The following is a 62986-nucleotide window of genomic DNA, read 5'->3' on the forward strand; positions in this document are numbered from 1 at the left end:
TAACGCCTTCAACGCAACGCAGAAACGCCGTTTTTTATATCATTGCATTGATAATATAATTCTGAGCAATTTGATACCTTGATCAACCTTCTACGACCATTAATAACGAAATTAACACCCGTTAAAGTTTGCAGCACGTGTGCGCGAGAGCTCTTACTATAGGCCATATATGGGCAAAAACATGCCTATTAAAAATTCACTGTAGCTCTTTAAATAGTCCATTGACCCCCAATTTTTCCTCACTCTTGGATATAGTCAATATCTCATTTGGAGATTTTGTGATTACATCAAAATTACAATCGAAGTTAAAAAACGTTTTTTCGGCAATTCATCAATGTATTTGTTTATATTTGGCTGTATCTTCGTTATTAGTGGTCGATTTTATCTCAAATTTTGATATGATGTAGTGAAGACAATTCTCTACAAATAACGTGTGACTAATTTTCACTTTCGACCAGAGCATCAGTGTGTTATGACTTGTTTAAGTTTTTGCTATTTTTTTCTCGACCTAATTTTTGAGAATTTTTTAAAGAAAATGCTTCATTAATCAATTGTACGGTCTTCCTGAAAATTTTAAGCCCACCTGCTTTGCGGTTACTTATGTAGGAGATATTTTGTAATTTTGCCGGAACTTTTTAAAGGGCAATTTTAATATTGTAAAACATCATTTATGTATTTTTGTAGTAAACGCAGCAATATTTAAACGTTATTGGGTTGACAAATTTTATTCTGGACATTTTGCGGAAATTCCTGGATTTTTTATCTGTTTGTTCATTTTTACTTAATATAAACATATAACAAATTTTCAGGTACCTTCTGTGAAATGAAAAAATTGTGCAATTGGGTTAATTACACATGTTCCCGAAATTTTGCGGGAAAATCGCCAGTATTTGAATCTTTTACCTGACTTTTTTTAGTAAAAATCATCAAGAAAGAATTTTCAAGTAAATGTCAAAGTCGTACACAATTAATAAATGGATATTGAAAATTTTTGAAGGAAAATATTATTTGAAATGTTTAAAAATTTGCAGAAATTTGGCAAACATTTCCAAAAAAAATCTACTTGGTTCTTTTATCAAATACATCACTGATGAGTTTTGATGTGAATGCTGTGAAATTATAGCATTGTGAAACTTCCCATTAAAATCTATTGAAATGTAGCAGAAAATTTGAACAAAAATATTTAAGATATTTTAGCTTTTAAAAAGTATCAATTATGAATTTTCAAGTATTCTGTGAAATTAATACCTACTGACATTGTGAAATGTCAGTGGGTCAAATCTTTAAAAAAAATGCTCAAAGCTAAAAAAAAAAGGCTCAAAGTACAAAGAATTTTTAACAAGATTTTGCATAAAAAACATCAAACTGTCGATTAAAAATTAGCTGCTGTGAAAATTAAGGCGCCTTTCATTGCGCAATTTTGGAAAGCCAATCTCGGTAAAATCGTCTGAGATTTTTAAGGAGTTTTTAAGGCATTTTACGTGCTCCTAACTTTATTTCGTATTTAACATATTGCATTATCACCACCATCATTATAATCATCACGATTATCATCACTACATTTATAATCACATTTAGCAATGATCAAAATTTATTCCTTTGATGTCTATGATCAAGATTATCAATCATATCTCAATGATTCATTCACGGGATTCATTTTATACAACATTAGCCGACAATGAATGAAAAATCTCGACAGACCACCTAATTCGTCCGCATGACGAATTAAAATCTAGTTTCTTTTTATTGTTATCTCATTTAACTCATGTAAATATGGTATTTATATTGTGGGCAGTTCTTGTATCCAGATATGCACACTATGCATATCTACACTTTTGCATTATAGGACTTTGGGCCCTACATTGCATCCATTGTTGAACTATGTAGGCAGGTAGGATGTGTGTAAATCCATAGGGCGATAGACATATAGGAGTAACATTAAAATTGGTCAATACATAGCACATATGTGTATTTTATGCATTTCTTTGTGATAAAGTGAGTGTACAGAATGTTAAAGAAAAGCCAGGAAGGTGATTTAATAAGAAACCTTCTTGTGCCGTATGATAAAGTTTACACGGGCCTAATTACAACTGGCAGGCAAAAAAATATCCATTCGAGCCAACCCATTCTCAATTTTTTAATTTCATATTGCTGATTGACAAAAATGAATGAACATGACTGACAATCTAACACTGAGACTAGGGAGGGTACCTACTGAACTTCCCTTTCCCACATTGGAAAGATGTATAACTACTATGGAACTATTTTTTTACTGGCGGAAGAATTAGGGCCATTTTACTCTCTGAAGTGACGAATTTGTTTTTGTTGTTGTTATCTTGGGTTTTAAGGACGTTCCACAGTTAAAGTGAAAATCCATGTCATTTTCACCAAACTTTGCACATAGATATTTTAGAACCTTAATATTCGAAATATGCAAAAATTTACATAGATCCATGTGCTTGATTTTTTGTTATAGAGCTTCAAAGTTCACCCAAATTGATGTTTTTAAGAATTGCGCATTCAAAAGAATTTGGCATTTTTAGACCGCCCAAGATTACTACAATGATTTTAAACCTCTATTACTCAGTCAAAATACATGAAAAAGTCATCAAATTTCGCAAGAGAGTTAATAATTGTATCGTTAGAATGGAGAATCTATTTATAGTGCTATTTGTTTGCAATTTTAAGTTTAACAGCACTGTCAGTTCTAAAAAATGGCGTAAAAGATAACAAAATCCCAATCTATAAAATGTAAAATTTAAGTAACAAACTACAAACGTACAATAAATGCTGCACTTTATTCAAAATCCATGTCATTTTCACCAAAATTTGCAGAGTTGTAGAGGAAGGTATACCTAAGAGGTACAAACATTAAAAAATAGGGGTTCATGTGCTTGTTTTTAAACTATCAGCATTTTTATTAGAGCAAATGTATTTTTTAAAACACCAAAAATGCGCCGAATGCTTAGTATCTATGTGAAGAAAAAATCAAAACCACTCTACCATTTATTCAAACTCGGGGTAATATTCGTGATTCTTGGCAGCACTGCAGAGTAAAGTATTTTGAAATTGTAGAGAATATTTTTTTGAATGGTCCATGGAATAATTCCATTTTTTATCTTCATGAAATAACGCATCGGGAGCCCGTTGCATAAAACTTTTTACCTGAGAAAACTCAGGTTGTTTTTACCGGAGTTTTTGCCCTGTGTTAAAGTCAATGGCAGAAATCAGACTAACCTTAGTTTTCAGTTTTTACCAGAGTTTTCTCAGGTTAAAAGTTTTATGCAACGGGCCCCGGATCTGCAGTTAAAGTGCAGAAGATGAGAAAAATCAGCTCATACCCAAAGCTAATTAATCACCTGTTCATCCATTGTGACGTCAGCGCGCAGAGTGTAAACTATGCGCCGATCATAATGCGCACAAACATAACTGTGGAACGTCCTTAAGGCGCGTATCATTCAGATATGAATATTTACGCCAGGTGTATTTGATCCCGTCAGTACTAGGTGTAGTCTTCATAAATGCCGATTCATTTTTAAAATGAGCCGGTCGAGGTACCTTTTTCTGGTCAGATATGGAATGTCAGACATGTATCCTTAATAGGTCTAGTCTGTATATAGAAATATTCCTAGATCTAAATGAATTTAGTTTAGATCTAGTCTAGTCTCTACATCTAGATCTTGATGGACTCTGATCTACACTCACGTTTGAACATCAGGACCAGGGACAAATTAACGTCAGTGCGCAGTACATAATATACTGTACATGAAAACTGTTTATGGGATGTAAACGCGCGGTCTGCATAGCTATTGCAATCGCCGAGTAAACTCTCTTGATCAACATAATGAAATTGATCGATAAGCATTTTCTTTACAAATTATTAAGTTTTTATTTTCCCGTGCTCGAAATCGGCAAATGTGTTACTAGTTCTTTATACCGACTAGACCTATTAATCTAAGGCTCCCAAGCTCATTGGTCTAACGTAAGTAAACGTAAAGTTCGGAATTAACCAGTTCTAAGTTATCAATGGCATTGAGTCGGCTGCAGGCATTAGACATGTTAGACAGGTCCAGATTTGAGATAAAGTTAATGCAACTGACAGAATTGCCTAGCATGTTGTCTTGTCATTGATGGCAATTTGATAAGTGTGTAAGTATTGGATCTATAGGTATAGATCTATATAGGGTACTAGTCCAGGATAGAAGAGGCATAACCTTGTTTTTTCATATATACAATATTTTTTGGTGGTTTCTTGTCAATTCGAGGGTGCTGATTACGAATCTGAATGATGCCACTCGTGCAACCTTGAGCATTTTCCGCAAATTGGCAAAATCCAATTTGGCCGCCAAAATATGCAAATTACCCCTGAAAATCTTAAAATTGCCCGCACATTGGTTATAAAATGCGTGAAATTGTGTGGCAGGAGTGAAATAATCTCTGAAAAAATAAACTTTGAAAAAATATTTATTTTCTGGATATTCAAAATGGCCGCCATAGGCCACTGTATACTCTATTATGTACAATATGAAAAGGGAAAACTAATTTTCACAAAAATGAGCACTAAACTGCAAGAAATCGTGATATAATTATGAAAGAAGTACTGTATGCAAATCACCATTAATAACGAGATATATCATTTGTTATGTCATGTATTGGAAAATTGCTGTATTTTGATATTCAAAATAGCTGCCAAAGACCATAACAGTATTGTGTACAGTGAGAAAGGGGACCAAATAAATCACAAAAGTGAGCACTAAAATGCAAACCCTTCACCCGGGTTATAAGAGTCTGAATGTGCAGCCTACTCATGCATTGTGTAATGTGCTAGTCTTTGCATGGAGACACACTTGCTGATCAAAGTTTCAATCAGGGTCTGTGCCTGCAGACTAACTGTAGGTGCACGAAGAAGCGATGGCCTATGAATATTGAATAGCAATAAAAGCCAATCACAGAAAGGAATTATGGCCACGCCTCTTTTTGATGAAAAATACATGAGACACTAATGAATATTCACTACGTGTACAAAAATGAATGGGGAAAAGGGGTGTCAGAATAGAGGTGTCAGAAATCGGGGTGTCAGTCAATAGAAACACCCGAATAAAATATAAAAATAGCTTCTTGAAAAATGTGGGGTATGAAGTTGTTATTATACGGAAATTGAAAGGTAACAACTTACTTTGATGTTTTTTCTATATGTTGATGTGGTGTTTGACCTGTAGCACCTTCTAGTTGTCCTACCAAAAAAAAGTCAAGAGAGAAGCAGCCAGGAAGTTAATCATTGTTTAAGTGTATTTCACTCATTTGGAGGGAATTATGAGTTTCGTTTCTCCTACGGAATCAATATTGATAGAAAGGTTATTGTATGAAGACGTCAGTGAAGTTCATTTTATACCCAGATCATCCCTCAATTTTTTTGGGTCATAGCATGGGCACAGACGAATAGTGTTACTTTGCCTTTCATTTTAAGAGCTATGCTTCATCATATATATATATATATATACAGTATGTATATATATATAAATATATACATATATTTAAGAGAAACAAGGTTGAGACTTTCATGCTTTAATCCAGCAAAATTTATTGAAGTCCACAAAATTTCGACGAGTACATACCGTCTTTATCAAGTACGTGTACTGTATCAAAGCAATACCTTTGATCAAGCTGAGGCATGGCGGCTTGTCATTGTTCAAAACCCACCTTCACCCGACAAAGGTAATTGTAATTGGTATGGTGTCGAAAATCTGTCTATCTGACGGTCAATCGGATCGGGGTCCGTCTCTGTGGTCTAGTGGTTAAGGCACCGGCGTTCAAAGCTGGGGGCCCGGGTTCGATTCCCGGCAGAGACATTTTTTCGGCTTCACCATGTTTTCCAAAGGGTAGATAGCTCTGGGGAACCTTGATTTAAGCTACGCCTACCATTGTTCTCTTCATCCATTTCTTTCACACTATATTATATATCAATCACAAATAGTTTAGTAAATGCCGTAGAAATAAAAATCGTAGCTTTCAAATGGAGCAGAACTAAAAAAAAAATCAAAGGTATATATAAATATATATATATATATATATATATATATATAATATATATATATATATATATATATATATATATATATATATATATATATATATATATGTAAACAGGCATCCACTCTTTAACATGACTACTGATAATAACATATGTAACAATGACGTCTTACGTATACAATATATGCACATACACATACATACATGCACATACGCATATATATCTATATACATAAATACACACATACATATATATACATACATATGTACATATACACAAACATACACATTATGATGTACAAACATGATAAATATATACAAATAAATATATATGTATCTAATGTGGGGTAATTTTACCTGGGTCTTTGGGGGTCTTTCGGGCTGACTCGGAGGTGTGCAGTGTCGTGTGTTCGGTTTCTGGTGTGATATAGAATTCGCGTGACTTAAGTTCATTCAAGTGAAACGGAAAAGATATATGCTCGAGGTGGAATATAGGTCATTAAACAGCACATTGTTATCACGCCGGTAAATTCGAGAGGTTACATTATAAAAAATAATTATAATGAGTAATCATAACTAATTATAATTATAATTAGACGCAGACGAGCTGCGAAAATTTATGGAGATGCGCCCCTTGCACAAAAAGACCCAAAGTCCCGATCGTCAACCTATCCAATTACACACTATCGGAATCAGAAACAAAATTCTTATCCAAGGGACTCAAATTTTGCCCCACACCCCCTCAGGTAGACACCCTTGACATAAAAAAGGACATGGACGGCCTAAAAAGACGTATGATGCTAAAAGTTCATTATACTGACAAACGAAATGACCAAAATGATCAAAATCATACGCCTAAAACCCCTAGCAAATCAGACGATAATGATATCAAGCAGCCCAAACTTATCAAGCCCCCAAACACCTTGACCCCTTCTGTGCACGAGCCGCATCCCCATATTTTTCTCGACACTGTCTTAAAGGATGTAGAGAAAGAAACCCACAAATACAACACAAGGAGACATTTTGACAACTTGACGAGAGATGATAGGATGGCGCTCCGGAAATTAAGAGCTAACAAAGATATCATCATAAAACCAGCCGATAAGGGCTCATTTGTTGTCATAATGTCTACAAAAGACTATATTGCTGAAGGTCTTAGACAACTTTCAGACCAATCTACCTATGTCCGGCTTGATGAAAACCCCACTCCCCATCACATAGAACAGGTTAAAAGGGCAGTTAAAGACTTGGAAATAGATACCAAAACAAAGAAAGTCCTAGCACCAAAGGATGCTACATGTCCCAACCTATATTTCCTTCCTAAAATTCACAAACCGGGCAATCCCGGGCGCCCTATTGTATCTGGGTGTTCATGCCCCACTGCACAAATATCTAGACTTGTCGATTTTTATCCGAGACCCTTCGTAGAACAACTACCATCACACCTCAAAGACACCACCCACTTCCTCAATCACGTATCTACCATCAACAGAGAATCCCAACTCAGTCTCGGTACGATCCTAGTAACCGCAGACGTAAAATCCCTATATACCAATATTCCACATAAGGAAGGAATACTAGCGTGTAAGGAAGCCCTTGACAAAAGGAAAGAACAACACCCCCCTACAAACCAACTCATTAGACTACTCGAACAAATACTTACCCTTAATAATTTCAGATTCAATGACACACACTACATTCAAATAGAAGGGACAGCAATGGGCACACCTGTTGCCCCTACATACGCCAATATCTTCATGGGCAAACTTGAACAACAAATAATGTCAAATTCCCATAGCACTACACTTAAAACATCCTGGAAACGATACATAGATGATATTTTCTTTCTCTGGTCAGGATCACCAAGAACTCTCAATAAACTACAAACCACAATGAACACTTTCCACCCGACGATCAAATTCACATTTGAATCCTCAAACCACAATGTACACTTCCTGGACGTCTCTTTACAACTCTCTGATGCACAAATACACACCGTACTGTTCACAAAACCCACTGACACCCACACATTTCTGCTCCCATCATCATGCCATCCAAGACACACATTCAAAAGCATCACATACAGCCAGGCGTTACGCGTAAGAAGAATATGCTCGGACAACACAAGGACAGAACACCACATGCAACAACTGGAACATCACTTCATAGATAGGAATTATGATCCCGGGGGGGGGGGGGGGGGCACTCAGTATATAATGCATAGTGGGTATGTGCCGCGAAGGGGACCTCCATTTTTACACTCAAATTTCCATTCCAACATAATGGTTAGTTTCGGTCATATTCGCTCATTTGGTTTACGTAGCAGACGATGCTAGCCTGTTAGTATATAGTATACATACACAGACCCTATTGCAAATCAAAATCAATTCCGGACTCGATATTTGCTTCCTCAAACTGTAGCTGTAATTATAAATATCAGTACCCAAAGCTGTATAGTACAAGAACATTGTTACTTTCAACATTAAATGCGTTAATTAAGTTTGCTTGGACTGTATTAATTGTTTCAAATGAAAAGGGTCTAGGAACGGAAACTATCATACGTTAGTCACGTGACGTTGTACACAGAAATATGTCTGTTTGATCTCAAAGTTTGGGAGAAAAATTAACCATTATACCTGTCATAAAGTATTATACATCAAACTGTAGGTAATCTATTTAGCATTGAGATGACAATCAATCTCGACCTTTTTTACCCTTAGAGATATTCCAATGGGAAAACAAACGTGCCAGCGTCTGGAAAATATGGGTGGTTTACCGTTTGCCATAGCAAGAGTTGTGAACATGGACACTTTCAAATGAACAGCGAGACGTAAATAGTGAATTAATTGTAATAATATTTACATCAAATTGATGGAATAGGATAACATTTTCACACTATTATCAATCTGGTGTGAGATTATTAATAGTTATAGAGATATACCCAGATTTATGCAATATTACGTTCATGATAACCACTGTTCCCTGTGTTGAAGCTGTGTGTGGGGACTTTCGGACACTCAAATGCACGCGACTAACCATTATGGCATAGCATTTTTGTCTTATTGAGAAAAAAAAAAAAAGAAAGCCGCTCCAAAGCATAGCATTTTCTTCTTATCGAAAAAAGAAGAAGAAATAAATCCGCTCCAAAGCTTCGCATATTTTTCGTTCCGGTCGCATTGATCTGCTACAATGAGCTGCACATTTGGTGAAAAGCGGCCGCAGAGCGCTGTCCGACCATCGCCTCTGCCCGAGCGCACCCGGCGGAGGCCTCGCTAGCTGCACCATGCACGCATGCCCGTTCCATAGGGATGCATACGCACTCACACGATCCGTTCCAAGGACCCCCGTTTTCACAAACATTTGTAGTTCCGAAGCCCGTTCCGAGGACCCTCCTTTTTACAATAAGCCCGCTCCAAGGCCCCCGTTTTTTTGTCTCGCCCGCGGCACACCCCTACCACTTTAGGTCGAGTGCCCCCCGGGATTATGATAAACACATGGTAAGGCAACAAATTGAACGGGCCGCTGACAAACCCAGGTCTGATCTACTCCAATACAGACCCCCCAACACTTCCGACCCAACCAAGATCTTCTTCCCAATTACATACTCCCCACCTACTGCCTCCATCCCCAGAAATCTACACAAACACCTTCCCATTCTACACCAGTCAAACAAGATGAAAGGTATATTCCCTCAACCCCCTACAACATTCTTCCGTCGAGGGCGCACTCTTAAAGATTTACTAGTACGGGCACGAGAACCATCCCAGCTCACCCAACAAGCCCATGACACCTCTAATGCCGGGTTTTTCAAATGCCCATCGCCCAGATGTATTCTCCACAAACATATCATAGAGGCAAAACAATTCAGGAGCACAGTCACAGGACAAGAATATACCATAACATCCAACATAAACTGCAAATCCCGCTGGGCAATATACCTCATCACATGTTCACAGTGTGGTAAACAATATGTAGGGAAAACAGAAACAACAATATACACACGCTTCAATAACACTCGATCAGAAATAAGAAACTTCCACACCCCACAACACAAAACATTGCCGTACACAACACACTTCAATCTTGCAAACCACTCAGTAGAAAATGCAATGATAACCGGTATTGAGCTCATCAACAACGAGTCACACAACACTATCCTCCATAGAGAATCATTCTGGATACACACGGTATAAATGTTAAGGAATAGAGAAGCCCTGTCCCAATTTACGACTTATACTCTTTACGATACTAAGTTATACTTTGATTCGCATCAAACCTATTTGGTATACGATAATGACAAGACACTGTTATTATCGATATATTTTTTTGTGAACATATATATATTTTTTGTGAACATATATATTTCAATTAATGTACTGCATTACAATTTATAGGCGTATCTGGTCATTTACTTGTATAAATTATAATTAGTTTTTATAATGTAACCTCTCGAATTTACCGGCGTGATAACAATGTACTGTTTAATGACCTATATCCCACCTCGACCATATATCTTTTCCGTTTCACTTGAATGAACTTAAGTCACGCGAATTGTATATCACACCAGAAACCGAACATACGACACTGCACACCTCCGAGTCAGCCCGAAAGACCCCCAAAGACCCAGGTAAAATTACCCCACATTAGATACAAATATATTTATTTGTATATATTTATCATGTTTGTACATCATTATGTGTATGTTTGTGTATATGTACATATGTATGTGCATATATTGTATACGTACGACGTCATTGTTACATATGTTATTATCAGTTATTGTATATGTACTTTAGGGGCGTCGATCCATTTTTCAGATTGGGGGGGCAAAATCATTAACGTTCCAAAGGCGCTCGATCGTACAAAACACCCACCCACACACACACACACACACACACACACACACACAAATATATATATATATATATATATATATTGTAAAGAAATGGATGAAGAGAACAAAGGTAGGCGTAGCTTAAATCAAGGTTCCCCAGAGCTATCTACTTTGCAAAGTTACTTTGGGCCTGGTTTACTAGTATCTTTATTTTCACCGTGCCTTGCACCAACTTCTGTCTGGTGAGTATAGCTGTGATTCCTTCTGCTAATCCCACTTTCCCACTTTCCCCTCACAGGTTATATATACCAGTATTCTTATAATTTTACCACAGTGTGTATAATTTTACCACAGTGGCGCTTGCGAACCTTACTTTGCGCGAATTGGTATCCCATTGGATTTCAATTCATTTTGATTTATTTTGAGTGTGTTTTGGGAGTGTTCTGCTTCCTTCATAAATTTTTGGAAGGGGGCAGATATTGGATATGAGTGTTTAAAATATATATATATATATATTGTAAAGAAATGGATGAAGAGAACAAAGGTAGGCGTAGCTTAAATCAAGGTTCCCCAGAGCTATCTACTTTGCAAAGTTACTTTGGGCCTGGTTTACTAGTATCTTTATTTTCACCGTGCCTTGCACCAACTTCTGTCTGGTGAGTATAGCTGTGATTCCTTCTGCTAATCCCACTTTCCCACTTTCCCCTCACAGGTTATATATACCAGTATTCTTATAATTTTACCACAGTGTGTATAATTTTACCACAGTGGCGCTTGCGAACCTTACTTTGCGCGAATTGGTATCCCATTGGATTTCAATTCATTTTGATTTATTTTGAGTGTGTTTTGGGAGTGTTCTGCTTCCTTCATAAATTTTTGGAAGGGGGCAGATATTGGATATGAGTGTTTAAAATATCAAAAATACATTGTGCTTTTGATTTTGTATTGCTTGTGATATGATAGTGATATTCTGATATTTCTGAATGCTTGTTGTGTTGCATGGGAGTGAGACTCCACAAATAAATTTGTATTTTTGACATTTTGCAAAGCATTATTTTTACATTGGCTTCGAACGTGGTGTCTTGTGTTGAGTTAGATGGTCAGTCCATCTTCCTTTTACATCATTTGTACAACACGTCCCAAGTCAATCCTTGTCTTTAATACTCAATTTGTTTGGTATTTGGATTCAAAACTTGAATTTATTTTACCGTCCAACTTTAGAGAGATCATTTCTGGATATCAATATTGTAATATTTCCCAAATTGCGCAAAATTGCGATTTTCAGAATAGATTTTCTAGTCTCTTTCCTATGTTTTGTTTGTGTCATTTTTGAGTGACTCTGAGTGCTGAATTTTCATGCTCTTTGCTGTGTTTTGTTTTTGAACTTTTGCCTCGGGCGTGGCTCAGTTAGTGAATGGACCAAGCTGAATTGTGCTTGTTTTCTTTCACTTGTTAATATCTGAGCATTAATTCAATAGTTTGGTGATTTTTATATTTTATGTATAGTCACCACATTTTCCAATTTGAAATAATTATGTTTTCTGGATTAAAATAAAATTGGTGAATACAATATTTTCAACCTTTTTCCAAGGAAGTTCCTTGTTTAAAACAAAGATGTAACTGTTTGGATACTTTGCTTGATTTTAGGAATTGAAACTGGATAGACTATATTTGATTTTCTTGGGTAAATTGTCTTGCTATTGAATCTCAAGGTGGGTTTAGGAATTGAAATTTCCGCTTTGAATTTTATATTATTCCACGTACAATTTCAAATTGTTTTGTGCTGAATGCAATTTCATAATAGGAAGGCATTTTCTACCTAGAATTTTATATTCTGGTATATATTTCTTGCTTTTCACTGTGAGCGGTTTGAGTTTTAGAACCAAGCAATTTTGCAAAGAATTTTCTGTTAGGTCAAATTGGGTTTTATGTTTCTGAATTATGGTTGTTTGAAATCAAATGTTACCTTTTGATCAATCTGTGGAGATACCACATGTACTTTAGAAGTCATTGGCAATCCTCTTCAACTTGGTTTACTGGGAAGAGAAGTTCAAAACCATCAACTTCACTTATTTATGATGGTGTCAATGGGAGCTGGAAAGTTTTCTTTCAACAATTTTCTCGCGATGCAGATAAGGCAGGCTGGACCGCCAAGCAGCGAATTAATAATTTATATTTGTGCTTGAAGGGGCAAGCTGCTGAACTTTGCGCAGCTATATTTGAACGCCACCCCAAGATTGATTACTTTGATTTAGTTTTTGAATTGGGTCAAAGGTTTGGACAAGATGAGTCCCATAATACATATCCTCCGAATGTCCAAACTCACAGAGGGCATCCTACTTTTGTTAGCCAGTTTTCTTCATACTATTTTCCCAACCCCAGAACACAATCTCCAGTTCAGGTTACCCCTAATATTTTGCGGGATTCTACCGCTAAGTCCTGTAGCTATTCAAGGGACTCTGATGGAGTTGGAAAGTCTCAATGGAAGACTGAGATGGCCTCTATTAATAACAAGTTAGACAATCTCATTAGTACCCTTGCTACATTTAAACTTTCAAAATCTAATAACCACCCAAACTGGGAAGGGTTTAAGATAGAGGCCGACCTTCAACCTTAATAACAGAAGGCCAGGGTTCCATATTAAGCAAAAAGAAATTGGATCCACCCAAATCTGGTAGTCAGATCTCTGGCAATTAGGAGGGCTTTGACCCAACAGTTGAAATAAATGTGGCTTTGACCACAGCTCTTGAAACTGAGGGCTCCCAATCCAGTGGGGAGGGTTTTGACCCGAAAGTCGAATCAGATGTGGCTTTGACCACATCTCTTGAAACTAAGGGCTTTGACCCTAAAGTTGAATCAGATGTGGCTTTGACCACGTCTCTTGAAACTGAGGGCTCCCAATCCATACCTGACCAGGGATTAACTTCAACCGTAAGGGTGAAGCTTGATCTGAGCAACAAATTAGATGAAGGTGTTTCCTCATTTTCTAGTGAGGGGCCATGCTTAATTGTTAATGCACCTATTATTTCTGAATCTGCAAAGGAGCAGTGCAAAGATATTATTTCTGATCCTTTATTTCTAAGTCCTAAAGTGGTAGAAAGAGAAGCTACTCCAGCCAAAACAGAATTGCCAGCTGACGTAAATATGACCGTCAATTCTAACATTTCTGATAGTTCAGAAATTGTCTTTCAATCCAATTCTAATTTGTTTGATGTATATACTTGTAAGACTGAGTTGAATCTGTTATCGGGATTGAATCCTAACATGCATAACCGTACAATCCACACCAATGGTGTTGCAGTTACTCAGCGTCCAGGTGTCTGGTGGAATGACCAGCCATTGCATCTTGGTTTTGCGCGAGATCACCGTCGCTTTCCTTTTAGGTTGTACGGTACCACCTTGGTACCACCGTGGAATTGCGTAGATTTATTTTGCCCGCATACATTCAAGAAAATGTATTTTGGTATTGATCATTTCATGTTGCTATAATTTGATAATAATTGATTAGGGATTTGAGTGCTGGAGGAAATTCTAATAACATTCCTTTTGCAGTTATTACTTAGAGACAAATTGTCTGGTATTCATTGATCAATTTTTTACTAAGGAATTTACACCATTGCTTGATATTCATATTTTGTACCAAGATTGATTTAAATTTAAAAGCATGGTGTTCTAAATATTCACACCTGAAGATTGACTTCCAGTTGTGATTAGGAATCAAGAACTGAGAAGCAGAGAAAAGTATTTCTTTTGCTCAATGACTCTAACCCTAATCATGATTTTATTTTAACTTTATAAAAAATATTTCAAGGGGAAAATATCCTGAAGTGTTTTACTTTCATTTTTTTGCATCTAGAATGACCATTCAATCTTTTTATGGTGCACTAAAGCAAGTGAGTGAAAACCATTGTTTGATATTTTATTATTCTCAACATATTTTTCCTGGGGATATTACCCCTGAATCCTCAGAAATAAAAAGGAGGGGGTAGGGGATAATGAAAATTTCATTAAATATTATTCAGTGATTTTATGAATTTAAAGTAATCTGTGTCTGTGAACATTGTTACTTTATCCCTTTAAAGTGTAAATGATTATATTGAGGAATGCTTTTAAAGTTAAGTTTCTTCCATCCAAGCTTAACATGCGCATATACTGTACATACATTACACCCTTTAGGTTTTATCAAAAGGGGCAAAATGCTTTTGAATTCAAAGTGATTCAAAGTTATTTCCATTGATAATGTTTGTAAGCAGATTCCTCAGGTAATTGTGTTCAAAGCTTTCATACAAAACTACTCCCCTTTTAATTAAGCAGATGCTTTAGATAATTTCATTCAGTGTTTTCTATAGAAAGTTATTTCCATTGATCAACAGGTTCTTCAATCAATTGGAAGATCTGCAGAAAGCATCCGAAATTAAGCTATTGATCAATTTCCATCAAATAATACAAACAAATGTATTTCTTTTGTTCAAAGTTTCTTACATGTAAGCAGACCCTCTGAATATTTGAGAACATCAACATTTATTGTCTTCAACCCTGGTATGTATTCCATTTAATTGCAGAACATACATAATAGGTTGGAATTGATATTGTTCATTGAAGGGTAGGGCAATCTAATTGTTTAATTGTGACCCCAACTTTTCAGACTTAAGGTGAAAGCATTGTAAATGGTTTACCTTTAGAGCAATTCCTTTTCCAGGGCAATGAGTTATGTAATTTGCATTCTTTCTCTTTAAGAATCTTCCAGGGCTACAGTAGATACAATAGTTCATAGGAAGCCAAGTCTATCCGAATTAATCTTATTGTTAATCAGGGGTGTTACCAGGGAGTTCCAATTCAGTTGGTTTATTCAGTACATATTTATTTTGAGAGTACTTGTTATTTCCCATGTGCTTGTCCATGGTCAAAATACATGTAGTTACCTGGAATATTTTTAGTGCTGACGAACTAACAATGTCTTTGTTAGAGTAGCTGCAAAATTGACATTCAATTTTCTAAAATCTGACATTTTACTATCACTCAGAATGTCATTGACATCATTGAATACATTCTTCTTTAACATTGACATAAGTCACTTTATGATGGGACACGTTTTTTATCATTATGCTATAAATCATTAACTTGAAAAGCTGACACTGTTTTAACATTTTTTGTAATTGGAGACAGGAATTACATGAATGTAAACACTTGTCAATAATCTCTTTTTGATAGATGGGGGTTTTATTTGTGGTCTTTTATTGAATTAGTTAATAAGTAGAACTTATACCTTGAGCAAATGAGTTTCCAGTGCATTGCTTCCAAAATGTTTGAGTAATTTACAAATATTATGCTACATTTGGGCGCAATATTCCTGAGATTATTTAATGTAGGTTAGTGTGTATAAGGTCTTGAATTTTATGACTTCAGACTTCATCATTTTGCAGGGTTATTCATTTTTAAACTTCACGACCAGAATGTCTTTTCTTTATTCTGGTTATAACCTCCTTGGGAATCTGTGAACTTATGGATTTGTGCAAGGAAGATATAAGAATCGCTAAAACTAAGCAAATTCATAGAGTTCAATGAGGTTCTCTTTTTACTGGATAGATGACAAATATTAACAGATTCTCCTGAATCTGATTGTTCGTCTCTTGGCAATGAGGGCAGAGATCCATCGAAGGACTCCAGACCCAATCCTGGCCGAGGACAAGCAGGACAAGCATCGAAGCAATAGCTTTGATCCAGCTGAGGCATGGCGGCTTGTCATTGTTCAAAACCCACCTTCACCCGACAAAGGAAATTATAATTGGTATGGTGTCGAAAATCTGTCTATCTGACGGTCAATCGGATCGGGGTCGCCCTAGCCACTAACCCGTCTCTGTGGTCTAGTGGTTAAGGCACCGGCGTTCAAAGCTGGGGGCCCGGATTCGATTCCCGGCAGAGACATTTTTCGGCATCACCAATTTTTCCAAAGGGTAGATAGCTCTGGGGAACCTTGATTTAAGCTACGCCTACCTTTGTTCTCTTCATCCATTTCTTTACAATATCTAAATAAAAAAGAGTTGCCAAAAGCTGTTGTACATGTATCACTTTACACATTTGTATGTCTTCTCCCATACGTGTACTGTATCGAAGCAATAGCTTTGATCCAGCTGAGGCATGGCGGCTTGTCATTGTTCAAAACCCACCTTCACCCGACAAAGGAAATTATAATTGGTATGGTGTCGAAAATCTGTCTATCTGACGGTCAATCGGATCGGGGTCGCCCTAGCCACTAACCCGTCTCTGTGGTCTAGTGGTTAAGGCACCGGCGTTCAAAGCTGGGGGCCCGGGTTCGATTCCCGGCAGAGATATTTTTTTCGGCATCACCAATTTTTCCAAAGGGTAGATAGCTCTGGGGAACCTTGATTTAAGCTACGCCTACCTTTGTTCTCTTCATCCATTTCTTTACAATATTTAAAAAAAGGAGTTGCCAAAAGCTGTTGTACATGTATCACTTTACACATTTGTATGTCTTCTCCCATACGTGTACTGTATCGAAGCAATATCTTTGATCCAGCTGAGGCATGGCGGCTTGTCATTGTTCAAAACTCACCTTCACCCGACAAAGGAAATTATAATTGGTATGGTGTCGAAAATCTGTCTATCCGACGGTCAATCGGATCGGGGTCGCCCTAGCCACTAACCCGTCTCTGTGGTCTAGTGGTTAAGGCACCGGCGTTCAAAGCTGGGGGCCCGGGTTCGATTCCCGGCAGAGACATTTTTTCGGCATCACCAATTTTTCCAAAGGGTAGATAGCTCTGGGGAACCTTGATTTAAGCTACGCCTACCTTTGTTCTCTTCATCCATTTCTTTACAATATTTAAATAAAAAAGAGTTGCAAAAAGCTGTTGTACATGTATCACTTTACACATTTGTATGTCTTCTCCCATACGTGTACTGTATCGAAGCAATAGCTTTGATCCAGCTGAGGCATGGCGGCTTGTCATTGTTCAAAACCCACCTTCACCCGACAAAGAAAATTATAATTGGTATGGTGTCGAAAATCTGTCTATCTGACGGTCAATCGGATCGGGGTCGCCCTAGCCACTAACCCGTCTCTGTGGTCTAGTGGTTAAGGCACCGGCGTTCAAAGCTGGGGGCCCGGGTTCGATTCCCGGCAGAGACATTTTTTCGGCATCACCAATTTTTCCAAAGGGTAGATAGCTCTGGGGAACCTTGATTTAAGCTACGCCTACCTTTGTTCTCTTCATCCATTTCTTTACAATATTTAAATAAAAAAGAGTTGCAAAAAGCTGTTGTACATGTATCACTTTACACATTTGTATGTCTTCTCCCATACGTGTACTGTATCGAAGCAATAGCTTTGATCCAGCTGAGGCATGGCGGCTTGTCATTGTTCAAAACCCACCTTCACCCGACAAAGGAAATTATAATTGGTACGGTGTCGAAAATCTGTCTATCTGACGGTCAATCGGATCGGGGTCGCCCTAGCCACTAACCCGTCTCTGTGGTCTAGTGGTTAAGGCACCGGCGTTCAAAGCTGGGGGCCCGGGATCGATTCCCGGCAGAGACATTTTTTCGGCATCACCAATTTTTCCAAAGGGTAGATAGCTCTGGGGAACCTTGATTTAAGCTACGCCTACCTTTGTTCTCTTCATCCATTTCTTTACAATATTTAAATAAAAAAGAGTTGCCAAAAGCTGTTGTACATGTATCACTTTACACATTTATATATATATATATATATATATATATATATATATGACTCATGAGACACAGACACGTATCTCACTACACAGATAGTACGAGTGCCGAAAATGAGCTCAAATTTCTTTATATTCTGAGCTGAAAACTTGATATTCTAAGCATTTTTGGTACCAATGATTAAGATTTGTTTCTAAAAGAAGAATAGATGCGAGCGCAAAGAGCGAGCTGAAAATTTCGGTCTGAAAAAATGACAGTTTACTGGACGTTTTTGATAAAGAACAAGCTATATATCCAAGAAAAGATGATTGCAAATTGAAGCAGTTCTTTTGAGGCTTAGAACTGAAAACGGGACATTTACATTCACCAATTTAATCATGAAAAGTATGGGTTTTTGCTACAGAAATGATGCGAGCGCGAAGCGCGAGCTGAAATTTTTATATTCCAATCTGAAAAGCGGACATTTTGAGCACGATTTTAAATAAAGAACGAGTTGTGTATCTCAATCTCGCTTGCTGAACATTACAATCTTGTTTTTTTTATGCATATCCGGAATTATTGGGGGGGGGGGGCAAAATGATATGTTTGCCCCCCCAATATTTTCATTGGTGGGGCGATCGCACCCCCCCTGCCCCCCCCCCCCCCCCCAGGATCGACGCCTCTGATGTACTTGTATATGCCCATATTTCCACCTATTCCTCCCTCTATACTTTTGATATGTTTCGTTCGTTTTTGTTAAAATAGAACCCATGAAGAAGGCCTAAGGCCGAAAGCTCGGATTAAATTGTGGTCTACAGCAACGTCAAATCGTCTTGTCATTTTTTCGCCTATATACATATATATATATATATATATATATATATATATATATATGTAGGTTACACTTCGTAATTCCGAAGGTTCGTAATTCCGAATCACGCAAATTGCCTATACCTCGATGTTCGTTAATCCGAAAACGTAAAAGGGTTCGTTAATCCGAACATTTGTGGCGTTACTCCGAAGGTTCGTTATTCCGAAGGTTCGATAATCCGAAAACGAAATAAGGTTCGATGTTCCGAAGGTTCGTTAATCCGAAAGCGATATAAGGTTCGTTGTTCCGAAGGTTCGTTAATCCGAAAACGAAATAAGGTTCGTTGTTCCGAAGGTTCGTTAGTCCGAAAACGAAATAAGGTTAGTTAATCATTTAGTTTTCGGACTAACGAACCTTCGGAATTACGAACCTCATTTCGTTTTCGGACTAACGAACCTTCGGAATTACGAACCTTCGGAAATACGAACCTTCGGAATAACGAACCTTCGGAATATCCGAACCTTCGGAATAACGAAGCTTCGGAATTACGAATGTATGCGATATATATATATATGTGTGTGTGTGTGTGTGTACAACATATATAATATAAAGGAAAAGTATTAAGCTTTTAGGTATATGAAAATAAAAACACAAGTGCAAGTAATCTAGTGAAGCGATGGATACCTAGGTTATGGGTTTGCTCGCTAGAGGATCTGCAATGGGATGCAAGCTCTAACGAGCAAAGTAGTTTTTCCAGTGGTTGCCCTTTCTGGCCGACTTGTAGGTTCAGTACCACTGTATCAGGTTGACTGGTCAGGTCCAAAGTGAAGGATCTCATCTTGTCTTTGCCTCTCCATAAAGTATCGTACTTGACAATCTATAAAAGTTACATACAATATTTTAAATCTTTGGTCCGCCGAACATATTAAATGATAGCAAGAGCAACAACGACTACTGCATCTTGTTTTTTTCTTTTGGAGTATGCCGATGATAAAGCCATGACAACAAAAACAGCGAGGAAAATACTTGTAATACGTCCACTTCTAGTTGTGGGAAGATGTGGATATACAGTGCGTCCCAGAAAAAAAAACGAAACCGCAATTCACTGTAGTTTTTTTTTTGCATCATGATCATAAATTTTCTTCATGGAATGTACTTGAAAGGAAGGATATTTATCTCTTCTTTCATTTGAAGTTCATTTCAACATTCATAATGCACGCATGACTGGGTTACAACAGTGAAAGTGGTGATACCAAGTTTTCATTTGCACGTGCAAATAACGATTTCTTAGTGAATTTTCATGCTTTTGCTGCCATCTATTCGGAAAACAAAGTTCATATCTTTTCATCTTATCTTTTTTCATAATTATGATACCTTATTTGTAAATTATGATTACCGCATGGTCGAGAAAAAGTTGCATAATGACGTGCTCAGATTCTACCTATTCGACTGATCGTTGAAAAAAAGCATTTCGTTTCCCAACAAAGCAGCAGGCAATGAGCCAACGGTGAATGGATGCTGTTCGGGCCGGGAAAGGAAACCCCTTTATTCTTGTCATTTATGGGTTCAGCAACTTCAGCTACGATGATAATAATTTTGATAATTATCATTTTCACACTTCCCTCAACAGTTTTATTCGTCGCTACATTTCACAGGGTTGGCGGATTAAAGTTTGAAGGGGTGGGGTGGGGCAAAGCAAAAAGGGGCACATTGGTTCCACTAGTGCATGGGGGAGCCCTGTTTGGCTCGGAAGGTTGTTTTATAGAAGGCAGCCCCACATTCAACATTCCGAAGCCCCTGCCTCATCCTAGTCTGCAGGCACAGACCCTGAATGAAAATTTGATCAAGAAGTGTGTCTCCACGCAAAGACTAGCACATCAAAAACTTGCTGTTTAAATTCAGGGCGAGAGGGTCTTCAGTACACAAGGCATGAGTAGCTTGCAATTCAGACCCTTTACTCTAGTATTGGGTTTGCACAGCAGACTAGCCTCATCCAATAATTTCAACCAATTTGTTTACAACTTAAATAGAATACACACATGGCATTCAAGCCAAGCGAGAGATCGCATTCACTGTTATCCTATTGTCTACTGCTTTGATGGGGAAAACGAAATTGTTTTTCAACGATTCGTCGAACAGGTTTTTTTATTAGGTGGTCTGTCTATGACAGATCACCTCTTAATTTCGTCAGATTTTTCTTTATTTTTATTATTTATTTTTAATGGCTATATTTGTCGCCAAGATATCTCAAATATGTATGTGTCGATTTAATTGAATTTCAAGGCATCTATAGGGTCTGTCATGGAAACGCCAAAATAAGCTTTTCAAGGTCATCAAGTCATGATGACGTCATCTAGACGCCATTTTGTAAAATCACATTATCAATCATATCTCCATTATCAATTATCAAAAATCAATCAAATTCACATGACATAAACTTCAGATTAAGGGTCATCAGGTCATGTCATCAAAGGTCACCTGAAGGTCACGACGCGCGCGTACGCGCGCGTCAAAATTTTAAAATCACTTTTTGACTGAAACAGAGTACGTTTTAGGTCATTTTAAGCATTTCAAAAAATTGCGCGCGCAAACGTATGCGCGCGCGTTTCCGCGCGTAACGCCTCAAGGCAACTCAGAAACACCGTTTTTTTTATATCATTGCATTGATAATATAATTTTGAGCAATTTGATGCCTTGATCAACCTTCTACGACCATTAATAAGGAAATTAACACCCGTTAAAGTTTGCAGCACGTGTGCGCGCGAGCTCTCACTATAGGCCATATATGGGCAAAAACATGCCTATAGAAAATCCGCTGTAGCCCTTCAGAACGCATGGGGACCCCCAATTTTTTTTTCATATTTTGATAGAGTATGAACTAGAGTTATAATTTCATGTCTCATTTGACCCTCAATTATATTATGACGTCATCAAAATGGCGTCGGAAGTCAAAATATCCATTTTGCGTATTATGACGTCATTATAATTGTGCAAATCTGGCTCTAACTCCGTGAATATTGGTCAATTTTCACCCAATTTTTGATATGTTGTAGCTTAGGTCTTACTCTTTCTGAATTATTGCCTTTATTTTTCATTTCGATAAACAGATCATCCTCAAAAATTGCAAATAATAAAGGCATGTCATTTTTACTCATTTTGCGTGTAATCTCTATGGGACATGACTTTTTCTCAAAACTAGATTCTACATTCTTCTATTTCGTAAGCCATATCTCCAATTTTCGTTGCCAGTTATCCCTGAGCTCTTAGTATGTAGTAGCTGAGATTCTAAGCTTTTGGTTGTGTTCCTTTATTTTTCGATCAGATGCCGGGATCATGCCCGTATTTCACTTGCAAGATTGGATTAGAGATTCTCGTGTTTTGCTTACGTGTAAAGTCTATGGGAAATATTCTAGCTCAATCGGTTAGGCGTCAGACTTGCTTCTCATTCCATCATGCGGGCAGGGGTTCGAGTCCGCGGGTGAACATGATTTTTTTTTATAGCTATCTTGCCCACGATCAATTATAAGAATTCTAACAAATAATAGCTAAAATATTGCAAAATAAAACAGATTATAATTACTTTTTTATATCATATCTATTTATCTGTCTGTCTATCTACCTACATGACATATCTATCTCTCTGTCTAATATATATCTATCTGTTTGAATATGTCCCTCTCTCTCTATCTATCCATATGTCTGTCTGTCTATCTACCTACATTGTATATCTATCTGTCTGTTTATCTCTCTCTCTCTGTCTAATATATATGTATCTATCTGTTTAGATATGTCTATCTATCTATCCATCCATCTGCCTGTCTCTATCTATCTATCTATCTATCTATATATATGTCTGTCTGTCTCTCTCTCTATCTATCTATCTGTCTATCTATCTATCTATATGTCTGTCTCTCTATTCATCTATATGTCTGTCTCTCTATCTATCTCTGTCTCTCTATCAATCTATATGTCTGTCTCTGTATCTATCTATATGTCTATCTATCTATCTATCTATATATCTATATATCTATCTATATATCTATATATATGTCTGTCTCTCTATCTATCTATATTTCTGTCTCTCTGTCTATCTATATGTCTGTCTATCTATCTAAGAGCCTGTTCAGACCGGCAGAGATAGCGCGATCTAGCGCGCGCTAGATCGCGCTATCTCTGCGGTGTGGAAGGTACAACGTCGTTTCGGTCCGCCCAACAGCGAGCCACGGCGAGCCAAAACGGCGTGCCACTGGAGCACCTCTTGGGGGTGGTCCACGAGAGATAGCGCGGTCTAGCGCGCGCTAGATCGCGCTATCTCTGCCGGTGTGAACCCGAGCTACGATAGCACGCCGGAAGTCATCTACACGCGGGGAATTTTATACTCATTCTATTTTGGTGCGATCTGAATCTGAATCGGTACAACTCAACACTCCTAATTTTATGGAGTAAAACGCGTCGGAACATCGTGAAAATAGAAATATAGTAAGTAATGCGTCATGGCAACAGGACCTCTCAAAAAAGGGGGTGCTACGATAGACCGCGCTATCTCACTGCGGTGTGAATCCGGCGAATGCCAATGGGCGGACCGTGGATCGCGCTACGATAGCGCGATCCACGGTCCGCCCACGGTCCCCCCTTGCGGTGTGAACAGCCTCCATGAAGCTATCACGAGAAGGAGAACCATCTTCCAATTTCTCTCTTAATCCTTTGTTATCGCTTCCTTCGGGTGAAGGAACGATATCTAAAATCAATCGGCGAGCCGCCAGGCGAAAGTTAGAGCCCGCTTACATAACGCGATAGGACCACGCATGAAGCTATTACGAGATAGCTCGTAATAGCTTCATGATATGTCTGTCTCTCTATCTATATATATGTCTGTCTATCTATCTATCTGTCTGTCTCTCTTTCTATCTATATGTTTATCTATGTTTTATTAATATAACCACCAATCATCTATCTATCTATCTATCTATCTATATATCTATCAATCTATCTCTCTATCTATAAGTTTGTCTCTCTATCTATATATATGTCTGTCTCTCTATCTATATGTCTGTCTCTCTATCTCTATCCATATGTCTATGTTTTATTAATATAATCACCTATAATTTATCTCTCCATCCATCACTCCATCCATCTAATATAATTATATTTCTTGTATGTATCTGTTTGATTATGTAAATCTGTTTGTCTATCTATTTTTCAATCTAATATCTGTTTGAATATGTTTTCCTGTTTATCTATCTATACGACAGACCACCTAATTCGTCCGCATGACGAATTAAAATCTAGTTGAGCTTGTTTCCATGAACGTTTTTCTCAACCATGCATCATTCATACTTTACGCAATAAGGTCTCATAAGAAAGATAAAAAAGATTGATATTTAAATTATGAATTTTTTCCCCGAATATTTTGCAGCAAAATTGAGAAAACACTCATTCAAAATCGTTATGTGCAAATGAAAATTTGGTAGCACCACTTTCCATTGTTCTAACTCAGTCATGCGTGCATAGTCAACTTTAGCCACAAATAAAAGAGAAGCATAAATATCCTTGTATTCATGGACATCCCATGGAGCAAATTTATGATCACCATAGCAAAGACTACAGTGAATTACGGTTTGGGTTTTTTCTGGGTTTCTGGGACGCACTGCATATTAGCAAACACTAGATGTAGTCCGGTCTGTTAGCGTAAAAAACACCCTACTTGTGGACACGGTGGACAAAAGCATGATTTTTTCTCCAGACCTTTGTTTATGTATGAGAATTAAAAATGGGGTATGCTCCAAAAAATCTGGCTGCAGGAACAGTGAAAAAAATGGATGAAAATGTCAGAATTTATGAGTTTAGATTTGTCTGATATATAGACTAACGCTAGTGCAAAACTCAATAGCAGTGCATTATTTTGCATTGGTTTAGTTCTTGAATTCAGACCCTTTTTGAACAGATATTCTGCTTGTCCTCGCATCTCTCACATCTCAATGCACTTAATATCTGAATGCAGATGCTAAACAAGCCAAAGGGTGGTGGTGGAGGGGGTTGAATGTTGGTGTGTATGTACATATATTGGTCTTGGGGTAAAGATGTGCAAGATACATTTTTTGCATGTCTTGGAAATTGTGTTGCCATGGTAACAGTGTATTATGGCAAAAATAAGGTACAAATCTTGCAGTTAGAACCGCTTCCTCTGTTTTCATCCGATTCTCATGAAATTTGGCACACACATTGGTCTTGAGGTGAAGATGTCTGTCTAAGACACATTTTTGTGTGTCTTTTGGAAATTTTGTTGCCATGGTAACAACATATCATTTGGTGAAAATTTGGGAAAAAACCTTACAATTCAAACTGCTTCATCAGTTTTCAATCAATTCACATGAAATTCGGCACACACATTGGTATTAAAATAAAGATGTACAAGGCACTTTTTGTGTGTGTTTCCGAAATTGTGTTGCCATGGTAACAGCATATTATATGGCAAAATATAGGTAAAAACCTTGCAGTTTGAACTACTTTATCAGTTTCAAACCAATTCTCATGAAATATGGCTCACACATTGGCCTTGAGATAAAGATGTGCAAGAACCTTTTTTTTTCATTTGTCAGAGAGTGCATTGCCTTGGTAACCACAAAGTCATATAGTCAGAAATACGGGAAAACTTATTAATTGTGGATCAATCTACTTCCCCTGTTTTTAGTCAGTACTCATAAAAGTTGGAAGAAATATTCATCTTTGGGTAAAGATTCATATTCAGTGTTAAAGGGGAATCCAGCCTTGGTCATAAAATGTTGTGTGGAAAAGGAGAAAAATTAGAATGGTGAAAGTTTGAAAGCAATCGACAAGTAAAATAAAGTTATGGCTGCTTTAAAATTAAGATTCCTAAGGCTACTAGTATGTAGATTTCAAATTGGCAATGGGTAAGTAAATTATGACAAGGGGCGAGGCCGCAAGGACAACTTTCCCATTGGCCATGTACTTTGATTTTTGTTGTTCTCCTTAACTCCATTGGGGCCGTAATATAAACCTGTTAGTATAATGTTTTATGTCTTCGTGAAAGAAAGACACAATTTGAAGTAAAAACTTTTGAAAAAGACATTTTAGTCAATTAATTATTCTTATACATGGAAGAGTGGTCCTTGCCTTACATCATTACGACATCACATATACGGCCAATTTGAAGGCTTCATGGGTATAATGATTACCAATGTTTACAACTTGTATATATTCACAAATTTGTATGGTTTGTCCGATATTCAAATTTTGACCTATTGTCTGATTTTTCCTTTTCCTCTAAAAACAAGTGTTTATTTGGGTTGGATTCCCCTTTAACATCATATAATAGCGCAGGGTATTCATGGTATTAATCACCTTCAATAATATTTATAGTTTCTTTTATTTGGGGGGGCGGCGGAGGAGGTCCTTAAAAACTGACAACATAAAAATATAGAAGGTTAAAGGCAATGACCATAAGGAACTTGAACACTCTTAAAGAAAGCACCCCTTCCATTTTTTTTTGGGGGGGGGGCTTTAGAAAATTGCCACATAAAGAGTAAAAGGAAATAATTACAACTAGGAACTGAACCCCCCCCCCCAAAAAAAAAGGGGGATGGTTTACACTTCAGCGTATTAATTTAAAGCCTAAAACATTTTGGTTTGATAAAAGATCATTTTCGGTGCCCAAATAATCAACTTTTTATTTATCTCCTTCTACACAGTCTTTGTTCATTTCAGTTCCTACTCTGACTTTCTTACATCACTTTTTGCACTTTTGAGCTTTGCCATACCTTCTTGTTTTGTTTCCTCTCTCCCCCTCTTTTTCTCCCTCTCTATTAACGTACATCTTTCTTTGCTATTTTAATTCATTATTATCTAGCAACAATTATTCCATTTTGAATGCTTACACCTACACTGAAATATAATACCATGACATTTATTGTTTTCTTCATAATCTTTTAAACTCCATTTTAGCTACACTCTGTCCTGAAAAATACTATTAGCTATATTTAATGTCTAGTTTAAAGAATTGAAGAAATGGCTGTCATGATATTATATTTTGGTAAAGGTGCATCAAATTCATAGTTGCAGCATTCAGAAGGGAATAACTATTGCTTGAAAAAAAAATGGATTTAGTTGTTTTCCGAAAATCCTCTGTGAAAATTTTAGTCATATCACTGAGTTTTCCCATTCCTGCAGTTACCACCATCTTAAAGGGATATGACTAGAATATAATTATATGCAGAGAAATAAAAGTCATCATTTGCTCAATGAACAGTGAATAAGTTCGTCTTTACTCCAATCGATAATTATTTGCATTTTTTGTGACAGTCAGATCTTGCATCCAACTATTTTGCTACTGAAATATTCATTTTTTGACAATAGGAGATGTAGGATGTAAAAAGCAGGGGCTGTCACAGAAATATACTGAAAAAATTAAATGAAAGAAAATAGAAGGCAAAAATTTATTGTGCTCATTCGTATATTTTTGATATTGTATGCTATTGAGTCATGGATTTGCAAGTGAATTTCTAAAACAAGTGCCTAGATTTTTGTATATAAATATATATTTCTTTAATTAGTTGCATTATTAAAGGAGAATGAAACCCTTGAAACCAGCTGAATCCATATCAAAGAGAAAAATCAAAGAAACATATTGTTGAAAGTTTGAGGAAGATTGAATGAATAATAAGAAAGTTATGAGCATTTGAATATTGAGATCACTAGTGCCATGTAGATCCTCCCATCGGCAATGCGACCAACATCTGTGATGTCACACACGTACAACTCCCTCATTACTTTAGTACTTATTTCACTTATATTCTCACTTTTATAGAGTCTATCACAAGGTGAGGTGTTCTCTTTATGATATGACAAGTACAGAGGTTTCACAACATTATATCATTGATGAATCGTTTGTCATATGATTAGAATGAGCAAAAAGAGATGTTTTGGGGTATATTTTCAGTGTCCAAATGGGAGAGTTGTACGTGTGTGACATCACAGATCTTGGTCGCATTGCCAATAGGAGGATCTCCATAGCATTAGTGATCTCGACATTCAAATGCTCATAACTCTTTTATTGCTAGTCCTATTTTACTCAAACTTTTGTTGATCTTATTCTTTGATTTTTCTGCTTTCACAAAAGCTAACTTGCTCCAAGAGTTTCATTCTCCTTTAAAGGTACACTTTATAATATGTCCAAAAAGTATACTTGGGGAGATATATAGAGAGAGTAAAAAAGGAGAGAGGAAACATAAGATGGTGTGGTGCAGCTCAAAATCAAGAGTGATGTGATAAAGTTAAAAAGAAAGAGTAGGAATAGAATATGAATAAAAGACTGAGTAGGAGAGTATAAATAAACAATGATTAATTGGCTACTGTAAACAATTTTTTACCAAAGCAGAATGAAATAAACTTCAAATGAAAGGTCTGAACTCTGAAGTCAAAGGACTAATCTTACATTTTAATGGGGAGGGGCATTTTTCTGCTCAAAAATATATCAGCCCCCTATTTTTTTTTAGGGGGGGTTAAGTTCCTAGTCATAATCCTTTAACTTTTACTTTTATGAGGTCATTTTCTATAGACCCACCCCCCAAAAAAGGGAGTAATGTCTCGCTTTAAAATGCAAAGACCCCTGAGGGAGGGGCAAAGGCGTAGACTGGTTGAGCATGGGGAGATAGAACTAAAAGTGGTATGGGGAGGGGTGCACATCTTGGGAAGGTGGAACTAAGGTTTGGAAAATCAGCCGTTGAAAGTAGAAGTACACATTTTGTTTTGCTTGCCAGTGTTGGAACTCCTTTGCCACAGTGGAAGGTTTCACTTTCACCCAGCGTACCCCCAGCCTATGCCCTTAGAGCGGATGCCTATTTTAAGAGTGTTTATGTTCCTAATGGCCACTGCCTTTAACCTTCTTTATTTCTATGTCAGATTTTAAGGACCAATCCCGCTCCTCCACCCAAAACCTAGAAATATTACTGAAGGTGATTAATACCCCCACACTCTGGCGTGAACATTTTAATGCAGTTTAAAATTTAATATGAATCTTTACCCAAAGATGAATATTTCTTCCAACTTTTATGAGTACTGACTAAAAACAGGGGAAGTAGATTGATCCACAATTAATAAGTTTTCCCGTATTTCTGACTATATGACTTTGTGGTTACCAAGGCAATGCACTCTCTGACAAATGAAAAAAAAGGTTCTTGCACATCTTTATCTCAAGGCCAATGTGTGAGCCATATTTCATGAGAATTGGTTTGAAACTGATAAAGTAGTTCAAATTGCAAGGTTTTTACCTATATTTTGCCATATAATATGCTGTTACCATGGCAACACAATTTCGGAAACACACACAAAAAGTGCCTTGTACATCTTTATTTTAATACCAATGTGTGTGCCGAATTTCATGTGAATTGATTGAAAACTGATGAAGCAGTTTGAATTGTAAGGTTTTTTCCCCAATTTTCACCAAATGATATGTTGTTACCATGGCAACAAAATTTCCAAAAGACACACAAAAATGTGTCTTAGACAGACATCTTCACCTCAAGACCAATGTGTGTGCCAAATTTCATGAGAATCGGATGAAAACAGAGGAAGCGGTTCTAACTGCAAGATTTGTACCTTATTTTTGCCATAATACACTGTTACCATGGCAACACAATTTCCAAGACATGCAAAAAATGTATCTTGCACATCTTTACCCCAAGACTAATATATGTACATACACACCAACATTCAACCCCCTCCACCACCACCCTTTGGCTTGTTTAGCATCTGCATTCAGATATTAAGTGCATTGAGATGTGAGAGATGTGAGGACAAGCAGAATATCTGTTCAAAAAGGGTCTGAATTCAAGAACTAAACCAATGCAAAATAATGCACTGCTATTGAGTTTTGCACTAGCGTTAGTCTATATATCAGACAAATCTAAACTCATAAATTCTGACATTTTCATCCATTTTTTTCACTGTTCCTGCAGCCAGATTTTTTGGAGCATACCCCATTTTTAATTCTCATACATAAACAAAGGTCTGGAGAAAAAAATCATGCTTTTGTCCACCGTGTCCACATAATTCCGCTAACAGACCAGACTAATGGAAGTGTCAAGATTTTGACTAATATTTGTTGTACTCTGCACGTTGATCTAAATATAATGTTTACTGCATCATCCTTATACATATGAAAATGGAAAAAAATAGTTCAATATTTCATTTTGATGCAATGTTTTTGTTCCTGACCAATTCTTAAACTTACCTCCTCTCCAACACAATCATCTTCAATGAAACAAGTCATTGTGACGTCCTCTTCTGTCACGTTGATTGGAACTTCTGTAGAAGGGTGAATATGGGCAAATCCTACACGATCTTCCTTTTGTATTACCATCTGCCATAACAATCAATATAATAAAATAATGCGAGAGACGATATATATTTATATGTTGATAACAATTCAGGTTGAAATAATAATGATGATGATGATGATGATGGTGTCATATTTTATCAGTTCAGTTCCAAAAATACTGTTTTCTAGCGTGTCCTGCTTAACATGATAATACCAAGTTAGAGCCCTTAAACATATGCACCCAATACATAATATCTATGACAGAGGAAATCAAAATTTTAACAAAAGTGAAATAGGGTTTGTTTCATGGACGATTTTAATTACTTCTGATTATATTTTGTTCATGAAACTTCGCACATGTCTATAGAGGACATTATCCTAAAAGACACGCACACCAAAAGAATCATTCCATACGGCACAATATAGGGCCTAGGCTTTGAATTTTCTTCTCATTTGCATAATTTTCGAATATTGTGTGTTCACTGAAGCATTAGACACCGGGATCTTCATAGAGATTAAATCAAATGAACTATGCAAGAAGGTTTGTGACAGATATCCATAGTAAGCAATTGCATTTTTTTCAATATCGTAAAAAGAGCTCTTCAAATTCCACATGTTCATTCAAGCGCGAATGTTTAACTTAACGCATTAGAATCAATGAAGAAAGTTAATTGGTCATGAACAATGTTGATGAGATAATTTCAGTTCCAGAAGTGAAACAAAACTTGCCTAGAATATTTGAAATTCGATTTTTTTTTTGTTTTCATTAATGTTCATTGAACCATGAAATGATGAACATTGTTGACGATACTCTTCCAAAAGATGGATGTCATCATATTCGATCACTTTTATCGTTCTAAATGTGATGAAATTCCAATTATAGAACATTTTGTCTTGCGTTTATTCAACCGTAAAATTTAGCCAAAAAAGTTGTATCGTCTTTTAGAAAAAAACCTTTCCAAGCCTTCTTAATGTTTTTCATGGAGAGAATGTGGAATTCGTTCTGATATTCTGGAATTAAAGTCATGATTATTAGGCTTGTGATTTTTAAAAAGTTACAATTTTGGATTCTGGTGGTGCTCGCTGGAGCATGAGATCAAATACGTTTGTAGCATTCACTAGCTTATAAATATACTTAAACGCTCATGTAAACATATCTTTAAGACTCCTGGTTCAGAAATTATGGATGTTGTTTAAGGGGGGGGGGGCTTACTTTTTTGTTGTGTATATTAGGTGCTCGTGTCATATTTTCCCCCTTAAAATGGGGTTTGTGAGGTGTCATTTTCTTACTCACACGGTATATAAGTTAAAAGGGCTGAGATTTTGATTTCAAACCGATTAAGTAAAATTCAAATAGATTCCTATTGGTGAAACACATGGAATATGTTTTTATCTTCAAAACGTAGGCAAAAGAATGGATGAATACGATTTATTCAAGTATCAATTAAATACATTTTTAAAAAATCAAACAAGCCAACACTTGCTGGAAAAGCAATGATGATTGTGAAAAATGAACATGATGATGATGGTGGTGGTGGAAATAATAATGATGATGGTGGAAAAAAAATATAAAACGATTATGACACAGGAAGTTTACCTTGCATAATCCGATAAAAACATGACATTAACTTTAGCATTAAAATGAGTGAAGCTGGGGAGCAAGAGGATTTAATTGAATGTGGATGAGGATTCCAAAGGTAAGGGCCATGATGTCTTACGGATCTCTGGGCAGTAAATAGTTTTGGATTGACTAAATGTAAAGTAGAAGAATTACGGGTGGAGTAATCATGATAGTTGAATCTAAAGTATAAACATTTTGAAATGATGGTGGTAGCATCCCTTTAAAATAATTTAATATGAACAATAAACTTTTAAGTGTATTAATGTCAAATACTGTGAGAGTGTTCAATTGGTATTTAATAATAGTCTGGTGTGAGATAAAATATTATAAACCGGTACAAATGCTGCGAAGCGTTTTATTTTGCAATAAGTAAATACAATTAATTTTTTGTTTTGTTCGTGGTGGCCCATACTAGATTGTGGAATTTAAAAGAAATTTACTTTTAACCGTATTCTATAATAAAAAAAAGTATGCCCCCTTGTTTATGTCAATTCCATCTCCTTTCTACTGATAGCTCTTGAGGGGCGGGGTACCGATTTTTGAATTTTCAACTCAATGTATTGCTCTCACACCGCCCCCCCCCCCCCGATCAGAAGAATTACGTCACTTGACGTACGTGATTTCAATTGCTATATAGCCCCAACATCCACTGACTATTCATCAAGCTTACACATTAAATAAAAAACTGGAGAGTTGTCAAACACAAGCAAAATATACAATAAAATAACAACAAAATGACATACCAAAATATACAATAAAATAATAACAAAATGACATACTTAGTAGAATTAAGAGAATAAAATGTTGAAATTTTTGACCCCCGTCTCCCACACTCGATCCATTACGTATTAGACAATGATATGGAATTAGACTGATATGCCTTTATTTGTGCACGATATTTCTTGCCTAAAGTCATGATATGACCATCTCTTCTAAAAGGTAGTAATGATCATAAACAATATAAAATTATATGAGTTTAACCATTAAAAGTTAGATAAGAACACATTTACGATTTTTTTTTTGGGGGGGGGGAAAGAAATGCATTGGATTAATACACGAATTCACGTTTTGAGGTATTTGCGATCAAGCATGCATTTACAATATGTTGCGTAACTCAGAAACCCCGTACGCAGCCGGTGTCTCGCAAATTCCTTCTCAAGAGGTCCGCGAGAATTGACAAAAAAATCGTGTATGGAAAACTGTTGGGCGAGCTATTCGTATTAAGATTGAAAGCGGAAAATATCGGGAAATAGTTGAATCAGACCCCTCTCCAAGTCTTTAACATGGTTATAAACCTTCTACACAGAACTTGGACTCATATACGACCAGATTGTCCGAGGGAGTATGAAACTGTCATCATTACACTTTTGTTTGTAAAATAGCTGAAAAATATATACGAAACCCATTGTCAGCTGTCATAATTTATTTTTAAGTTTGTTTTGCAAAGATTCCAACCGTAAAAATATTTAGAAATGACGGTTTTCGTAAGAATTGATACCTCTTCTTTCCCTTTGATGTCATCATAGAGATGTACACGTAAAATGACGGGCACCCTTCTCTCTGGTGGAGGCTTCTTGGTAAATGGCAAACAACACATTTGTTTCCCTCTGAAGAGCAAACTCTTGATGAATCCCAAGCTAAACCAAGAGAAATGATCCATCTGCAGTCTTAGAACATCTTTCTCGATGATACAGTTTGGTATTCCTGACCTTGTAAGTAGGATTCGTTCATTGACTTCAGCATCTAAAACAATGCCAAAATGATTTATATTCATGTAGTGCGTATAAAAAAGGAAAGTTTCACTTTGCAATATTCCTGTGATATACTGTACATCATTTATCATATCCTAAAGCTCTTTCCCGGATTTACATATTGGCATTTGTTTTCCTTCTTTGAAAACAAGTGCATACCAAGTTCCCAATAATGTATATAGCATTTCCATTTATTTGAAAGCAGGGTAAAAGAGCATTGTACATTAAATGCTTTGCTCACGGGCATAGGTGCCGCGGCCGGGGATCGAACCACGGACTTTCTATGTATAGCCAGGCGCCTTAGACCACTCGGCCATGGCACCTCCACAAGCAATAGTCTCTTTAAACGATTTACGATATGGCTATCGGCAGATCTATCCGCTTGAGTGAGCAACACTTACTTTTGAAAAGTTTGTGAAACATGATATGAGCAAATCTTGGAATTAGTTATATATGTATAAATTAGACGTTATCCATGGAGAGACTGTGGAATTTAGCTGAGAAAATTGATTTGAAAATATTCACTTCCTTCCAACCTGTTTCCTTGGCCAAAACCATCCCTCGAGAACTATTGCCCCCCCCCCCCCCTTCCCATACAGTTAGACAAACATGATAATGTTTTTTTTTTAAGTAGCAATGATTGAAATGAAAATAATAGACTCACGTTTTCAGTGATTTCCTTTGTTATGGCTGGGAATTCGTTTAGAGAAATCGTATGAAATGATTAAATGTGAATTGATAATCCCCTTTAAATGACAAAACTTAATAACAGTGAAAAAAAAAAACTGGAGAATAGATGCCTAGAATAATATTTTGTTTACATTGATTTCTTTCATTTTATGTCATCAGTCCAACTGCCAAAAAATCCTAAAAGTTATCTCTACCTAGGCTTAATTACGGTCCATTTATATAGCGCAGCTACTATAATTGCATATACTCTACTGCGCTTTATACTTGGTATCATAATTATTACCCCGGCTTTAGCTGGGCCGCCATCTAGGCGCTTAAGCATTCAAGGAATAAATCATACTGGGTACCCATTCACCTCACCTTGGTCGAGTGCAGCACAATGTGGGTAGATTTCTTGCTGAAGGAAATCACGCCATGGCTGGGATTCGAACCCACGTCTGTCTGATTGAAAGACGAGAGTCGTAACCACTAGACCAGTGGGCCAGAATGAATCCAACATGCGTCAAAACCCATTATTCACACATTTTGTACGTTTAAATTTGGTAGATAGGGGTAATTTCACCCGTAGAATTCAATAAAAGTATTTTCAAGAATTGATGACGTCGTCAAAATACCGTTTTCTGATTGGCTGTTAACATTTGAGAAGAAATGACATGTTTCTAATTCTACAATAAGTTATTTTCAGAAACTAGTTTTAGAGAAAATTCAGCAATAATTAAGCATAATTAGTAAACAGCAAACACACAAACAGACAAACGAACAAACAAGAAAAGTCTGTGCTCGGGGTACAACCAATGCAATTGGTGATTTGAGTATCGCTTAAAGAGGGCGCCCTACCATGAATCCGGAATAGTAAAATTCACAGTGAAATTGTAAATATATATGTATATATATAGGGCGGTTGTGAAATATTTAATCCACCTACCCGATGTATACTCCCCCTCTCCTGTGTATAGGACTGCCTCTAAACTGGAGTACCGTGTTGCAACAGCGCAATGAGGTATTGTGTAAGTCACCGGTGACCTCAGCACTAAGTCACTAGGAGCTAAGGTCTGTAAACTGAAGCAGACTGACATCTCCTCTTTGGTGTCACCAAGATCAGGAGTATCGGTCAGAACACGTAGAAAGATTTCCTGTTGCTCTTTGCTGTCGATTGCACCGGGAGGTATCTCAAGTTCAATTCCAAAGGATTCTAGCTGAAGTTTGCCCCCATCAGCTCCAACTCTCTTGCAGCACTCCTTCTTGGTTGTTTCGACATCTCCTCCATCGGGTACTGAAAATAATTAAAATATCAATTATTATATTGCACTTCTTTATTGCAAAACCTTTACTTCAAAATTCTAATAAATCATTGTCGCTTAACACTGCCATGACTGGGGGACATTCTGAAATATCGATTGTAAATAATAAGAGGAATATAGTGTTTGAAAGAAAACTTTTTTCCAACTTTGGCAATTTTTAAACATCTATTTCCCCATTGGTTCAATGTGTTTTTTAATCAAATTGTAAAAAAAACTCTAGTTGAGTATCATGCTAACATTACAAGGAAAATCCACAATTATCTACTATCTTCCCTCTTTATCTTTCGTGCTGTAAACATTACAAAATTATGTTCGTCCGGAAATCCTCAATAACATGCAAACTAGTATATAAAGCATGTTTCAATACCAAAAAAATCCTTGCTGTGTACCACAAGAAAATTATTTCCTGATTACTCTACTCCTATAAAACCTGATTCATGGGGCAGGCTACCTTGGTTGACGTCATATTCCTCTTCTTTTTCTTGCCAAGATGTTTCTTCTTCTCTGCCTTCAGGGTTCTGTGAGCCTGTATATTCATGAAATTCAACCTTTTCCTCAGCAAGTTCATCTGTATATAAGAAACGGTGAGTAATAAAAGGAACACTTCTTTCCTTACAACTAGTTACATATCATTTATAAATTTCGTTTATTTCCGATTTTCGTTAAGTACAGGTGATATTCATAAATCATTATATCTACATGTCTTTCAACAATGAATGGTCTATTAACGCATGGGAAGATATAAACGAAACATCGGAATCATGGTACTAATGAGGAAATATCAGAAAGTGTACGGGAGATAGTTTAGCCTATCTCATTAAATATGCGTAATTTGCATGAGTAAATTTTTCCCAAAATGTCCATGTCTGCAGAAGTAACTTCCTAATAACCCCATTATGTCTATTGTGAGATTTAACTTTTAGCGCCGTGGCCAAGTGGATTAGTCTCCGGACTTTGAAACAGAAGGTCGTGGGTTCAAATCCCAGCCATGGCGTTCATCCACAGTGTGCTGCACTCGACCCAGGTGAGCTAAAGGGGTACCGGCAGAAACTAATTCCTCAAAGAGCTGTGTGCACCTGAATAGGTAGCCTAGCTTAGCCGGGGTAATGATAATAGCAGGGCCCGCCTGGAGAACAGGTTTCGGAGCTGAAGTTGCTACCCTGGGTAAATACACCTTTATTACTATTATTATGATTATTAATTTTTTCTGGTAACTATTTATCTGGTAATCATATTGAAGAACAATCTCTGTCAACTCACCTATTGGAGAGGTTTTGAGTGGTTGAGAGGAGGCCTTATCCAACTTGAAAGGTATCCCTGCACCCTCCTGGGATTCTTCAGATGATTCCTGACTCGTCTGATTTTCTGTCACTTTGACATTAGGATACAACTCCGACAGCTTGTTCCTGTCAGATTCGGAAAGTGGGTTTTCTGAACCAACGAACCTGATTTCCCGCAGCGTACCAAGTTCCTTCGGACTTTGCGGGGACTTACTTTCAGACTGACCGAAATCAATCTTGCAACTGTAAAAGGTAAGGACGGTAACCTCTTTAAGGTCACTAGTTGTAAGATTAATTGAGTCAATTATGGGTACAGCCGCTGATGCACATTTAATTTGCAACGAAGAATCTGAAGATGTTCTGGACCATTCAACACTCTTCATTACTGCATCTCCTAGCTGTACACTTTCTACTTTGACAAACTTCAAACTACGACTCATCCTACGACTTACGTGTAGTAATTCTGTTGTGAATTGAAGTGAATAATGCTCGTCAGACCAATGACATTCAAGATGGATATCAGTCAGATTAGGTAATGTACATTCTTTAACGGCTTTGATTGACTTGTCCCATTGGAGAGCTTTAGGGCTTTTGATGGAGAGTGATTCTATGTTTTGACAGGCAGAAGAAAAGGAGAGGAAGATGGTCTCCAGAGAGACGTGGTCTTTTGAGTTTCCGTTCCACAAGTCTAATTTTACCTGTCTCCAGGAAGACATTTGGGGGTCGGAATGGTATTTTCGAGTGCGTGTTAACAAGTAACAAGATAGCTCAAGACTCTTTGCATTTGGAAAACAACCACTGAGAGTCGAAAGGAGTGGTGCATTTGGGTATCCAGAATTGCTGCCGAGAATGCAAACGGTGAGGACTGATCTCATTGGAATGAAAGGTCTGGTGTCATGTGCAGGAATATACCAATCTAACATATCACAGTCAATGATAATATGTTGCACTGTTTGGCACAATGGAACCAGTGCACAGATAACTTCTTGGAAATTAAGTGGTAATACGTCTTCAAATGTTAAACAAGTTTCACCGCCACCGATAGTCCAACACACAGACAGAGGTACTTCCTTTCCATGTCTTATAAGAGAGATCTCGGCTGAAAAGAAATTCACAACATAGTATTTATCAGGAACACTCATTTGAGATAGGGTGTAATGAAGAAGTTCATGGTACCCACAGACGGGTAGACAGGGTACTATATAGAATACAGTGAAACGTGTTACTAAGTTAATATGTAACAACCCTGCGACACAATTAGATTTAATTTTCATTCCAGCCGTGTGTTTAATTAAGCCGCTCGTAAATTATATAACTCTTTACGCAGGACTGGACCATGTTCTTGTGGGGCTAAATCGTCTACAAAGGGATACATCATTTATCAAACGACCCCTAATTAATTTCTCTTGAAAATATCTCTTATTCTATTTTTGCTATATTTTAGACCCGCATGGTCAAAATACACAGTCACTCTAGAATGTTCCACTAAAATAGTGGAATGGTATATTTATTTGCATTCTCCTCAGGGTTTCAATTCAATACACGGCTAAAATAATAATCCATGGGAGAATTTTCATTTTTTAGGCTTATGTATATTTTAACCACATGACCTTCTATGATGATCATACATACATTTAAGAAAATAAAATCCATTAATAGGACAACTCTTTTTTCATAATCTTTTTCCCCTCCACAGGGATTTTATTGGCAATCAAAAATCAATAGATACAGAGTACAACCGTGCATGTTGCAACAGCGCAATGAGGTATTGTGTAAGTCACCGGTAACCTAACAACTAAGTCACCAGGAGCTAAGTACTGTACACCAAAGCAGACTGACATGGTGTCACTAAGATAAGGAGTATCCGTCAGGACACGAAGAGTACAGAGGACAACTCTTGATTTACACAATGAAGCTAGACGTACATCATTGGTACATGGTTGGGCTGTATAACATATTGCATGATTTTCTCTTACTTTGAATCCAGTCTAATATTAATCTACTTACCAGTATTTTCTTCAAGCTTTAGTCTGGAAAATCGATACCAAGGCCGGGACCGATGCCAGAAATCCCTTAAATGCAGTCTCCGTGTGTCGAGAAGGACGCTGTTTAACTCTCTTGGCTGTATATTATGTATATAGAAATCAATTTAAATCGCTAGAAAAAGAAATTCTTACTATCGAAACTATTACTGGCACAAACATATGGCCCAAAAGGAATCCCCCAAAAAGAAAAAAAAAAAAACACTCTCTATGTTTCTAATACCAGCGATATCAGGTAGATATACAAAGCTAGCAGCAACAGACAACAAGCCCATCTACCGCGTTATTTGACTTTGATTTGTTGAACCTGATAATAGCTTTAGATTTTGCATCGGTAACCACCTAATTTTTTTTCTTCTACCATTGGACTTTGCCTGACATATTGTTATGATCATTATGCTGCACTTTAAATTCTGAGCACCAAGCACAAAGGGTGAAGATATCATTCTTTTTGGTTTCATTCAGTGGGAAGATTAACCCACTTCCTCGTGTTCTGGCGTCGTCGGTAAGGTGAGCACTCTAGCATTGTGCCATCATGCCCATAGTGACCGGGTCAGGCCAAGCACTACTTTCTATTTCCCCATAGACTCGTTAGTTAAAAGTGAAATGTGAAAAATCACAAAAAATAACCGTTTAAAATGACATCATCAAACCTTTATCATTTTGTAGCTCACATACCGGGCTCACCTAATATCCTTCAAATGCTAAAAATATTACATGGTGTGTTTATGCATATTTTCGCGCTTCGTGGGCTGAAACGCGGACTACATGCAACGCTGATTGCAGTGACAGTGTTCATTGGGTTTCTTGGGCCACTGATAAAATTCGCATTAAATCCAGCGTGGACAAATTACTGGTCTCCCGTGGGACTGAACTGATCCAGTAGTTTGTTATGCACATATAAAAGAAATGTTCAGATAAATCGTTGATTTTATATGAATATTTTTCTAACCATTACGGCAACTTTGGAAAGGTCTAGGAGAAACATCCATAATGTAATGATTGGCCAGTGTTAAAGAAACTACACAAATATTTTTCTGTCAAGATACATTTACGTTCTTTATTGTTCCTGTATTTTTGTTTATACTTTATAACTATTTATCTAGTGTGTGTATTTGGGCTTCCTGTCGATGGTATTACACTCTTTCGAACCCCGATGGTGAGTATGAAAGCCTCAACATGAACATATTGACAATAATGAATATGAATATGAAAATGGCCACATTTACAATGATGAATACAAATTTTGTATAGTAAAAGTAAATTAATTGTCCTCGGGGTGATTTTCCGGGGGTAGTTGTCCGAGGGTGATTGTCCAGGGGGTAGTTGCCCTGATATGCTGAGAGACTGCATCTATTTCTGAAAGACTGCATGTATTTCTGAGATACTACATTTATTTCTGAGAGTTTCTGTATTTGGTTGTTAATTTTTAGCCCTTTTGGTTGCAGCCAAAAGGGCCAAAATTAACAATCTCAAAAATAAAGAAACTCTCAGAAAAAAAATATTTTTCTGATAACATATATTCATTTATATATTCATTTATATATTCATTTATTTGTAAGAATTGTTTTATTTCCGCGTGTGGTTGTCTGTGGTTGTCTTTATTTCTGGGGTTGCTTTTATTTCTGTAGTTATCTTTGTTTCTAGAGTTTTCTTATTTTTTTTAATTGTTTTATTTGTGAACGATTTCTGAACGATGACATTCATTTGTAAATATACTGCTATTTCAATTACCATTATTTTTCTGAATGAGTCTTATATTTCTAAAATTCTTTTATCTATGATTGACAGGATGTATTTCTAAGTTGTCTTTTATTTCTCAATTATATCCATTTCTGGCTGAATACTTTTATTTCTGACTTATGTACAATTCGTCCAAAGTAATGTATTCATTTCTGAATGTTTTATTTCTGAGATACTACTGTTATTTCTGAGGAAGTTAATTTATTTCTAAGAAACGGCGATTTTTTTTTCTGCGGGACAGCACTTATTTCTGAAAGACAACAGTATGTTTGAGATACATTTATTTCTGAGAGTTTCTTTATTTTTTAGATTGTTGATATTTGGCCCTTTTGGCTTCCCATATCCCTGCTTAGCTCCCCCCCCCCCCCCCGGAAATCCTGGAGTGCAAAAATAAAATAAAATTGTAATGTTTCACACAAATCGGCAAATTAACCCATTACAATATAAAATTTGGTTTCTCAATCTATAGTAAAGTACAAAATTATGATTACTCCTCGCGCACACCGCGGGAAATGATTCCATTTATCATTGGACCCTTTGTTAAGGTATTTTAAAAGGGAATTTCAATATGTATAAGCATAAGCAAATTTTCTGACCATGAATAAACAAAAAATGGCAAACCATTTTGTCATAGGTGGATGCAGACGGATCCAGGTGAGTTATAATACCTTTATATTAACACTTAAAATTCAGGACAGTTTATTGAAAATTTCGGCTAGTGATTTGTGCGCTCGCAGTAGCTGTTTGAAATATATTATTCCTTGCATCATATTTATAATTACAAAAGTGCTTAAAATGTCCACTTTTCAGGCCTTAATTTCAACAAATTTCACGCGTTCATTAGGCTTATTAGATTAACTCTTACTGTGCCAATACGAATACCCCTTGACTGCCAGGGGTATTCGAAGGAATCCTAAATTGACCGAAACGTGAGCAGCGACTGATTTTAAAACGGTCATATTTTTTTACCCGTACGTTGTATAATAAAACTTTCTACACATGAAATGATGCATGGTTCATGGGCTTTATAATCGTGTTATTATCTTTAATATTCGCGTTTGGAAAAAATGAGAAAATATGTAATATTTTACATCGTTTTTTTTTCAATAAGTAAAACCTAGAAAATAATGATTTCATGAACATTTCAAAGAGTAAATAACCTGAGGAATTGTAGAGATACCAAGAAATTACGAAGATAAAATGAAAGTTCAATGTTTAACCTTTCAAATGACGTATCTATTTATGAAATTGAACAAACAGAAATAACGAAAAAGTATGCTCTTTTGAATGAAATACTATTTTGCTATTCAAGTTATTTCCTCTGAAGTACGAGAGAGTATGTATAAAGGCATTGTCTTCGATCAAGTGACCAATCACAGCACAGCTGCGATCCCCACGCAAACACACACAATAATATATTAGTGCCATGTATCTTCAAAGTGCGGCCAACCATACCCTTTCATTCGTGTAGTCTTCAAAATAAGACTCTGTAATTTTTTTTATTCGTAGTGTAAAAAACAAAGTTATTGCCAGTCAGAAGGAGACAAAGTATAAAAGAACTAAAGATGATATATTGAAATATAGATAAAGAGGGGTCGGACAGATTCAATACTTACAAGTTTGGGGTATAAAATCCCACAAAATAATATGGGCGTTCTTGGCAAAGTGCACAGAAGTAAGAAAAAAAAAGTTTAAATTTTTTTGTGAATCAAAGAAGAGGGAATGCAGATCAGTTACAAACAAAAAAATCAATACAAATTTTCAAAAATAAAATAGGCCTATTTGTTCTGTATTACTGGTCTGACCAAAGTAGCCACCTGTTAACATTCTACGTGAGTACATTCTTTTGTTCATGCCACCAAGTCATGAACAATAGATTCCCAGACTCTCTTTCATGAGGAATCTCTAATCCGCGCTCCCTCCTGACCTATTATCTAAAAGAAGAGTAATTTAGCACAGGATGTTCATAGAAATCGGGGCTCACGCGTGTCTTTTGATTTGACTTTTGAATACTTTCAAAGGTTCCGGTATTGATTTCTTATGGGTGACCCAGGTAAAGAGAAAACAATTTGCCCCCCTACAGAAAAATCCTGCATCCGCCCAGGGCCTCCCCAGCTCGTAGCACTCTCCATGGTAAAAGAAATAATTTGTTCAGATAACATAGTGTACAATAATATGCGTGGTATAAAGAATTGTAATATTCAACCCGTTATCATCATTATCATTTCCATTTCTACTCTCTAAAGTCGATTTAAAATCCCCTTGATAGTGACGTCAATGATGCAGCAACTAACAGGTCGGTCTAATCGGTTTTGTTAATGTATCCCTTTCTTTCTTTTCCTAAAAACATCTGATATCACTTTATAAACTCCGTTTACTTTTTCTCTGACCAATGGTTTGATTTAGCAAAGGAAAAACATCCACCTTGAAAAAAAATAAATCTTGAGACGAATAAAGCGGTATTATCGGCCGTTTTAATTATTACATTTATTTTTCTGCTTCTTCCTATTTAATTCGAGGAAAATATTGAACGATTCATCTTTTTTTGAGAAGTTTGAATATGATATTGATAAGCATAACAATCATTTTTTTTATGATTTGGGCTATAAAAACACAAACGAATATGAACCGTTATTTACCTGATCTTAAGTTTATGAAGAGAGAGTTTGGCTGCAGAAGGAATGCAATTGATATGATTACAACAATTATTTTTGAATAATAATCATGATGATGATGATGATAATTCTGATGGCAATAACATTAATAATAATAAAAAGAAGGTGAAGGAGAAGAATAATGATAATAATAACAATAAAAATAATGATAATAATGATTATGATAATAGTAATACTAATAATGATAATAATGATTATGATAATAGTAATACTAATAATGATAATAATGATAACAATAATAAATGAATAAATAAATAATGAGTGTGATTATTGCAGTGCGCAGACGAGAGTTGGAAATGACAGCCTTCTTTACTCATATATTTATAACGAGAACATTTTTGTGAGAATGCTAAAAACAAAGTATAAGACCTTTCCCCCGCCCCCTCCCCCACCCCCCCCCCCACAAAAAAAAAACTCCCAAACCGTGCACATTTGCAGGCAGAAAAAGCCTTGACACAAGAATACTACCATACGGGCCTGCAAAACACCCGATCGATAGCTCATGAATATTCATGTAACAATAGGGAATGGGCGAGTAGTGTTGGGTGAGGAACATCGTACCGCTCTGTCATTGGTCAATTCCGAGCTGAATGCCTTCGCACATTCGCCTTTGCTCTGCCCATAGAAGTATGTGTATTGCTACACACAACCGTTATATCACACGTGTCTATAGGGGAAATCTTGATTCAGATCGCGGCAATATCCGAAATCAACTCTTCAAAATAATGATGCAAAAATACAATTTTACTCAAAAAATGTCTATGTAAACCACTATTTTTTATATGATAAAATGAATTGTGAATTAATTGCCAGTATAACAACATTAAAAACACAGAATATGGTGTTGATTTTCTGGCTGTAAAATTGGATAAACAAAAAAAAATATTTGGGCACGTATACGTGCCAATGGCACTAGAGGGCTAAGGGCACGCATAGCTGCCAATGGCTCTTAAAGAGTTAATAGATAAGATAATAACATATTCATGAATTCCTAATATTTGAAATTTCCTTTTTCAGAATGGAATGTCGACAAGTTTAATTTCGAGCTTAGAAAGAGAAATAAGAAGATATTCATAATTTTCATATGATGACAAAATGTCCTTAACATGTCCCGGTCTTACATGTAGGTCAAAATAATGATTTAAAAAATCAGATCACGCTTCGCGCTCGCATTATTTATTCAGTGCGATCCACATCCACTTCACAGGTTTCCTACACATTGCTTGAAATAATGCTTAAATTGATCCTTCTTCATATCGGATTATCATTTTTTTCAGCTCGCGCTTCGCGCTCGCATTAGTGATTTTCATGATAACAGAAACCCTATAAACAATTTGTACTCCTTACTCGACTAAGATTCTCGACTTGCCGACTGGAATTACCTTGCATTCACCCGGGAAATCGATAACACTATCACCGTTTTTAGAATGCCACGTGTACTTCTCTTGGGGGAAGTCGGTCAATACGGTCACTTATAATCTCGTCATCGGGATGAACGGACGTGTGTGACGAAGACTCCGCCAAGTATACAATTAACAATTGTCCAGATAATCTTGACCATTATGGGTGGACCCGATAGACCAAGACGAGGAAAGGGGGGATCGTTGGCCGACAACCCCCCTAAGCCCAAGCGTCCCTCTCCCGCTGACAACTCTGCTGCCCAAAATGACGACACTGACGGCGACGACTCCACACTATCCAATGCTATCCACACAGCCATCGATAAACTACTCACCAATGAAAATTTAATATCTAAGCTGGTTTCGACAATCAAGACAAAGCTGTTGGATGAGATATGTGAATCTCTGAGATCGGAAGTGAGAGACTCGTTGAAATTTGACATTGACAACGCCAACGACAAAATGGCGTTGCTCGAAAAACGAGTAGATGTCGTCGAGGACGCCATGGACGAAGCAGAGCAGTACTCTCGAAGAAACTGCCTAATCTTTGCTGGTATCAACGAGACGCAAGACGAGGACGTGGAGAGGAAAATAGTGATCATATGTAAAGAGGACCTCGGTGTAACCATCAATGAAAGCGACGTCGACAGATGCCACCGACTCGGGAACCCAAACAACAAAGGACATGCAGAAAGCTCGCAAACAACATCGGGACGTCATCGTAAAATTCACGAACTATCGGAAGAGAGACTCCATCTACAAGGCTAGATTCAACCTGCGAAAGTCATCGAGTAAGTCAAAGCATATATATATCAATGAAAGCCTAACACAGAAGCGGAATAAACTATATTGGAAAGTCAAGAAAAGTCTCAGAAGCAATGATTACAAACTCTGGACACAAGATGCTAAAATAATTGTCAAAAACCAAACGGCGAAAAGGTGTCTATTGCCAGTGAAAATGACCTGTCCAAAGTAAACTGAACACTCGAACTCTATACAGACTGTCAAAGCTAGAGGTAAATCGTGATGTTTATCGTCAAATATCTTTGTCTATGTTGAATGTTGTTGTTTTCTTTATTTCAAATTCATGTTATTTTGTTTTATGTGATTTTGGTTAACGACGCTCATTTTTTGTTATTAACCTTCTTGTTTCATAGTATATTTTATGTTATTTGTTCTATGACAATTAAGTATGCGTGTGTATGTTGCAAGAAACCAGTAAAATGCAACCAGAGGGCCCTTCTCTGTCCAAACTGTAAAAATTGGGTTCACATTACGTGCGCCAATGTACCCCAATCTGTATACAATGATGGAAAAGAACTTTTTGAAAATTGGAGTTGTCCTATTTGTATTCTTCAAGAATTGCCCTTTTTTATGTTGATTGCGATCCAGATACAGTGGATGAGTCATTTTCGGAACACGACAACTTGTCTAATAACGAAGATAAGGATTTTTGTATTTATGATAAAGGATTGCCAATATCCCATCTAAACGTCAGAAGTTTACGAAACAAAAAGGAAGAAATATATGAAATATTTCATGAATAACAATTCAGTCGATTTATTCAATATGTCTGAGACATGGGTTGACGAATACCTCAAATATATTAGACATTCCAGGTTACATTTTTGAAAGGAGAGATCGTAATGTCCACGGTGGTGGAGTTGGATGTTATATAAAAAATAATGTAGAATATGTTAGAAGACGTGATTTTGAAAACTTTTGAAGGAACTTAAAAAAATCGATGTAAACAAAGCTGTTGGTCTGGATGATTTACATCCAAGATTATTGAAAATCGCCGCCCCCCTTTATAGCTGAACCACTTTCAGTAATATTTAAAAAAATATTAAAGCTCAGGATGCTTCCCAAGTGATTTCAAAAGAGCAAAGATTATCCCAGTACCGAAGAGTGGTGAGTCAAGTGACATCGGCAATTATGGACTGATCTCACTGTTGTCATGTCTATCAAGAATACTTGAAAAGGCAGTGCATGCCCAACTTTACGATTATTTACAAGAATACAAACTGCTGTCACAGCGCCAATCGGGTTTTCGCCCCAAGCACTCAACCGCAACTTGTTTAATTGAAATAACTGACTACCTGTTAAATAATATTGATTGTGGCTTAATAACAGGTGCGATACAGTGCCGGCCGCGGGAAACGTCACAGTGCCCCCTAGGGCGAACGCGGTAGCCCGTAGCGGACATTTGAGGGGAGCGGACGAGGGAAGACGCCCGCGTCCGCTCCCCTAGGACATGAGTGCCCTAGGGGAGCGCCCGAGGGTAGTCCCGCGTCTATCCTAGGGTGTTTCTGCAGGATGTTCGGCCGTGCATTCTTGGTCGAAAGAAGAGGACTGATTTGACACATTCAAGACTGCATGTGATTTTTATCTCATATCAAGCATAAGTTTTCGAATATTTATCGTGGATAAAATCTGTTATGAAAATTACAAAGTTTGGGGTTGATAACTGGGATTTTAGGCTTTTTCACCGAATTACTTTGTTCGATTACACACTGGGACCAGCATAAAGGGTCCTTTCCTATATATTAATATTCTTTCCGTGGTGTCCGTTATTTCATTCACTCACATGGTTAGTCGTGATTGTAAATGAGTTTCTGACAAAGGAGCAGGTATTTGTCGATGTTGACCCTACATTTCGGAGGTCGTCCTATAACTATTTACTCTATTGTTTCCCTGCATGGTCATCCTTTTTATATACCCTGACATTCCTTTCAGGCGCGGATCTACGAGATGCAGATAAAAGGGAGAAGAAACCAAAAATGAAAGAAAAGGCGAATATGAAGGGATGGATTGAAGACGAGAAGGAAAGAGATAAGAGAAATAGAAAAAAGTGAGAGAAGGGGAAAGGGGAGAAAGAGAAAATAGGGGGGGGGGGCGAAGAGGAGAAAGAGGGAGAGGGGGTAAAGAAAAGAAATAAGGAAAAGGTGAAAATCGAGAAGAAAACAGAGGGGATAAAAAAAGGGAAGGTGAGACAGAAAGAAAATAGGGAAAAGGAAAATAGATTGAAAATCGAAGGGGAGAAGAATCAAAAGGAAGAAAAGGAAGGACACAATGAGAAAGAGAGAATGATAAGGAGGGGGATATTAAATGAAATGAAGAAGGGAGACATAATAAAATTGTCCAGTTTTTCATATCAGAAAATACGTTAGTAACTCGCATCTGCCCGTTTTTACGCTGATGACAAGTATTAAACATTCTTGCGCTCAATCTTGTAATTATTTTCTCTCACCTTGCTCACAATCTCCTGCTCTCGTTGCATCAATTAAAAACTTATCCCGAATTAACATCCGCTCATTCAAGAAAGACAAATTTAAGAAAAAGGCAAATAGGAAGGGATGGAGGGAAAATGAGAAGGAAAATAGAAAAAGTGAGAGAAGCAGAAGGGAGCGAAGAAAAGAAGGGGAAAGGGGAGAAAGAGAAAATAGAGGGGGCTTATTGTTTCATGGTAATATGGATACCATATAGTTCTGCGGTACTTAGTTATGAAACTTGTTTTACTCAGTAATGCTCACACGTGATGATTAAAAGGATTTTCGACTATATAGAGGTGAACCGGGACGGGGCTTTCATTCTTTAACTTGGCTTGACTAATTCCGCTGTTCCCCGAAAAGAATTGTTAGATTTGATAGTTAGCGTTTGCGTGAGCACCCACCAAAACTCTTAACAAAAGAATGGTTTGTATAGCTCCATTCTTGCTTTGTCGGCAAGTGATAATTAACTCGTTAAGTACCGATTCCACACACTACGTCAAAGTAGCTTTCGAAAACATACTTTTACTTGGGTATGTGTTTAAACATTGAAGCTAAATGTGCTAGAATTTTTTTAAATAGTTACATTATGTAAATAGCTTTTGCTGCTTTGCTCTGGAACGCATTGAGCATCCAATAAAGATGGAAAGTGCGCTTTACAAATGTCATGTATTATTATATTTAGCTGCCATATAACACTGAATTCTGTATTATTCCAAGTTGTGACTTGGTTTTATCATTTCCAATTCATATAACAAAATATATTTCGAAGGAAAATCTTGCTTTACTGAAATAAAATTAATAAATAAACAATGTTTATAACTTTAATTGATGTCCCACAAATCTAACAATATAAAACCGCAGTTCGTAAATATGATAGTTTAATCTTTACTTCGACGTCAATTATTCGTGTTATTATCATCATGTAGGTGTATCAGGGATATTAATATTCGTTTTAATCCCATCTATAATTTTATATAAACTTGCGCGAAATATATGTGGTTGTTCTCACTATGAAGCTGCAACCCCTCTTCATTTTTCTCATCCTCCTCTTCCTTCTTCTCCTTTATTATTTCCACCACTTTCATCTCTTCCCAATTCGAATATCTACCAATGTAACTTAAAAACCGCAATAGAGAGCAGGTAATGTAATCAGATGTTTTAGCAAAAAGATAAATCTGTTACATCTATTGCATTTAGGTAAATTTATATTTTTTATAGGGTGAGGGTTTTAGAGACCCGATTTGAACCGAAATGAAAAGAACATCCTCATTTATTGTTGTTAGCGTATCAACAAATTAATCCCCCCTCTTCATTTCTATGAACATCCTGTCATAAATTGGGAAGCGGATGTGATCAAAGGAGATCAAATGTGTGGGCGGGGAGCAAGACTCTACCAGACTGTTGACAATAACAAAAGAACCAAATAAAAAATCGATGAGCACAATCAGTTTTGCTGGTGTTTGCTTTCTGCACGTCTACTTTGTATGATCTTGGTCATACTAGTATTCGTTTTCACCTTTCATTCCCTTTATTAGGGTTGTATCAACCATGTCAACGAATTGACGATCCCAATATTGACCGCACGTTTGTTTTAACATAATGAGAATTCGCAAATGCCCTTGATATTCATAATTCTTTTTTATTTTAAGTTTGTCATTAATGTTTGTTAACATTCACTCTGTTAATAACTTGTCAATTTTGATTTACAAAAAAAATCAAGTCTGCCTTTTATCTATTTTAATTATTTTTTTTGTTGATATCCCTTTCTTTCTTCATTCCGGATTCCACCCTGTGCACCCCGTTAAGCTCATAGAAGAATGTTTCAAATGTTTTCTAGTTCTTACACTGTTCACAATAAGGAGATGGGATTAGGTGTATTGTTTACGCTGAAGGGAGAGGAATGGGTGCGTATGGAAAAAAAATATCCCAAAAGATAGAGAATTGATCTCCATGACATTAAATCACAATTGTGTCCTATTTTTTAAAAACAAGTTTGTATGATACATGTATGCCTCCCACGTAAGGCGTAAGGAAAATAAGTTTACCTAATGCATCAAATTAGATTAATTGATTAGATTCATTGCGGTAAATAAAATACAATAAATTCGATGTTCCAGCCAGGGTGACCAGATTTCACAAAATTAAATACGGGACAATCGACAAAGCACTATGTACCATCGGATCGACCGAGCCAGGCCAAAAAAATCAACAAAAAGGCTACACAATGTTAGACTTGTTAACAAAATATATTAAGAAAGGGGAAGGGAGGGTGAGCGGAAGAAAGAAAAGAGAAAATAATGAGGAAACAAGAAATGAATTGAGACGAAAGAAAAAAATAAGGAAAAATTAAAAGGAAAAAAGTTTGAATAAAAGAGAGAACGGTTTCCGTCATTACTTGTAATGAATAAAGAAAGAAAGAATTAAAATAAAGGAAGGGAAGATGAATAAATGTGTGAAAGAAAAAACATAAGGAGAGAAAAGAGAAAAGTAAGAAAAATGGAGGAAAAGAGAAATAAATAAAAAGAATTCCTTCATTATTTGAAAGAAACAAAGACAGAATAAAACATGAAGGAAGAAAGTGAAAGAGGGAATAAGGGAAAACAGAATTTAAAAAAAGAAAAAAATAACATCTACAAAAAAATAATAATCTACAATAGATTCCGATCACGCTAGTTTAAAAACAGAATGGTCTCTCACAAGATAACCAAAGTACATGCACATGTAAACATAATGCAATGTACGTACCCTAGGGCACCCGAGGATAAGTGCGGGCACGGCCAATATTATATAGCACGCAGGAAACTGCGGGCCCGGGAAAACGCCCTCGTCTGCTCCCCTTGAATACCCTCGGTTAGACGCAAAAGCCCCATAGGGTGTTTGCGTGCTCGGGCGTGACGTTTCCTGCGGCCGGCACTGTATTCCTTGATCTGAAAAAAGCATTCGACGTAATATCTCACGAAATATTGTTATAAAAAATGCCATATTATGGTATAACATCGGTCGAATTAGACTGGTTCTCATCATACCTAAAAGATAGACAACGATGTGTCTCGTTTCAAGGCGTCCAGAGTGATTTTCTACAGATCTATTCAGGTGTGCCGCAAGGATCAATTTTGGGCCCCTGATGTTTTGTTTATTTCTTAATGATATTTATAACTTGAAATTTAGTAATCAAATCAAGATTGCACTTTACGCTGACGACACAGCTCTGTTTTGTAAAGGAAATAATTCAAAAAGCACACATAAAAAATTACAAAAACATTGTGATTTACTGTGCAAATGGTTTGAAATAAATAATATGGAAATCAATGCAAAGAAAACCAAAGTGATGGTTTTTGGGACGAAACTAAGAATCTAAGTATGAATATCTTTCACAGAAGAGAATACCTTGAGAATGTTTCTGATATCAAATATTTAGGGGTAACCCTTGATCAAAGTCTAAGTTGGACACCGCACATCTTTAATCTAACCAATAAAATCAACCGGGCTATCGCATGCATTACTTGAATCGACGCATTCTCAAGCACCTTTACCATGCTCCTGTTCTCCCACATATAGATCATTGTTCGGTTGTTTGGGGTAAGTGTTAAAAGAAAGATTTGCTCAAATTACAGAGGACGCAAAACAGATATGCTACATTAGTCCTCAATGCAGACTATCGTACCACAAAGGATATCCTTTTAAACAAACTTCAATGGCAAAGTATTGAAACTCGCATCAACTATTACTACTCTATTTTCGTATTCAAAATACTCAATAATCTAGCCCCACATTATTTAGAATCTTTTGCCTGTAAACGACCACTCTTTTATGTTACTCGTCATTCTACCCTAAGTCCTTTATTTATTCCGAAACCTATGACAAAATTTAAAAAGCGATCTTTTTCTTACATCGCTCCAAATATCTATAATAATCTACCAACTCATATACGCACGGCAACTTCACTCCAAATGTTTAAAAATCAAATCAGGCTACTCTCTTTATTGTTTTAACGCATGCACTGGTCCTATTTATAATGTCTTTTGCCATGAGGTTAATTCATTTTGTTTTTGTTTTGATGTTATCGTGACGTTTTTTTCTTTTTGGTTTTATGTATTTGTGATACTTTTGTGTATTTTTTGCTTGTTTCATTTTACTTTTTTTTATTTGTCCTTGTATGCTACCTGCATTATGCCATTTTATATCAATAATTTTCAGTGTCTTTTAAATTGTCAATTTTATAACTTATTTATTAATTTTACTTAGTTTAATTTTAGTCACACGTTTTTAAAGTAATTTCCTTTATTTCTATGATTTTGTTCGTCTTTTAAACTGTCTTGATTTTAATCTAGGTTTTTAATGTTTGTTTTGATTCATTTAATGTGATATCATTGATATGTCATGAAATTTTGTTTGTCTACTGTATTTTATTTTATATTAATTGTATTTCATTTATTTTGTAAATCTTTCTTTGTCTACAGGGCTCTTTTGTAAAGCAGGCCTTTGGGCTCTGAAAGGACTACCCTGTTTTTAAATAAAACTAAATAAATAAAATACGCGCACCTGGAAGGATTGGATCACTTTTACACATCCGAAACGCGCTAATATTGTGAATGCGCGATCAGCGGGGATCAAATCGACTCAGTCACTTTCAAATTACCGTCCGGGAAAGACATTGTTTTAGATCACGGTGATACTACCTTTTACTCGGATTTATTCGGAAACACGTACCCCATGCACGGAGACATCTGAGATAGAACTGATAACGCGATCTGGATCTATACACGGAAAATTAAATCAAACTCTAGCCGGACTCTAGCCTATTCACATCGGAACATATTCCACTGATACATCTGTGATAAAACTGTTAACGTTATACTCGGCCTAGATCTAGTCCTTTAATTCGGATATAGATCTACGGAACCAATTTATTATTCCTCGGAGACATCTGACACGTGAAAAAAAAACCAAATTTTAGTCGCAGGTAGGCCTCCGTAACCTGCCGACACCATCTAACTTCTACCACAGCTTACTGGCTCCTACCTCGAGCGAAGTTCGTGCAGGCTCCACTCCACTTCACTACCGCTACACTACGCTTCACCTACCCGAACTTCGAGACCATGAACTCGATCGGATATTCCGAGTGACAAAAGGTGGGATTTTATGGGGAGAAAATACAAAATTCATGCAACATCACGAACTTTAAAAACAAGTGCAACTAATATTCTTACTTTACACAAAGTTTCACTTCTTTTCCATGCTTCTATCAGTCTCAAAATTGATGATTTAGAGCCAACATGAAGTTCCTCACACGTAATAATTCGCTGCCGATTTCAGAACATCGCATGCGCGCGAGGGTCCGAGCTCGGACCAGACCCGGTACCTCTCGCATGCGATGTTTTGAAGTCGGCAGCGCATTAATATTTATACGTGTGAGGAACTTCATGTTGGCTCTAAATCATCAATTTTGAGACTGATAGAAGCATGGTAAAGAAGTGAAACTTTGTGTAAAGTAAGAATATTAGTTGCACTTGTTTTTAAAGATCGTGATGTTGCATGAATTTTGTATTTTCTCCCCATAAAATCCCACCTTTTGACACTCGGAATATCCGATCGAGTTCATGGTCTCGAAGTTCGGGTAGGTGAAGCGTAGTGTAGCGGTAGTGTAGTGGAGTGGAGCCTGCACGAACTTCGCTCGAGGTAACTGGCTCCCCGATTTCGCCGATCATATCGCGGCTCACATCAAAACTTGACTGGTTCAATGAAATAATCAATGCATCAGGATGGGAAAACATAAAGGATCAACCAGAAGAGGAGGCAGGGGAAAAAGAGCCAAAGGTTCAAGGGGACACCCACGGAGTCTACGCAGTCAGACACGGGCAACGAGAGCTACAGGAACGGAGAACCCGGCAAGCCAGCAGCCGACTGGGCCGGGGTTGATCGAGCCTTCGCTAGGCGATGGACCAGAGATAGCTCAACAAGCAGCCACCCCCCACCCACGTCAACCCCCGACGAGCCACCAGTCATCCGGTGAGTTAACCAGCCTAGGGCCTGTAATCCAGGCCTCTGATGCACATGTGTCATTCCCATCTATTGTGCCTGAAACTAGAAATATAATGAGGGTTAATTCGATGGTTAATCAAGGGGGTAAACCAGGGAATACAGCCGACAATAACACTAGGCCCAGTCTACAACTCATTCATTTTGCAGTGATAATTCAACCAGGGCTTTAGTCCCAGACCCAGGTGAGAATGCAAGCGCTACGGCAAGCCTTCCTGCCAAATCATCACCCATGTCCCCCCAGGGCGAGCTACTCGGTTCAGGGGTTCCAAAGAACATAAAAGAGACAATATGGAAGGGGGAATTTGTGGACTTTAACACACCTTTGGGGGGTCAAGCAACATCCAGGCTTTTCCCTAGTGCAACTCGATCATGGGATTGTACTTAAACATGTTAAATCTAACACAGAAAAGAGAAACAAGATATCCAATGTCGAGACATGGACAAGTGCATTCCTGGTATATGCAAGCTTGTACCTGCAGGCCTACCCAAACCAAGCACAAGAGCTATTGAAATACGGACATCTTTTCCGGTCCGCAGCAGCTTGATACAATGGCTATTGGTGGCGTGAGTACGACCACGAATTTCGTACCCGGAAACAGGTAATAGGTAAATCATGGGCCAGCATAGATGGTGAACTTTGTTCGTGGTGGCACGTTGTTGGTGGTGGCTCCTTTAGGGGAGTAGGAGGCCAGGGCACCTGGGGGAGAGGGGGACCCATTAATGAATTCATTGTACCTCCCAGTAAAAACGCTTTGCTTCCAAGCCTTATTTAAACGGGACAGCTAGAGCCAAGCAGCAGTAGTCGGGCCGGCAACCAGGCTTTCGACAGCCCAATTCGGGAATCTGCTTTGACCTCGACTTCCGCTCAGGAAAGTGCACCAGACAAGCACAAATACATCATTTGTGGCAGGCCTGACCACGGGAAGGTTTCCTGCCCGCGGGCCACAGGGGCATCAACTGCACAACAAAAGAAGTCCAACTAACTCTCACCTCGATAAGAATCCCATTTACACGTTACCTGAGATAGAATCAATAGTAGGCAATACTATGGCCCTCGCATGCCTGCTAATTTCACAATTTAAGGTCAATAGGACAAAGTCAGCAAGTGGCAAGTAAGAAAATAAATAAAGAAGTGAGCCTTGGACGGTATGCTGGTCCATTTGACTCACGACCGCTGCCGAATCTCAGGGTTAGCCTAATCGGTCTAGTACCGAAGAAAACCCCAGGTGATTTTAGACTTATACTTCACCTATATCCCAAAGATTACTCAATTAATAACTTCATTCATGACGAAACATGCGAGGTACAGTGCATCATCTATAATAGATGATGCACTGGATATAATTGCACGTATTGGTACAGGAGCCAACTAGCAAAGCAGACATTAAGTCGGCGTTTAGACCTCTTCCAATAGCTCCACAAGAACTGTTTGGGAATAAAGTTTGGAGGGAAATATTATGTAGATAAGTGTTTGCCCTTGGGAATCAGATGTGCACCTGCATACTTTGTGGTTTTTTCAAGCTTTATTGAGTATTTCGAACAAAATCAGACATGATAGTGCACTACATGGATGATTTCCTTGTAATGGGTTCTGCCTCCAGGTTAGGAATCCAGTGTTCGTTTATTATCAACGAATTCTGCTCCTTGTGTGAAGAAATAGGGGTCCCCCTTGCCGAAGAGAAATCTGGGGTCCCACCACTAAACTAACATACGTTTGGAGATTGATACCACCCGCATGCAAATTCAGATACCCCAAAACAAGTTAATATCTCTATGAAGACAGATAGTGGTAGTGCTGGAACAGCATTTCATTAGCCTCAAAGAAATCCAATCCCTAGCCGGGTCACTTAACTTTGTTTGTCGAGCTGTACAGCCAGGTAGGGCATTCCTGAGAAGAGTTACAGATCTCACTAAAGGGCACACAGGGGCCAATAAGAGCATCATCATTTCAGATGGAGCAAAGAAAGACTTAAGACCTTGGCTTTCTTTCCTTAGCTTTTTTAATGAAGTCTCCGTAATTCAACCTCAGCAATGGGCGGCAGGTCGGGATTTGGACTTGTACACTGACGCTAGTGAAGACTTTGGATATGGGGGCTATTTTCAGGGGAAATTGTTTAACGGAAGATGGCGTCATAATGGGGTAAGGGGAGATTACTCCATTGCGTGGAAAGAAATGATGCCAATAGCAATGGCGGTTATGGTATGGGGCCCACAGTTGAAAGGAAACAAAATATTGTTCCATACAGATAATATGGCTGTAAAAAGCATAAACAGGCAAACTTTACATTGTAGTAATATCATGCACCTGGTTCGGATCTTTGTTTTGGAATGCTTGAAGAACGATATCCTGTTCAAAGCAGTGTACATTCCTTCTAAGGATAACTCAATTACCGACTCCTTGTCTCGAATGCAGATGGGGAGGTTCATGGGAAGGGATCCTGGCCAGGTATTTATCGAAGAAACTCAGTTCCAAGTTCAATCTTTATTGTTGCAGTGAATGAAGGAGAAATATATTACAACAGAGACCGTACTGCAGTGAGTTGTGTTGGACACCAGTCAAAATATACACACTGTAAAAACACTGATAGGGTGTTAAACTGACACCAGTTTGATGTACTATATAGAGGTCATACCCTGAGGTGTCAAAATCATACCCTATACTTTCAAATAACACCAAGGAGGGTTAAAAAAGCTGAATTGTACTAAACTAAATGCCCATGGATACATGTTTAACTAACACCGTAATTTAAGCACCGGATTAAAATGACTGGTATTTTCCTTTATGCGGTGACACGACAGTTGCTCCGGCGACAATTGTCCCGGCTTTATTTCTTCGAAGACATAGGGTTTGGGTTATGTGGTTGCAATAGGGTTTTATGTTATAGGTTTAGGTTTAGAATAGGGTTTACAGCGTTAAAGGTAAAGTCCAGCCCAGAAAAATCAAACTAGCAAAACGCTGAAAATTTCATCAAAATCAGATGTAAAATAAGAAAGTTATGACACTTAAAAGTTTTGCATATTTTTCACAAAACGGTGATATGCAAAACACTAATGAGAAAGTCGATGATGTCCCTCACTCATGTATTTTGTTTCTTATTGTTTGAATTACACAATATTTCTTTTTTTACAGATTTGACAATAAGGACCAACTTGACTGAACCATATAAATTTAAACAATGCTAATTCCACATGTTTAGGGAGAAATTAATAGTTTTTTTCACTTGACAATGAGGGAAAAATAGAATATTCCCTTTTTTATATAATAAAATCGAAAAGAAATAGTTAGTGGATGACGTCACCAGTCTCCTCATCTGCATAACCAGGGCGTACATATAACTTTTTTTGTGAAATTAAGCAATACTTTAAAATGTCATTGATAGCTTTTTTATTTTACATCCGGTTTTGATGAAATTTTCAGTGTTATGCTTGTTGGATTTTTCTCTTTTTATTTAAATCAACTTTTTGTGAGGGTGGACTTTGTCCTTTAAATCCAGGGTTGAAATTGGTGATTCCATTAGTGTGGAGCACTTGTCACCGGAGCAAATGTCATGGAACCCTCTATGTACATCGGTCAATATGACAATGTTTGCGTAGCACTAGTCCGAATAGATTAAAAATCAATATATGATAGATGTTTGAGGGGTGGGTAATTATGGAGTTTTACCTCTTTAGGGGATTAATTTTAAATTCGATAACATGATATTGAGCATGGAACGACCATGCATTTTCGATATATATAGGGCCTTTTCATTTCGAGGTAATCAAGAATTACTTCATGTTGTCATATCTTAGTTATTGTGTTGTTTGAGGCAATTGCAGTCGAACGAAATTAGACAAATTATCTAAAAAGAAAGTCTCTTAATATTTATGATGTGTATTATTTTTTCCATTGCATTAATTGGTTTCTTTTATTTACAGAATATGCTACCTCTTAATATCCATAACATAATTACCCTTATTCACCGGATACATATTCACAATACCCGTTTTAAAGATCATTCCACCTATGTCCAGTTAATACTAATAATGTAATGAAATGTGTACGACATAATTTCCCTGTGATTTGGAACTCCACCCCTAGAGATGTAATTGAAAGCAAATCTGTTAGGTCATTAAAAAGATTGAACCAGTTCCTATTTCTTAAACATTTATTTTTTTCTGTAGATTGACACCTTTTTTATGTTGTTCTTTTGGTCTCTGTTTTTAATTGTCGTTTATATATCACGTTTAATTCTTTATCTTATTGTTTCTCTATACCACGTCATGTTATCAATGCTCTGGGAACTGCGCTTACACAAGGCAACTTTGTCTTTATTTATGCAGTTCCCCATTTCATTTTCATTTTTTACTCTTGCTTGTAAATAAATTGTTTCTCATACCTTGCTTTATAATCGTTTTTATCGAGAATGAAATAAATACAAATTGAATTTGTAAATTTAAAATGTAAGAAAAACGAAATAGTTTTTGTCCTTATTGCGAAAAATGGGTATTTTTTATTTTCTTAATATGGAATTTCCTGATATATTTGAAAGTAAGACAGGTTCATGTGTAAGCAACTAAATCTCATGGTTTAACTCAATTTGACATACAGAAGGACTCGGATCGTTGGTATGATATTATTCATATTCTCAATTTTCAAACGGGTTTTTCGAAAAAAAAAATCATTTACAACATGAAAGGTATTACATTAAATTAATACTTCGACGATTCAATGAAGAGATCCCTTATTTCGGATTCCACATGCAGGACGAAGAGATCTATATTTCAAATCCTGCAAATAGGCCTAATGAAATAAAATACAGAATTTGCTTACCATCATATGGCTACTGCAGATGTACATATTATTACTCTTTATACAATTTTAGTTGTCATAAGTTCTTTTTATTAAACATCACAATACTTTGAGGGGGTGATAGCAATATACTGAGAGGGAAATTTCAAATGCATGGACTCGCCCACATGAAAGGGCTATGCATTCAGGGGTCAACATCAACATGATATTATTTTTTATCACACTTGGCAGCTTGATGGTGACAGTGAAGGCCTATGACTATTTGTAATGGTCGTTTTAATGGTTTAATTGTGACATAAACTAATGAGTTGAGACGATTTATTTTCAGTGGTTAGAGGACTACTGTATATACTTTTAAAAAATCGTGTTTCCTTTTAAACCAAAATAGGATTTTTTTAAATAGGTGAAACGTATTCAACGAAAACATTTCTTACTGGTGAACATTAAAAATGTAAACAAATGTTCATTAACATTTGAAATACTAACCTTATTGTTTACTATCCACGTTCAAACCACAAATTTTGCAGATAAATCTGCAAGGAATATTTCTTAATAAATTAGTTATAATGTTCACAAAATGTAAAAGGAGGTGTATGGATCCATTATCAGATCCATTATCATTATCCCCTCGTCATATTCTCTCCCATTGATCTCTCTCTCTCTTTCTCTCTTTGTCCATCTCTCTCTCCCTCTCTCTCTCTCTCATCCTGCCCATATTCTATCTCCCTCCCAACCCCTTATTCTCTTGTTAGGAAAAAGGAAATACTTTTCTTCTAAGAAAATGATGCTTCTGAGGGAGCAAATTCGCATAAAAATTTGTAAAATCTCTTTTAAAAATATTATTTTTTAACCCCTCACTCTTTGTTTTTGATAATAGCAGGGCCCGCTGGAAGCACAGTTTTTGGAACTAAAGTGGCTATCCTGGGTAAATATGCCCTTATTATTTAATAATAAGGGCATATTTACCCAGGGTAAATAATAATCATTATTTATTATCATTGATATTATTATTATTATTTCCCCTGCCTGTCTCACCCTTACATATCTCTATCCGTTGTTTTGTTCCCGTACCTATCATCACCACTATGAGCTCTCACCCGGTCTGTCATCCTTCTCATTCCCTCTCTCCATCCCCACTTTTTTCTCTCTTGTCAGGAAAAACAAAAAGAAAATATTTATTTAGACAAATGATGTTGTGAGGTAGTGACGTCACATAAAAAAATCGTGTATTTTTAAACCCTCTCTCTTTTTTTTTATAGATATGTCACTCCTCCGTGCCTGTCTCCTCTTACCTCTCTAGTTTTTTTTTTTTTACCATACCTATCATCCGTGTGAGCTCTCTTTCTCTCATGTTCTCCCGTTCTATTCAGTTGGACATTATTCATATTCATCATTTGTTTCATTAAATCTCGAAGTACAACATATTTCACGCTGCATTCATTCACCCTGTTTATTTCCATATTTGAAAGAAGGTTCAAAATACAGTAGTGCAAAAAAACTCGAACGTTCATAAGTATAACAGTTGTAGAAATACGTTATACATGTACATCCTAATAGTGTAAACATGATAAATTACAATTTATATTCATATTAATATGAGTGTGAATAAACAATTTAACCCCACAACAAAGCTTTTGGCATTAATACCACATCAAAGATGCAATAACATTAGATGCATATGTAATTAATAAACATGTAGACGAATGAATGATACTAACATGAAACACATACAAATAAACTGTGTACATATCAGTATGAGTACGAATAAACTGTGTAAAATATCAATATAACTTAAGAAATAACGTTAAGGCTACCGTATATCTATCATTAACCAATCCCAATATTTGTTAACCACTCACAAACACACCCTCAAACACAAAATAATAACAATCAAATGCATTTCCTTGATGTGCTTTTTAAAAGCCACTGGTAGTAATGTTAGGATTTTCCTTCAGAAGTTTCACAGGTTATGCAGGTAAAGCAATATAAATCTAATCACGCGTGCGCTCTCTATCAATCATACTTTAAAAAAGGAGTTATTTCACGACTTTCCTATCTATCCCCATTTCTGTTCAAAGAATAAAAAGAAAGACTTTAAAGCCTGATGAAATGACATTGTAACCCTCAACTGCGATGAAACATGTAACGTGTGCACTCATTCAATTTGAATCTTATTTGTTAATTCATTTACATTGTATTAAAAATGTATTTGCGCGAACAGCTATAATCTTGATTAATACAGATCAATAAATTACAAACAAAATGAATAAATGATTTTGAAAATCAGTATGATCATGTGATCATAACTGGGACGTTCGTATCCATACATTGTAGTAACGTACTTGAAAAGTGACCAACGCTTGCGGGGGGTGGGATTTAATAGATGCTTTTACAAGGTACCAGTTGTGCAAAATTTGTCAAGAGTCATTATACAACAAATGTGATAATCATCATAGCAAATAAAAATTATTATCAATGAATATCGCTATATAACGTCATACATTGACAAAGGTAACACGTGAAATGTTAATCTTCATTGAGTTTCCAAATTTATGTCTTCTTTGAGTAAACAATTCATTATATAAACCGTAACCTTATTTGTATGGCTGGTCAACTAGTCTTGATAGTTGGTGTCTAAGTAAATGACAAATAAATGTTCTTATTATACATAAAATTACACTGTGGTTACTTGCTGCCTTTTTGCAAAAGTAGGGTATAGTATAACTATCATAAATTTTGAACTGTGATAATTATACATATCCAATTCATGCAAAAGAAAATATAAGATATGATCAATACATTTATATCCACTAATATCATAATCGATTTCAATCGATATTGTGAAACTAAAACTGATTTGAATTCTTATCATGATACAGCTCATTCTCATTTTGAATATATCTCTTTAAATATAATGTTCTTGTTTCAAACATTACATATCATGGGGGATGAAAGGGCCTCTTCAACCCAAAACTCTCAATTTCAAATTGATTGAAAAAATAATGAATTGAATCCCTAGATGCCCAGGACAACTCATATCCACATTCCAATATGTGACGTAGATTTTTAAATAAGTTTTAAGGTTTTTTTAACTTGCTGAGTCCTAACTTTGAACAAAATTGGAATGACAACTTATTTAGTGCATTAGATACTCATTGATAAGCTCAAGATCTTCTTCCTAGAGGATATGCATAGGGAGCGTTTCATCAACATTTTTTGTCCGACAAGTAGTCAGATCTGACATCTTACCTTGATTCTGATTGGCTGAGAAGTACTGTTCCTATGCCAACTGTCGGGTTGGATAATATGGTACTTGTGTGATAAAACACCCGACAAATCCTTTCATGAAACGCTCACCAGAGCTGACAGGCAGTTAAAGGGGTTACTCCGGGGTGAAAATATTTATATCTAAATAAATTCACTGAGCAAAATTCACACAGTACAATTCACTGAGCAAAAATGCTGACAAAATTCATCAAAATAAAATAAATAACGAAATTCAGCAATGTATAATGAAAAGTTACATACACGTCGTCATGAATATTCATTAGGTGGGCTGATGTCACATCCCCACTTTCCCTTTTCTTATGTTATTACATAACATCCTAATTGTTTCATTTTTTCATACGTATGTGAATATATATCCCTTGTAATAAAATAAGTTGCAGCAATGAATATCTAATGCACTAAATAAGTTGTCGT

The 62986-nt window shown here is 36.7% G+C and overlaps 1 protein-coding gene across 1 annotated transcript; it reads right to left on the reverse strand.

The window, feature by feature from the left end:
- Positions 1 to 30588: 30588 nt before the first annotated feature.
- Positions 30589 to 39390, reverse strand: LOC135158117 (uncharacterized; the record flags this gene model as incomplete). Its single annotated transcript, XM_064115411.1, has 6 exons — positions 39326 to 39390; positions 37299 to 38417; positions 36490 to 36606; positions 35663 to 36010; positions 33795 to 34039; positions 30589 to 30717 (listed from the first exon to the last, which is right to left on the reverse strand). Coding segments are annotated over exons 2-6 (1782 nt in total), but the record flags the coding sequence as incomplete, so codon positions are not given.
- Positions 39391 to 62986: the final 23596 nt, after the last annotated feature.

The sequence above is a fragment of the Lytechinus pictus genome, unplaced genomic scaffold, assembly GCF_037042905.1.
Source record: "Lytechinus pictus isolate F3 Inbred unplaced genomic scaffold, Lp3.0 scaffold_37, whole genome shotgun sequence".
In the NCBI taxonomy this organism is placed as follows: domain Eukaryota; kingdom Metazoa; phylum Echinodermata; class Echinoidea; order Temnopleuroida; family Toxopneustidae; genus Lytechinus; species Lytechinus pictus.